This window comes from Pseudonaja textilis, chromosome 6, assembly GCF_049901715.1.
Source record: "Pseudonaja textilis isolate UNSWEBS1 chromosome 6, rPseTex1.2, whole genome shotgun sequence".
Lineage (NCBI taxonomy): Eukaryota > Metazoa > Chordata > Lepidosauria > Squamata > Elapidae > Pseudonaja > Pseudonaja textilis.
The window spans coordinates 19,914,902-19,968,694 of NC_141995.1; the positions used below are offsets into that span (position 1 = coordinate 19,914,902).

Sequence of the window (53,793 nt, forward strand, 5' to 3'; positions counted from 1 at the left end):
GCCAGAGAAGGCTGTTCTTATTGTCCTTCTCATTGTGTAAAACAGGGCTGCCAAATTCCCGCCCCTTGGGCCGGATGCGTCCCATGTTGGCCACACCCATGCCAGGTTTAGCAAAGGAGCAAAATGTCCCAATGCATCACATGACGCCGCTGTGAAGCGGCCATGACGACATGAGTGGGACACCTCTGGTGTACGAGAATCCACCTCATTCTGCATAATAATAGGGATTAAAAATAATTGCATAAAATAATAAGACAACACAAATCCATATTTACATAAACATACCGCTGGATCATTTTAGCAAGGCAGGTCTATTCATTATAGATAATTCTGAGCATACATTTAGATTTGTATAAAAAGCTAAGAATTTCCCAGGCACAGTTCAAATAAGGAAAGTGAGAAATTACCTTGTCAGTTATAAGGCAATTAGTTTCCCTTATCAAACTTCATAGCAACGAATGGAACACATAAAGTAAATAAGACGTTACTATGTACAGTATAGATCCCTAAACATGAAAGAACATTTTTCATGCTCTTGTTCCTTGGGTGGGAGAGAATGATGCAACCCCTAATGAGTATTTCATGCTATTTCTTTTCCAGACTGCAAGGGCATAAACTCTTGGTAATTGGGGCCAAAAAAGTCAACATTCCCAGGAATAGTTTCATTTACAGCTGTGGGGCCTTCTTGATACTGACAGGATGACCAGCTGCTGTGGCCTGCCATTCCAGCAGAAATGATATGGTCAACTTGACATTTCCCAAGGATATGTGTGAGGTTTCCCACTTAAGCAATCGAGTTCCTAATTTCACTAGGAACAAATCAAGCCAGCGATGATGTTATATGCAACCCATAAAGCTCCCAGCTAAGCTCTTTCATTAAACAGAGGTCAATGGATTTCAGAGAGTGGTAGAAGACAACTATTTTTATGTCATGTAGACTCTCCTGGATTCAGATAAAATGGAGGCACCAAATATATTCAACTTCTATACCTGAAATGGGGTAGATGATATTCAGTGCTTTGCTGGATTATTTTATATACAGGTAGTCCTCGACTTATGTCCACAATTGAACCTAAAAATTCTGTTATTAGATGAGGCAGATATTAAGTAAATTTTGCCCTATTTTGCCTTTCTTGCCACAGTTGTTACGTGAATCATTGTAGTACAGGTCATCCCCGACTTACAACAGTTCATTTAGTGTCCATTCAAAGTTACAACAGCACTGAAAAAAGTGACTTATGACCATTTTTCACACCTCGATGGTTGCAGCATCCCCATGGTCACGTGATCAAAATTCATTCGTTTCGTATTTATGACTGTTGCAGTGTCCAGGGGTCATAAGTTCAGCTTTTGTGACCTTTTAACATGCAAAGTCAATGGGGAAGCCAGATTCACTTAACAACCACGTTACCAACTTAACAAATTCACTTAACAACTGTGGCAAGAAAAGTCGTAAAGTGGGGCAAAATTCACTTAGCAACATAAATGTTGGGGTCAATTGTGGTCATAACTCGAGGACTACTGGTAGTTAGGAATAGTAACATGGTTGTTAAGTGAATATGGCTTCCTCATTAACTTTGCATATTAGAAGGTCGCAATAGGTGATCACGTGACCCTAAGACCCTGCAATCATTAGAAATATGAGTCCATTGCCAAGCATTTTTTAATCACATGACCATGGGGATGCTGAATGATCGTAAATGTGGAAAATGGTCATGGGTCACTTTTTTCAGTTATAACTTTGAATGGTCACTAAATAAACTGCTGTAAGTCAAGAATTACCTATATTTAGTATATTTTCAGTCATTCCAACTTTTTCTTTCACAACTATTGACTTCAGTTAGGGGGAAAATAGAAGAATTACAAGACAAGTAACGATAAAAGTAAATTTAAATAATACTGCAACACAAAGTAAAATATGTTACTTTAAATACTTTAATTTTTTAAAAATCTGATTGAAATCAAACACACACACACACAGCCATCCTAATCAGGCAATTCTAGTGAGGGGGGTCTCAGTCGGCTGCTGGGAGGGTGGATGGCCTCACTTCAGCAAGTTGTTGGCTTCATTTCTATTTGCAAACAGAAGCTTCACTCAAGTGACACTAAAAGGAAAAGAAGGGGCGGTTGGGGAAGAAGCTGTATAAAGAGGAGAGTCATTCTACCATCAGGGTAAAACAGAGATTTGTGTTGGGAGGATTCTGACACCTCAGCCGAATTGATAGAAAGGAATTATTTTGAAAGGTTCCTAGAAATAGACTTTGTTTCATTTTACTTAACAGCTTTAGAAACCTCAACAGCTCGTTCATTCATGGCTTTGTTTCAGCCCTTGGAATTTGGACATATTCTTTAGTTTTAAGCTGCGTTAAATTTGTAACAAGTGAGTCGGGCATTTCATACTTGGTTTCCAGAAGAAAAAAGAAGAAAGAACTCTCCACCATTACATAAAAAGGATGTGGAAGCCATGCACCAGCCCTGAAGAGATCATCCTGGAATTTCTTCTCAGCTCAGAGCTACTGATAAGGTCGCACCTCAGTTCTCAAATGAGGCAAGAATGAATCATCAAACTGGAATGAGATTTCTTTGGTTATTCCAGACAAGGGCATCTTGAAGAATTGTTACACCTGTTTTTTGTGTGTGTGTGCCAGGGTATGACAAAAGTTAAAATAAGCTGTGTACTACTGCAGATTTTTTTTTTAAAAAAATCAAACTTTTAAAAATGATGTTTCTCTTTTCCACACTTTTGCCTGTTGTTTTTAAAATGAGTATTATCGATCTGTCAATTCAGGAGATGAGAATGTGTCCCAGAGGATACCAGATGGGGAAGGAAAATTCCTCTTGCTTTGGTGAGTGAAACTTCAGATGCCCTCAGAGGCTTATTGCATTTTTAATTAGTATTTGTATTTCTTTTATTTAATGGTGTCTGTTTTGATTTCATAAATACACAACATGTGTTACAATAATCTAACTGAATGTAGCAGGTGTTGTAGTCTTTTTCCCAAAGTCTCATCAACAAAATAAAGGTGACCATGAGAAACATTTTAATAAATGTAACTGTTGATCTGGAAAAAAAATCAGGATTACTTCTTGAAGAAACTAAACGTACAGTGAACTATAATTCTTTCTTGTTTTCTGGTGATGATCTAGATTTTTGCACTCCAGATCTGATATAATCTCAGTAAGATGCTAGAAACTAAGTATTTGGTACTGATAAGACTTGAAGTACCTGTCCTGAGTATTTTTATACTGTGATTGTTCAAAAATCCAAGACTTAATCTACACTACAAACACACTTTGTTTTTTGTTTATATTATTTTAGGAATAGTTGGTTCTGCCAACCTATCGGACCAGGGAAATATAATCCAGCAAAATGACTTGATTGTTACATGGTTTAGTTTTTTGGAATCTCCTTGGGAAGATGGCATAGCTGTTAAACTAGCAACTTGCCTAGTAGCTACTCCACTTGATACAACTCTTATAACCTCTTCAGCCTGGTTATTGGCCACACTACTTAAGTATTATGCTTGAGGATTATTGGAGCAATAGTCACACACCTTGACAAAAACAAGAGGCTTTTATGCATCTAATGTGTATTAACTTCAATGTTATGCACATTTATTTGGAAATAAATCCCATGGACCCTGTGGGACTTGTTCCTTAGATTGCTTCAGAAGAAATCAATAGATTTTCATCAAACAAATTATTATTGGTAAAATGGTTTTACTATGTTTTATTTGTCACTGTTATTGGGTCTTTTTTTCAGAGCCAGTGTCCATCAGTCCATCAGGTTTCTCTGTCTAAAGATGGGTTTCTATGACCTTTTTGTTTATTATTAATTGAATTTCCTGAGTTTTAAGGCCCTGTCAGCACCAGTCATGGAAACAATTCATCATTTACTCCAATCCTGCACACTGGATGCTATATGGATACTATGGATACATAGTAGTGACATTAGATCATCATTTCAGTTGTTACAGACCTGGTGATTAAGGACTACAAATAGAAAAAAAGGCCATATATAAGGAAGCAACTCCCATTTTTTTGCAGCAATTACAATCTTATCTCATTCCTAATTACACTTGTACCATAATTATCTTATTTTTCATGTGCAACTTTTTAAAATAGCAAATCCATTAATTACCAATTCATTTTTTAAATTTTCAGCAAAAAAAAAATCCTTAATATATTTCCAGTGTTTAATAACTTGTGTAACCTCCTTTGTTTTTTCTAAGTGTCTATAGAGATTATCCAGGTCATGGTTGTCCCAAAGGTGCTTTTTTTCAAGAGGCAACTGTCTGGTTTTTCCTTGAAGACATTTCACTTCTCATCCAAGAAGCTTCTTCAGCTCTGACTAGATGATCGGGATCCTTCCATTCCTTCTATTCCCCACCATGCCTCTTGGAAAAAAAAACACTTTTGAGATTTATTTTGTTATAATTGCCTAAAATTTTTGTGGTGTTATTTGTTGCTGAAAATGAGAAGCCACTGCATTTGTTACATTTGAAAGTTATACAAATGACACATTGGGTTATTGTTTGGGGGTTGGTGTTATTATTATTATTATTATTTCTAGTTCTGCTCAGTTTCTGGAGAGGAGCACATTCCAGCACATCACTCAAAAGTTTCACTCCCACATAGGTTAAGTTTTTATTGTGGAATAATATTTTTTTGCTCACATAAATCAAGAGAACCTGATAACTACACAAATCATTATAGGCAAATAAAAAAAATAAAAGAGGGCAGGATGTGCCACAGATAACTTCTTTCCCCAGGAATCCTAGAAATTCTGTTTTTTCAAAAGTATATTTCAAAGTTATAAACTTTGCTCATTTTGAAGTTCTGTATTTATTAAAAAGGACTGTGATTCACTTTTCAGTACCCTGGTGAGTCTTTCTGCCTTCATGCCATGCATACTAATGTTTCACTTTCTGGAACTGGAACTTTGCTTTTATTCTTGGTAAATGTAGTTCCTTGTGTCTAAGGATTCTGAATTTTACTGCCAGCTTTGCAAAGACGTGATTCATTATTTAGACTCATTCTCTCAGGCTGTCTCTGCTGAGTTGGCATAAAGAGGCTTTTGAGCAGAAAAAAGAGGCTATGGATCAGAAACCGGGGACTCATTCATTATTGCCTGTCAAGCTTTTTGTAGATAGACCTTTTTTTTTGGCAGCTGCTTCCCTTCAAGAATAAAAGAGAAGCAGGTGATGAAGGCAAATATACGTGTCTCGAGATAATGTTGCAGGATCCACTCTAGGTCAGTCACTGGGACCAGAGGTTTTGTCTTTCGAGCTTCTGGGTTTACGCTGGAATATATTTTCAGGGAACTTCTCTCTAACACACGCTGCTGGAGAGAAGTTTCCTGAAAATTTGTTCCAGTACGAGTCCAAAAGCTTGGAAGGCAAAATCTCTGTTTCAGGTGACGGATCTAGATTGGATCCTGCACAAGCAGATGATGCTGTTTAAAATATATCGGATTAATGTTTCATGATTTGGCTACTAAGAAACATAGCTGCCCAATTCTGAAATAATAGCAATAGCACAGCTTTACATCCCACTCTAAGCAGTTTACAGAGTCAGCATATTGCCCCTAACAATCTGAGTCCTCATTTTACCCACCTTGGAAAGATGGGAAGGCTGAGTCAACCTTGAGCCTGGTGGGATCTGAACTGCAAAATTGCAAGCAGCCGGTAGGCAGCAGAAGTAGCCTGCAGTATTGCACTCTAACCACTCTAACTACTGCGCCACCATGGCTCATAAATAAGAAATAGATTTTCTAATAAGAAAAGATGGGAAAACCATCTTTTCTCATTAGTTGAGGTGTGTCAGAAGAGGTGATGGTGGAGTTTGGGTATTTTCATCTGCAGAATGATTTGGAACCATTTGCTTCTAGAAAAAGATCAGGCCTGTTCGGAAAAGTGCCTATCATTAGACAGAATGAAGCTGCCATGTTGGCGAATGGATTGGGATAGATGGAGAAACAGGCCAAGTACTCATGCAGTAATCCTTCTGATCACCTGAACATACAGTACGCATCACTGTGAGATGATTTTAAAAAAAGAGATGGATTATGAACTATTGGAATAATATGTCAAATGCATAGACATTTATGTAAACAATGTTCAAAATAAGTACTCTGCACTTTGGTTCAGTGGAAACTATTAAACAATAGATGCAAAGCAATGTAAATAGAACACCCGCTCCATTATCAATATGGTCAAAGCCACCTTGTTGGATCAAGGCACTTGTATAAAAAGATGGATATTGCAAGCTTTGGTCTGGAAAAACATCTGAGCATTATTTAGACTTATATAGTCATCCATGCTCTTTTAACTTCTTGCAGTCCTGTCAAACTGGTGGCTCGTGGGCTGGATGTGTCATGTACAGGCCATGCCCACTCCGGCTCCGCAAAGGCAAAAACCGTCATGATACATCACACGATGCAATCGAGTTTGACACCCATGAACTAGAGGAATTGAAACGCATTGTCACTATCAAGGCACTGATACCATTATTATTCGATACGTAGGAAAATATTTGTAAATTTCCTATTTCTGCTCTGATCGATACATTACTGTTTTTCAGATATAGACGAATGTCTGGAAGGTAGGATCCAGATTTGTAGCCAAAATTGCCTCAATGTCCCTGGATCCTTTATCTGCTCCTGTATGCCAGGCTATTCTTTGGGAGATGACAGGAGGTCTTGTCATGTAAGCGGTAAGGTTAGTTTGTTTTGTTTGACCAGTCTGTCATAAAAGCTGTTTTGGTGAAAGGAAACACTGACTCCAGAGGTGGTATTTAACAGGTTCTGATCAGTTCTGGAGAACCGGTAGCAGAAATTTTGAGTAGTTTGGAATACCACCTCTGACTTGCCCCTCCCCCGTCTATTCTCTGCCTCCCGAGTCCCAGCTGGTCGGCTGGATCTTCTTTTGTTGCCCTGCACAGGAGAACAGAGCTGGAAAGCAGGTTAGTGGGGTGGGGAGGAAATGGGAATTTATAGTATCCTTCCCCTGTCGTGCCCACCAAGCCACTCCACCAAGCCATGCCCACAGAACCAGTAGTAAAAAATTTTGAATCCCACACTGACTGATTCCCTCCCTCTCAAGTTTTCATCCTTCATCTGAAATATGAAGATGGTGATATTTTATATGTCTTTTGCACATCAGCACCCAAACTATGGAAATACTTTCCCAGGAAAATCAGACTAATCTTTTTTATTTAGCTAGTTACACTGAATTCACTCTAAATATCTTACCGATTCCTAGTTTTATTGCATGATTCCACTCCCACTGTCTCTTTTTGCTTTTTGTTCTTTGTATATTGTCCTTTAAAAATAATATTTAAACAGTGTCTTCTGTGGAAGAGAGCAGGCAGATACCTCTTCACATGGAAACCAGACATCGTGACATGAATGTGTCTGTCTAGGATGCATATTGGCACCCGTGACTATGCAGTGCTTCTCCTCTCTCAACATTCTTTGAATGTGTGAAACTTTGCATATAAATGACTCAATTGTATCTTGCATTTAGCCAAAGAGCATTCCAGTTCAAATCTTGGATTAACTTTTCCATGTATAATATAACTTGTAAATGAGGAAAGAAACATTAAGGGGATCATTACATAGCAGATTTTAAAATTCATGGATATGGAACACAGTTAGTTGCAGAAAAATTGGTGTTAGCTCTTAAACTAAGTAACTAGTTTTTGTATGTAGAGGAAATAAGAATTCAAGCATATAAAAGCCTAAAAAGCTGTGATCCTTTTTCCTCCACTGGGGCGTAGAAGGAAAGGAAAGGCATTTGCAAACCCCACCACCCCAAGCACTGTGTCTCACTGGGACTTCACCAGGGGTGGGATTCAAATTTTTTAACAACCGGTTCTGTGGGCATGGCTTAGTTGGGGTGTGTGGCTTGATGGTCATGTGACTGGCTGGGTGTGGCCAACTCAATATCACTCACATCGAGGCACAGATCTCCTCGCCTGGCCTCTCATGACTGTGGGGATGCTGCAACAATCATAAGTGTGAAAAATGGTCATAAGTCACTTTTTTCAGTGCCATTGTAACTGAATGGTCACTCCACACAAGCAGAGTACCAGCAAAGAAGGGAAAAAAACTCCAGAGAAGTTCCTGAAATAGGAAGTCCAGTCCTGCCAAGAATGTAATAAGGGTCAACGGAGAGGCAGTTTCTATAAGCAACACCAGAATGTTTCCTTCCTGCCTTCCTTACAGGGTTAGGCCAGTAATTTCTTCTAACAACCGGTTCTCCAAACTGTTTAGAATGTTAACAACTGGTTCTAGCGAATAGGTACAAACCTGTAGACTCTCACCCCTGGACTTCACTCTGTGTAGTTGCAAGGGAGATTATTAATCATATGTGTGTGGGCATGCATGTATATCTAGTTCTGACTTCATCTGATCATTCAATCATTCATTCAATTTCTATAGCTGCCCAACTCAACCAAGTGATTCTAGGTAGCTTACAATTCCCAAACTATAAAACAATTTAAAAACATTAAAAAAGAAAAACTTTCACAAAATAAATAAGTACAAACAGCAGTCATGATGCTTAATTAACTGATAACAAAGCCAACCAACAAGGCCTTTAACACACTGCAAAATCCAGGCTGGGGTATATTGGCAAGTTTTTAAAACCTTGCAAAAGGTCAATGATGGGTCCATTCTAATCTCCAAGGGGAGAATATTCCAGAAGGCACTGGCTACAGCAGAAAAAGCCCATCTTCTTGATCGACATTCTTTGGCTGACAGGATCTGTAGCATGGCCAATCTGTTGCATCGATTTGGGCCGAAAAAAACTCATGGAAAATGACAGCTCCTTAGGGTTCTTCTTCACTTTCCCATTATTAACACACTGTCAAGTGATTGCGAGCACCATGTCTAAATAGCCAACACAGCTTCATATTGATTCATTCATACACACAGTAGACCAATAGTCCATTAAAATATAGTTCCTTGAGTGTAATTAAAAACACGAAAATTAGTGATTTTTGCCTTAGACAGCAAATGTCAGAGTGTAGAAATAGTCATCGATTTACAATCACATTAGGACTGGAACTTTTGTCACTGACAAGGCTATTAAGTGAATCACTCCTGATTTTATTATATATATTTATGTCATGTGTTGTTTTGGGTCCAGTGGGTCCAGGGAAGCCATCGAAATAAACACCCCCATAACATGAATAAACAGGATGATACCTCCCACCTACCAGACATCTGGAAACTAGCCCTTATCATCAAACAAGTCCCAGCCATGAAAACCAACACCGGACCCAAAACAACACATGATACCACCACCAATCACCAGATTCAAATCCAAACCCAATCCCATCCCATAGATGAAAGGCAACCACCGTCCAGAAACCAGACCATGGCTGCATCACCAGCTGCCACACACCCCGACCTCCAAACCAAGCAAACTGACACACACCATAAACATATATCCAGGCCTCAAACTTGGAACATCACATCACAGCCACCTGCTCAGGATATCACATCACGGAACTCAGGAGGTTACACCACAAAACCTCAGGATGTTACAACACAGCCAATGACCCAGGAGATTACAGCACAAGACCCAGGATGTCACAACAATAGAACTCAGAAGGTCATCACACAGCCCATTACCCAGGTCTTATCAACACAGGAGGCTGCTAGACACACAGCCAATACCTCAGCCACACATGTTCTTATGAAAAAGCCAGCCAATCTGCAAACATCAACTCCATCAACCAATCAAGAAATGACAACACAGCCAACCTCCCCATCAGTATTTATAAAGAAACGGTAGCTTTGCTTGCACAAGCACGAAGCCAAAAGCACCAGCCTGAAGATGGCGAGTGGGACCTCATCGAAAAATCACCAAGATACTCTCAATCTTACATGGAAAAGACCCGAACATGCCAAGACCTGCATACCTGTACCCATGAAAATCTATGAAATATATATATATATATATATATATATATATATATATATATATTTTCATATATATATATATATATATATTTTCATATATATATTCATAGATTTTCACGGGTACAGGTATGCAGGGCTTGTTAGGCAAATTTGCTTTCCCCATTGGTTTTGATTTTCCAAAGCCTCCTTGGAAAGTGGCAAATGGCAATCACATGACCCAAAGATGATGCAACTGTTGTGGCTTCAGGCTGGTTGCCAAGCATCCAAAATTGATCATGTGACCGCAGGGATGCTTAGACAATCATAATCATAAATGCAAAGACTAGTCATAAGATAGATAGAAAATCGATCTATTGATTAATCAATCGATAGACAGACAGACAGATGATAGATAGATAGACAGAAAGATAGATGATAGACAGACAGACGGACAGACAGATTGATCAGCATTACCTTCCATGATAGAGGACTGAACCTTTTACATGTGGGGTGTCTAACCTTGGCAACTTTAATATTTGTTGACTTCAACTCTAGAATACCTCATGCTGGTTGTGGGATTCTGGGATTTGAAGACTATGTTTTAAAGTTGCAAAGATTGGACATTCCTGCTTTACACATTACTCCTAGACAAAAGCCCCTAGTGCCAGTGAATTTAGTTTCTCAAGAAATACATATAAAATTATAGCAGCACTTTTAAATAAAGACATTTTAAACAAAGTCATGGGTAATAAGTATAAAATGCTTGGTCTCAATGTTGTCTGTTTTCTTCTGTAATACATATATTTGTATCTTTTTAATAGATTTTTTTATCCTGCCTTTTTTATATACACCTTAAGGTGGCAAACAATATTCCTCCATTCTCCTGTTTTCCCCACAACAAAATATCTGTGAGGTGGGTTGGGCTGAGAAAGAGCGACTGCCTCTAAAGTAATCCAATTGGCTTTTCATGCCTAAGAAGGGACTAGAACAGGTGTGTCAAACTCACATTGCTATGGTGGCATCACGTGACGTATTGAACTTTTTTTTCCTCTTCACTAAAGCAGGCATGGGTGTGGCCAGCATGTGATACATCCGGTCCTCGGTCCAGGAGTTTGACAGTCCTGGACTAGAACTTACACTCTCCTGGTTTCTAAATAAATGCTTAATCACTACCCCAAATTTTTGAATTGGATTGTTTGCTATATTTCAGAATTTTGAAGGATGCATTAAATGTTGAACTTAAAGGACTCTGTAATGCAGAAAAGAATAAATAAAACCATTTGCTTTGGACCTGGCATTTTTCCACTTTCCACTTTTTTTCTCTTTAGATCCTGTACCATTCCTAGTTTTCAGCCAAGGAAATGCGATCTATAGAATAGATGTTGAAGGAACCAATCACCGAAGACTGGTAGCTGATGTTGGCTTATCAGCATTAATTGAATACCATTATGAAGCAAAATATCTTTATTGGGTGGACAGAGAAAAATGTCTTCTCCAGCGTGTACATTTGGATGGTTCAGATCAAGAGGTAATAAAATAATAATTTTAAAAATTCTTCCTGATTGTAAATAAGAATGGACATTTTTACCGAAAGAATATCTCTGTTTTTTCTTGGAAAGGAAGTGATACCATGTGCTATAGTTTATCTTGGGGGCTGATGAAGTTAATGCAATTTAGATGGCAGACTTTTCTCATCATTTCTCCTTATTATATCTGAGGAAAGAAGAAGGAACCAGTATCTATATTTGGGTTTTACTGTTGGGGGCTTCATGGAAATTCTTGGAATGATCAAGGTCAAACAAACAAATGAAAATGGTCCTTTGAATGTGACCAATTTGTGTGTAGAGTAGTGTTTTTCACTCTCTCACACGCTCAGTAGCAAACTTAAGATATCTGGACATCAATTCTGAAAATTTCCCAGCAGCATGGGAGTTAGTCCACACTAAAAACACCATACTAGAATTTTGCCTCTGATAAGGAATTCTGGGACTTAAAACAATTAATAGAATTTGTGGCCTGAAATGTTTAACACGTCAACCCTGAAGCTGATCTGACCAAAGTCATTTTGACCACTTCAGTGTTGCTACACTGGAGCTGAGGAATAGGGAAGGGGGAATTTTAGACAGCTGGGGTCTTGTAGCCAAAACAAAATACTTTCTCTTGGGAACTAAGGACATTCTCATACCTGGTCAGAGAAAGGCAGAGTGATGCCACCTGGCAACCAGACAGCACTGTGATTGGACCATGTGACTGATTGTTTTGAGAAACTGACAAACTTTTAATTAGGTAAAAACTATTGGAACCTTTGGAGCCAGTTTTCACCAGGTCTATGCCAATATGATATACCCAATAAAGCTATTCTTTGAGGAATTTGCCTGTTTCAGAGTTTTTCTTGATATGGGTCTGTTACTTGGAACCCTGACATAAAACCAGGGGTGGGATGCTACCAGTTTGGCCCTGTTCTATAGAAACGGTAGCTCCTAAGAGCACCTGACACCAAACCGGTTCGTTGTGACAACCTTCTGGTCATCTGTTTGGTCCACCCCCTACCCGGGCTCTTGGCTGTCCTTTATTTCCTGCTTTTTCAACCCCAGCTGCTTTGTGCGGCACAGCTGAGGTTGAAAAAGCAGGAAAGAAGAGGATTTTCAAACACACCCACGCGCAGCTCTTGTCAGCTGTCCGGGTGGCACAGCTGATGATTTTTTTTGCAAATGCTTCACACATGCATGTAGCACACAAAGCACACGGGTGCACGCAAAATGTACTCTCACCGAACCGGTTTTAACACCATTGGATCCCACCCCATAAAACTCTGGTCTAGCATTAGAAGTTCATTTTGCTATGCCTTTACTACATATGATGCTTGATATAGAATCCAGTATAACCTATATTTTAAACATAATACTGCAGATGCTCGGATTTTCCAGTTGTCATTAAGCTGCAATCCTGCCATTCATGGATGGTGTCCCAAGACCCCAGTCAGATAAAGAAGAAAGAGAAATAGATCTATGGACAAATGTAGCTCATCTTTCCAAGTCTTGTGGTGGGCATGGAAATTTCCAAAAGTGTCATTTCAATCACAGCAATGACAAAACTATATATTCTAGAGATGTTTAGTGGCTGAATCAAGGAAGTTTTGCATTCACCTGATTCCCAGCACTTGGGCTCTCCCAACAGATATTCACAATAGGAATGTGTGGCAGGAAATTTGGTCCAACAAGAGGGAAGGACTGAAGACAGATGAAAGTTGAAAAAGGATATGTGTTCCTGAGTTTTTCTTATCCTACCACCAAGGGACTGTATGCCCAAAGCATGAAAAGATTTATGGAAGTAGAGAACAAAAATTTAAAAAGGATTTGTATTTCAGGAGTAATAGCTTTTGCAGATTTGGACTGATTTTTCTTCTTCTGAATGTAATAATAAATGCCTAAAGGCATTTCCTTAAATGTCAAACCAAGGTAGTATCCATCATCATGAACATATAGTTGTAGTTCATGAATTCCAATGCCTTAATAATAATCGACAAAGGATTGGTTGCATTATAATATAACACTTCAATTTTGTGTGTGAATGTGCTTATGTAATAGACCATCTGCTCCATAAAAAAGGATGTTACTGGATTTGCAATTGATTGGATAAATCGAGGCATTTATCTGTCTCACTTCCAAGGAGCTATTGAAGTAATCAGCTTGGATGGAAACAATTCTCGAATCCTTATAAAGAACAATCATAATCCTACAAGTATTGAAGTTGACCCAAGTCAAAGGTATTTCCACGTTTAGTTACCACAGAAAATGTAATGGGGAAATGAACCCAATATTTCCTGTCTTCCCTTATATGTAAGTAAATGCCTGGTTTAATCAAGTGACAATTTGCTTTTCTATCTGTTTCTGCATCTATAGATACATTTCTGCATATTGCAGGTGTTGTAAGCTACTTGTATATTGGGATGGGGATGAGAGTGGGAGGCCCTGTCCTGGGTCACTTCCTTCCTCCACAATCACTCTCAGTCAGTGTTGATAGGAGGGGAGAGATCCAACCCTTGCTCACTGCTCTGCAGGGTCCCGCAAGGCTCTCTCCGCTCCTGTTCAACATTTATATGAAGCCATTGGGTGAGATCATCCATCATAATATACTGATGATACTCAGCTGTGCGTCTCAGCCTGTGGTGCAGTGGTGGGATACTATTTTTTTTTACTACCGGTTCTGTGGGCGTGGCTTGGTGGGCATGGAAGGGGAAGGATACTGTAAAAATCTCCAGTCAGGTGGTATTTGCCAGTTCTCTGAACTACTTAAAATTTCTGCTACCGGTTTTCCAGAACTGGTCAGAACCTGCTGAATACCACCTCTGCTGTGGTAGTATTCAGTGCCTGGAAGCTGTTAGGAATTGGATGGGGAGCAACAAGTTGAAACTAAGCAAGACCGAGTGGCTCTGGGTTTGGGGTTCTTTGGCCCATGGAGAATTGCTGCCTTTGGTCTTGGATGGGGTGGCACTACCCCAAACAGACCCTGTGCATAATCTGGGGGTTCTCCTGGACTCATGACTCCTGCTCAAAGAGCAAGTGGAAGTCATGGCCAGGAGTGCCTTTGTTTAATTGCAGGTTGTGTGCCAGTTAGCCTTTTCCTGGACTGACAATCCCTACTCACAGTCTCTCATGCCCTAGTCACTTCTCATCTTGACTATTGAAACATGCTCCACATGGGGCTGCCCTTTAAGAGCATCTAGAAGCTCCAGTTGGTGCAAAATGCAGCGGCCTACATGGTTTAGTGCAGATCTCTGTGTGCATATGTATCACTTCTCCTGCAGGAGCTGCATTGGTTGCCAATTTTCTTCCAAGTGCAATTGAAGGTTCTGGTTGTCACCTTTAAAGCCCTTCATGGCTTGGGACCAGGTTATCTGAGGGACACATCCACCCGACCCATCAGAGTGGGGAGGCAGGGAATGTTGTGGGTCCCATCCCTGAGGGAGAGACACCTGGTGGGACCCAGAAGAAGGGCGTTCTCTGTGGTGGCTCCCACTCTGGAACATCATTCCCCCAGAGATTAGAATGCCCCCTTCTCTAATACTCTTCTGGAAGGCTCTGAAGACCTAGTTCTGCCAGTGGGCCTGGGGGCCCCAGAGTGGGATGGAGCCCATTAAATGGCTGGTGTGATGTGTTGTTGCTGGGGTGAGGGGTTGGGAGCTATTATATTATTTTATTATTTTCTTTTATTAGTTTTATTTTTTTTATTATATATGATATTTTTATATCCAAGTAAGTTGCCTTGAGTCACCATGTGCGAATAGGCAGCAATATAAATGTAATAAATAAAATAAAATAAAATAAACATTAAGAAATGATGCATAAGTACTTTTAATAATTAAGCATTGGATGAAAACAAAATAAAGAATACTTGATAACAAATTAATTAATAAAATAATCTATGACCTTTACAATTGCTTCAATAATTTTTGAAGTAGTGTTAATAATAACCATTCTTATTGGCAGGTTTTTATTTTGGTCTACCGAAGGGACTTTTGATAGCATCTATCGAGCAGATCTGGATGGAAATAAAATACGGAGAATTCTAAGGAGCACAGAAAAAATCAGAACCGTTTCCCTGGACTTTATCAATGTGAAGCTGTTCTGGATACAGCATGACACCATTAATGAAATTTCATATTTTGGAACCTCTGACTACAATGGGCATTTTATTAAGCTATACAGACAAATGGAACGGTATGTTTATGGATATAAAATAGCATTTGAAAAAAAAAAGCACCAATTAACTATAGCCCCTCTGTCTACAGACCTCTACTGAAATGCTGTTCAAGTGGATAAGTAATTGTTTAATTGTTTATGTGACACATTTATTGTTTGTCCTCCAAAGAGGGCCAAATTAAAGTATTACATAAAATCAGGAGGAAAAAAAAAGTTCTTTGCCAAAAGTGCAAATTATCCAAAGTTAACAAAAAGACCCTATAACTAAATATGAGAAAATTAGCTTCTTTTTTGCTACTTTGAATTAAATGGAAAAGGTTACTTGTAAAATCCCACTAATTCTAATTAAATATTATTTCTAAGATGCTAAACTACCTTGCTATACTGATAATACATTTTCCTTATTTTGAGCATGATCATCAGTTCATAAACTGATGCCACTTCTTGTTTTATTTCACCACAGAAGTAAAGCTTATGACATATTTATATTTGGTGACCATATATACTATTCGGACTCAAGGACCGGAACTATTCGGAGAGCCAATAAATACAGTGGAAAGGATATTGTTGTAATTAACCTGAAACAACCATTTCCTCAATCTACTGAGATATTGGTGGTGCACCCATTAAAACAGATCGGCAAAAGGATGGATTCTAAAGGACTTGGTAACTTTATTTATCCCAATAAGAAAAATGTTTGTTCCACAATGTAGCCTAAAAATGATTCTTATAGAAAACATAATTATTTGCTTATTTTTCCATTTCAAAACAAGATTTTTGTTTATAGCTGTGGAAATAATAAAGAATTCAGCTTGGAAGAATTTCTCCATATCATTCTTGAGTGGTATTTTGCTTTTATATATATATATATAATATATAATATATAATATTATATATATATATATATATATATATATATATATATATATATATATATATATATATAGAGAGAGAGAGAGAGAGAGAGAGAGAGAGAGAGAGAGAGATCATATAATGATTACATGTAATTGTTTTCTGTGGGTATTTTTTCCTTGATAATGCATTAGCTTTTAAAGCATATTATTTGTTGACTGCAATCCATTCATTCTTTTTCCAGCAAACCCGACTGAAAAAGAGAAATATGAAGGTCATGTTGTCCTGGTCTCAAGCTTCTTTTGTTCTCTTCTCTTCTCTCCTTCTAAATGCCTCTTTATAAAGCAGCTTCATAAGGAGCTTAAATTTCCCAGTCCAGACAAACTCTTTAGTCTTTGCATCTGCCTTATTCAGTTTATCCAACCAGACTAATTAACCATCCAAATTAGATTTACAATGAGGCTTTAGAGCAAGGGAAATTTCAGGATAAAATCAGGTAAACTCTATACTCTGTGGAGGCAAAACCATGATGCGCTAGAAATAAAAATTCACAATTCAACATGGTTGTGACAAGGGAAATTACAGTATTTTTTACTTACAGCTTAGAAGTAGTTTCAATGGTTAAATGCTTGCTTGATTCAGATTTGGGTTAATAGTTTCAAGCTTTATTGCAGGATGCAATAAGATGGATTACCATTCATTTGCAGTACGAACAGCCCTTGTGACCCTATCCAGATGACCAAAAGTTATTATAATATATGTCCTCTGAGCATGGCTATTTGCTTGCAGACATTTTATAACCACATTCCCTAACATCAGTAGTGTGAGTGAGTGTGGGATTTGCTCTCTGTTTGTATACAGTAGTTGGCTCTGTCAGTTTTGCCCTTGGTAGTTCTTTGGCTTCTATATTGTTTCTGCTAGACAGATTGTCTGAGTTTTGGCTGCTGGAGATGATGTGTTCTGGCCTTTCTGTTTCCCTCTTAGCATTTTTGTGCTTTTGAATGATATGTAAATATGGCTTATTTTTATGTGTCTACTGATGGCTGTTTTGTCTGAATGCCAATCTTCTATGATTTCCCTAGCTTTTTTTGCATCTAGCTTGGTCTAGGAGAGATTGGAATTATGGTTGAGTCTCTCTCTCTATGTGCATGAGCTTAAGGAGTGTTTATCGAATTTTCAAGGACACAGTTCAACCCTAACTTATGTATACGCTTCTTTTCCCTTGGAGTAGCATGAATCCAGAAATAAGTACATACTGCAAGCAATGTAATATGTAACAATATTGTCTCCTGTAATTACTTTGGATTGGGATAGCTTTTAATAGTTTCAGTCATTTGATATTTTCTTGATTATTTGGAATCAAGACAGAGTAATCGAAAACATACACATCTGTATTTGAAATCTTTCTGACACGGATCTTATTATTAACTAAGCCTTTCCTTGTTTTGCTAATGGGCATGAATGATCAAAAATCAGAAACTAAAATACAGTCCATACTTTACTGAGAAAAGCATTTCCATTCTGAATAGCTATCATTGATCTTTTCAGGATATTAGCATCATATGATGTCAACAACTAAACTGAGTTTTCTTCAAGCTATCCATATATACATACAGTGTATGTATGTATGTATGTATGTATGTGTACGTGTGTGTGTGTGTGTGTGTGCGTGTGTGTGTGTGTGTGTATCAGAAGTATTCAGCAGGTTCTGACCAGTTCTGGAGAACCAGTAGCAGAAATTTTGAGTAGTTCGGAGAACCGGTGGTAATGGAGGTTTTACAGTAACCTTCTACTGCCACACCCCCAGACCACACCCACCAAGTCACGCCCACAGAACCGGTAGTAAAAAATTTTGAAGCTCACCACTGATGTGCATGTATATGTGTATATAAATGTGTATGTATATGTGTGTGTGTGTGTGTGTGTGTGTGTGTGTGTATGTTTTTTTGTCTTTACATTGAAGAATATTTCCTTAACATAGCATCACAAAATATCTAAAATTCATTATTGCATTAATTATTGCTTTAATAGCTTACTGATATTAAGAACTCACAAGCATATGTAACCTAATTGTTTTATGTCTTTTTAAATTCATCAGATGTCAATGAATGTGCATTATGGAATCATGGCTGTACCTTGGGTTGTGTGAATATCCCTGGATCCTATTATTGCACATGTCCAAAAGGTTTTATTCTCCTGTCTGATAAGAAAACATGCTATGGTAGGTAGCACCCTACTATTTTTCCCCAAACTTTTCCAAATAATTTCTTTTATACCCCGCATGTGAGATTCGACAATTAAGTTACTGATCACAGGAAATAAGAAACTTCCATTTAATCTGCATTACAGTACAATACCATGTTTAACTTCAAGCATCATATTTTAAAACAGACTGACAAACGAGTGTATCAAGAGAAAAGCAATCAAGATGAACAGTAGAGAAAGCTGGAGTAAAAAGTTTAAGGGGAGACATAATAGAAGTAGACCAGGCTGTCCAACTTCTGGCCCATGGGACAGATGCATCATGTGCTGGCCATGCCCATGCCTGGTTTAGCAAAGGGGGAAAAAGTCCTGATATGTCATGTGACACCACCATGATGACATGAGTTTGATACCCTTGCAGTAGACCAATATCTGAAAGGCTATCATGCAGAAAACACAACAGACCTATTTGCTATAGCTTTGGAGGAGGAACTAGAATGGAAATTGTGTAAAAGCAGATTTTCATAAAATACCGAGAGACACTTTGTATAGCAAGAGCTATTAATCGGTAGACAGACTGCATTGCAAAGGGAGTTTTCATCTGATGGAATTCCTTAAACCAGGGATGAACAGTTGATAACAACACCAATTTTTTTTGCAGTCAACAAACACTGGCAGTATAATTTCCTGGTAAAAAATCCCAACTAAGCTGACAGTCTTAGCACAAGCAATATTGCAAAAATGTTTATATAGAGGAAAACTTGCTCAAGCCAACTTGTTTCCTTTTGCAACATCACTACTTTTCTCCTCTGAAAAATTGGCCCAAGCGACTTGTGATTTAAGCAGAATAATCTTAGTGGTCTTTAGCATTGCAAATGTTATACTGTGCAGTTTCTCTATATGATTTTATACATTTTAATTATATAAAAGCATATTCATTTCCCCTGGTTTCCTGTCAAAGATAGAAAATCCCCCCCTTTAAGAATGTCAGAATAATTATTTGGTGCATCTAGATATCTTATTTGGGAGAAATATATACTTCCCACCTCTAATTTTGGCCGAATTAGCAAATAATATACCCTTAGATTCATTCATTTTCATGTATGACTAGGGGAGAATGTATGACCATGAGGAATGAAGGTGAGAATACAGTCTGTATAAATCAAACTTGGGATACTTTTAGCTGCTTAGCCTTAGTGAATTACTGCTTCTATCTAGGAAGGCCAAACCTGAAATATTCGAAAATTGCAAACATGCAACAACTGAGATAGATAATAGTAAACATAAAAGCCAATTCAAAAGTTCCTTATAAAATCTCATTTTTAACTATATATTGCAGTAAAGATATACCATATAGCTTTTATTTCTTCAATTCCTAAGCTTTACATTAGTATGTATATTGGAGAGGAGTGACTAAAGAAGAGGTTAAATTTGATTTTAATTGTAGCCTGTTTGATTACCTGTGAGGGAAAAAAAGCAGATAAACCACTGTGACTTGCATCTTGAAAATGGCTTGTAAATCAATCCTTCAACAATTTAGTCCTTTCTTATAACCAGTATCTAAGCCTCACAGCAGCTTAAATAAAATTAAGAAAATGTAGTTGGTCTTAATACAAATTTGTAAGCGATTTTTCTATTGAGCAGTGAACAAACAAGTATTTTATGAATGGAGATAAGACAACAAATAACACAAGAATGATTTTGCTTACTCCATTACTTGAATCTACATTACTACTCTAAAACTAACGGTGGCTTAATCAGAATTAAGTAATATACATTTAAGATTCTTTTTATTATTTTCTGTTGACTATCTACACTGGATCCCTGAAAACAGCTGTAGGAAATTCTAATTTGTTCCAGTTTTAGAGTCTAGGCCTGCAGATGTCTCCATATGGTGTGCCTTGAGTACTGGCAGAAAGCAAATAAATAAAAATAAGGAGATATTATCCATTCAGTCATGTCCGACTCTATGGGCTAGGTCTGTGCACATCTTCCGATCTTGCACTACTTCTTTGAGTTGTTCTATGTCAATGGTGGCTAACCTTTTGGGGCTCCTGTGCCAAATATTGCACCCACGTGTCAGCATCCAGAAGGCAATGTACGTGCCCCCCGCCACCTACACATGTGCACACAATCCCCCCTGCCACCCCTTACCAGCACTGTGCCTCCCAGCTGAATTTTTGCACGTCTGAGGCCTTTTTCGGTCTCCCAGAGGCTTGAGGAAAGCTTCTGCAGCCTTTGCAGGCCAAAAAATGGGCCCATTCCATCACTTCTGGTATTTCCAGAAATGCAGGAAGTGACTAAATGGCCCTATTTTTCGGCCTGCAAAGGCTTTCCTCAAGTCTCTGGGAGGCCGAAAAAGGCCTCAAACAGGCCGAAAATCAGCTGTAAGGAGCATGCATGCGCAGTGAGGTAAATTTGCCTGGGGCTTGTGTGCTGACACAAATGGCTCTGCGTGCCACCTGTAGCACGTGTGCCGTAGGTTGTCCATCACGGTTCTATGTTCTGGATAGTGTCAGCTTTAATGGCGTCCAGCCACCAAGTCCTTTGTGACCTGGTTTTCTTTTACTGCTAACTCTTCCAAACACAATCACTTTCACCACTGAATTACTCCATATGACATGGCCAAAATAAGTGAGAGGCATGTTTTGTGACTTTGTTCTCCAGTGACATATCTGGTGTTATCCATTCTAGGACTTGCTAGATGTGCCTACTTGCTTGTTAGTTCACTGTAAAAGAATATCTAAGGTTATTCTTTAACCTGACTCCATACTGGGTAGAAATAGTTGATTTGTTACTGACTACATAGGATAAAAAATACAAAACTTTTGTCTCAACATACATCCATATAAAAATCATCACAACGACAGAATCCCCAATTATAACTTCAAAAAAGGCAACTAGATCTTATAAACAACGATCTCTCATCCCTTGATTGGCAATTTCTATTCTCTGGATGCAACACTGTAGAAGACCATTACAACATATTTTTACTTGAAGTCAAAAGAGTCATCAAACTATATATACCATTAACAACTCCCAAAACCAGAAAAAAACAAATTACCCAAAACAATAAGGAAGCTTCAATCCAAAAAGAAATCACTTTGGTAGAAAAACAAATCTGGTCATGTTGCCAACTTCAAAAGCCGATGCAAAAATTTATGCCACCAGATAAAAACTGAATGCACCAATTATCACATTAAACAAGAAGAAAACCTTCTACGCACCAATTCCACCCACGCTTTCTACAATTTTATAAACAACAAACTAAAAAACTCCATCCCATCCCTGAAAGGACCTAATGGTAAAGATTGCAACAATGATACTATTAAAGCCAGCCTCTTAAACGCATTCTTTGGCTCAGTATTTGTAAACAGCAATGGATCATGCCCAGTATTTCCTAGTCAAACCACAGACAGCTACAATGATCTAATACATATTGATTTTACAAAAGACATTGTTGAAAAAGCACTGTGCAATCTAAAACCATCCCAATCTGTTGGACCGGACAGAATATGTGCCTGCTTCTTAAAAAAGCTATCCACTGCCATAGCCGAACCTCTAAGCATAATCTTTGAAAAATCTTTTAGGACCAGCTCCTTGCCAAACCTATGGTATCAAGCCACGGTCATCCCCATCTTCAAAAAAGGAGACCCCAGCCTAGTTGAAAATTACAAAATTTAAAATTATTATTGAAATTATTAAAATTTCATTTCATTATTATTTTATAACTAAAATATTCTGGCTTGAATCCCGCCAACTTATTTCTATCAATTTTTGAAAACATGTTTTTTATTTTAATGCATCGTAGAACTGATTTCCTGTTCAAGCAATTATATTCACTGCAGCTATGATTGTGGAGAGACACCTGAAGGGCCTATTTGCTTTTGTCCTGAAGGCTCAGTTCTCCAAGCTGATGGAAAAACATGTTCAGGTAAACAAATATAATTATTTTTCAATGCTTATTCTGAAAATGTTGTGGTAGATTGACAAATGCTAGATATTGAAATAGGACAATATTTTATAATTAACTGTTTAGCATTTGTATTGTACTTCAGCTTTCTCTAGTCTGATGTTGAACCAACCTGGCACTGAAAATATTTGATTAATTCCTATAATCCTGAGTTAAACTGGATGTACTCAACAGGAGTTGTAGAACCACAACATATCTAGAAGAATCTAAGCCTGGCAAAACAATACTGTTTAAACCATTTTCTTTATCTTATTTTAATAAAGAAAAGCAGTTGGATGGGGAAATCAAAAAGCATAATATCTTTATTAGGGCAAGTGAAAATTAGGTCAATTAAAACTATTTGCAAGCTTTAAAGAACGCTTGAATAAATAAGATGGTTAGGAGGTATAAAAAGAAGAAAGGAATAAAGAAGTTGGCTGATATTCATGCCATGTTTACTATTTGCCACAATTGGTTTTAGGTAGAAAAATGGAAATCTTGATTTTTACAGGTACAGAGTAACTTGGGCGGAGGGTTGGACTAGATGACCTGCAAGGTCCCTTCCAACTCTGTTAATCTGTATCTGAGTTCCAGGAGTTCTCATAAAGCATTCTAGGAGGAGGAAACAAACATTTTTGTAAGCTACCCATTGTTTGAAATACAAATGCTACTATTGGATATTTTACTATATACAGTATGTACAATGATAAATTATAATAAACTGATTATATTTGAAGTATAAATTTGAGCTGTTAAAGTACGAACTGTTTAAACCTTTTGTGAGATATCTGGAGATATGATTGGTGAGAAGTAGATGAGATATCAAGTATGTTGCTGTAATATTAACAGGAGATAACTTAAGCTTTCATATTAGGTAGCAAAAAACGTAATTGGGAAGAAAGACAATCTAATGGGAAGAAAGTTCCATGTGACTGAGAAATTTGGGAGTTGTGATCAGCTCAGTTGTCTCAGCTACAAATTTTCACAGTTTCAGTTACAAATTGACTTTTGTGGACCTTACTTCATACTTAAGTGGTCAGTAGAGGGGGTGTGCATAAGTGCACTAATGTGCCTATCGTGCCTGTCATTGTATTTTTATTCTCTTATTCTTGTTCTCATTTTTGTTTGATAAATTCTAATAAATAAAATAAACAAATAACTGAATTGGAAGGACACCTCAGACGAGGCTGATCTAAATTATCTATGTTTGAAATATCTTAATATTGCCCTATTATCCATTATTGAGCCATACCAATTACTGCCCAAGACAGACAATTCCGTTCCCAAGGAGAATCCCGTTGGAAGATTCTTTTGTTATTGATGGAACACCTTGAGATATAGTGGATTCTTACTTCCATCTCCATCCACCCTGGGAATCCCTAAATTAATAACGAACAGCCATAGTTCAATAGAGATCGTCTGTAAAAGATGTTTACTATAATACTTACTGAAGTTCAGCAGAGTGAACCATGCTATTTCATGTCAGTCTAAGTGCAGTGGCTTTAGGTGAATATCCATTTTTTAAAGTGAATGTCTTTTAGGTTGTACATCGCCTGATAATGGTGGTTGTAGCCAGATTTGTACATCTATGAGTCCAATAACCTGGGATTGTGGTTGCTTTCCTGGCTATGATCTTCAGGAGGACAAAAGACATTGTGCTGCTTTAAGTAAGTATTGTGATCTTTGGACACATCCTTACATTTTTCTAACTGAGACATGAAAATGCCCCATAAACTACTTTTAAAAGACACGTGGTGGTATCATGTAGGATTTCCCCTCTTCACTCAATTCACACATTTTTTTCGCAATGGACACAATATATGAATCATCCTTGAAGATATGGTAATGACATTGTGATGGTTTTTCTGCCTCCATTTTAGGCCAATTTAGGCTGATGCAAACATAACTCTTCTATCAGTAACAGGATACTGATTTATGGACATTTTGGCATGGGTTGCAAGAAGGATTGGACATCTGCATCTGTCCATGCAATTCCAGACTAGTGTTTCTGATTGTTCTGAAATAAACTGCTCCAGCAGATGCAGTTTTTGCTAAAACGTACAGATAAATATAAACCTAGGTGGATCTTAAAGAGATCTAGAAAGATTTTCGTTGCTTGCTTTGCCATTAATACAAATGGGGGCTGATATTTCAACCTTTTTAAAAAACCATATCCTGTAGATATCCTTGATAGGACAGCATTGAAAGAATAGCTCAGCAAAATAGTCCAGCTTAATATGGGAAGCATCATTGAGTTCCAAATTGGTGTTTAATAAAAGACTGAAATTGATAGGGTATTTTTTTTTTTGATGGGGTGGCTAAGGAGACATTTACACTTATATTTATGTTCTACTTAAATTTATTATCGAATTTTCTTTTACTGATATATCTTCAGAGCATTATTCTCTAATGCAAACCCATTACAGATAATTCCTCTCCTGGAAAAAAAAAGGAAGTATGCAACAATATTCATCTACCTGTTTTGAAAGATATAAACAGCTGTCACATTTAGCATATGTTAAATTCATTGGCAGGTTATCACTTTAGCTATTTATAATCATTTTGTAATTAATGTAATCTGTGATCATTGCCATGTAAGGATTGTAAATGAGAAGAAAAGAGAGCAAGCCCATGCTACAATATGCTTCTTTCCATTTTTATCTGCAGAGTGTTGAAGTAGAAGACTTAATATGTTGCTACATTTATTACAAACAGGACCAAAGCCATTTCTGTTGTTTGCGAACAGTCAAGATATCCGTAGCATTGCTTTTGATGGGGCAGAATATTCAAGAGTCTTTGGCTGGCAGATGGGAATAGTCTTAGGCCTGGACTGGGATCCAATGGAAAGTAAGGTAAGGTTTTTATTAGAAAGGGGGATTTCAAAATATTACAAGAATCAATGTTCTTACTGCATTGTATTTTTACTATTTAGTCCATAATGCTCCATGATATAGATAAAGTATTTCTTATTGCTATATGCCTTGGGTCAGATGACTTGGGCTTCCTAAAACAATGAACCCTTGTCAGCAGTTATATGTTCACATGACATATTTGTCACACCTATAGTTGCTAAATTTGTTTTAAAAATCCTAATTATTAGAGTGCAATAGCACTTAGATTTACTGTATATACCGTTTCATAATGCTTTACAGCCCTCTCGAAGCAGTTTAAAAATATCAGCATATTGCCCACAACAATCTGGGTCTTCATTTTACTGACCTTGGAAAGATGGAAGGCTGAGTCAACCTTGAGCTGGTGATGATCAAACTGCCAGCAACTGGCAGAATTAGCCTGCAATACTGCATTCTAACCACTGCGCCACCATGGCTTTATTGGTGATATTCACACATGGCTCCCATCCAGCACCTTGATAACATTGTGTATTAGTAGGTTTGGAGGAAACATAACCTCAATTTTGTAAATAATGTATCTATTTTTTTTTCTCAAATAAATGTCATATAAATAAAATAAAAGTTGTGAGAGAAGAAATCCTATCCCCAACTAAGAAGTGTAGTACAGGTGGTAGTGAACTTACAACCATTCAGTTACAAAAGGACTGAAAAAATGACTTATGACTGGTCTTCATGCCTACAACCATTGCAACATCGCCATAGCCATGTTATCAAACATTAGGCGCTTGGCAACCAGCATGTATTTCCAATTATTGCAGTATCCTGCAGCAACCTCCCAGTCAGCATCTAATAAGCAAAACCAATGAGAGGAAGCTGGTTTAGCTAAACAACCCCCTTGATTCAGGGCGTGAAATTCATGGCCTATGGGCTGCATCCAGCCTGCAATGTGGTTGGATCTGGTCTGTGGTCTACCCACATTGCTTCAGCCCGGTCTACCCAATATGGCTTCAGCCCGGTCTACCCAATGTGGCTTCGGCCCGGTCTACCCAATGCAAAGTGGAAACATGCCAGTAGTTTGGGGAGTGACATCAAGCTGGCCATGCCCACCCAGTTGGTCACACCCACCCTGCCCCCCAAGGTCAACCACAGCCCTGATGCAGCCCTCAGTGAAATTGAGTTTGACATCCCTGACTTGATTTATTTAACAACTGCAATGATTTGTTTAACAACCATGACAAAAAAGGTTGCAAGGCTGTAAAATTTAGCACAACTCTCTTAACAACTAATTCGCTTAGCAACAGAAATTCTGTGGTTATAGGTTGAGGACCACCTATAATCATCTATAAACCTTTGGTTTTCTTCTTACAGATTTATTTTACCCATACAGACCTGAACTGTACAGAGAGGTCTGATCTCAATGGAACCAATCGTGAAAAAGTTGTATGTGACACAAGTGGGAGATCAGAAGGATTAGCCTTGGATTGGATTAATCGCAAATTGTACTGGACTAACCCAGGGTATGCATCAATATTGCATCAATATTGTAGGACACCTACTGGTAGTGGAAAAAAATATGGTGGTAAATAAACAACTGGCAAAAAAAGGAGAGAGTAACTGAAATGTTTCTGAAATGGTAGCATGCATGTACTTAAGATTAGTCATAACAGAAAGACATGGAGATTAAAAAAAAGACTGAAAAAGACCCTTTGCTGAATAATATGCGAACCAAACACATTCATGTAGCACCATTTCTTTACTGAACAATGAGTGTATACCCTTTCAGAAAAACGGGAAACCAAGGAACATCGTTAGGAAAAAAACACGCTCCCAATCAATTGTGTCCGAGATGTTATTTTTAATTCATTTCACAGATCTCCCTTCCAGGACTTCCACATAGGAAGGAAACACTTTTGATTATATCAGCAAAGTCATAAAAATACTGTCTTCTTAAGAAACAGGTTAGCAGTTGCCATATTTTCCTATAGTAACAATTGGTTTACAAAGCCAGTTTGGTCTAGGGATTAAGGCGCCAAGGTAAAAACCAGGACACCCTAAGTTCTACTCCTGCCACAGGCATAAAACTAGCTGGATGATTTTGGACCATCACTCTTTTTCAGCCCTGAAACAAAACAATAGCAAACCGTTTCTGAAAAAATCTTGCTAAGAAAACCACAGGGACTAGTCCAGACAGTCACCAGAAGTCAAAAATTGACTTGAAGACGTTCACATAATAATAGATGCTTTTCATCAGGTTACTAATTTAATTTACAGATTCTGGTTACTCCTACTCCTCGTCTTATTCAGTTCTTATTCAATTTGCAACTTCTGTTAATAGGAGAAGATAGAACTGAGGAGAAACATTTAAAACATTTAATTAATATCATGGTATGAAAGAATCAACTGGAAGAAGGCAAGTAAAGTGACAGATTAAAGTTATTGCAGTAAGAAACCCCATTCTGTGTGTCTACTTTGTAGGAAATGTAGCATTGAAAGTAGTAATCTAAATGGAATGCAGAGAAAAATAATCATCCAAGAGAAGATGTTTCACCCTCAAGGAATTGCTGTTCATCCATTTACCAGGTAAAATATCAAGTCAAATTTGTTTCCAAACTGTTATTGGGTGATATAGACATCCAAGAATAAAGTCTGTGAAACCATTGCTTCTATTGCAACTATTTTACATGTGCAGAGATTTTGCAGGTATGGTTGTTGAAGGTACAGATTGAGTGGTGCGATGGCCTATAGGTGGATATCTTGCCTCACAATCAGGAGGCTGTGAGTTCGATCCTAGGTAAAGGCAGATATTTTTCTCTCTGGACACAATGAGAATATATTTGCTGCGAACTCCCATTGGCAACAGGAAGGGCATCTGGCCACTAAACACTCAGTTCCATTCAGTTGCCCTGACTTCACCCCAATGCAAGGGATTACGGGGATCATTAAAAGACAAAAAAAAAAGTTATTGGCGGTGCAGATCCAATGGCTTTAATTCTTTAGCATCTCATGATCTACTGACTACAAAGCAGAAGTAGAATGTAGATAAACAGTTATTTATTCTGTGTTCATAAATGCAAAAAAAACAGGCTAATTAGAGCAACAGTCTTCCCTATAATGATATATGAGTGATGGGCATTAAGAGTGGCTGATTGAAGAAGAATTGACACCTTTGAACTGTGATACTGGTATAAATTATTGCATGTACCATGGACAGCCAGAATAACTGAGAGGTGTTAAATCATACAAAACCAAACACATCACAGCTAGAAGCTAAAATCATAAGATTATGTCTGACCTATGTAGGCCATGTTATGCATACAAATTCATTGGAAAAGTCAGCGAAGCTAGAAATGGTTAGTGGAACAAGAAGGAGGAACAAGCAAAGAACATGCCTACTTGATAACATCAAATCTGGTGCAAATTTGAACATCCAACGACTGAAAGAGGCTGTGCTTGAAGGGTATAATGGAGAGCACTTGCCAATAGAGTCACCAAGAATTGGACACCACTAAATGGTTAAAATCAAAGCATTTTATGTTCTCTCTGTCTGCTCTTTGGTTCCTTCTGCCTTTCTTCTCAGACAGCTATGCACAGAGCACATGCTCTTTGACTCTCCTCCAGATAGTTAGTTAGATATTTGACTTTCTCTTATCCCCATGAGGCATTTCCTCTAAATAAATTTCATTTTCTCTTCTAGTCATAAATCTGGTAAGTGTCCAATGAATTGTGCCTCCTATATTTTAATCATGGTTGAGGGATCAAAGATGGATTTTAAAACACAAAATTATTACCTATGAATATTATTTATATTTTGCTCTGACAAGTATAGATTTTTATGTGTTCTTTGTTCCGCAACATGACAGGATTTTTAAAAAATAAATACAATGACTTATTTTGTTTTCCTTCAATAAAGGGAACTGTTTTGGACAAACCTAGGGATCAATCCACATATTGGAAAATCTACTTTACAAGGCTCAGAACGTGTCATTATAGCAAATTCAGATTTACTTTGGCCCAGTGGAATAACTATTGACTACACTGAGGACAAGCTGTACTGGTGTGATGCCAAAATGTCTGTCATTGAAACTGCAAAACTGGATGGTTCTAACCGGCAAATACTAACACAGAATGATGTAGGTGAGGCTTTGGGATGCTAGTTTTCTATCTAATAATGAACATATCAAAATGTCAAAGGAAGAGTGACTTCAGTTGAATGACCCCCCCCGCTTTTTGTACCACTTATCTGTTCACTGCTGCTCCAAATACTTGATTAGGATCCCAGTGACGAAAGCAGCAAGTTCCTGCAAATATCCACGATAGTCAGATGGTTATTTTTTTGTTGGTCACCCATCCATATTGTGCTACTTCTCTGGTCTGATTCTACCTTGCCCCAAGGTGAGGTTCAGGCAGCCCTGTGGAAAATGAAGAAGAAAAATTGGGTTGTTTTTTTTTTGGGAGTGGGGTGGAATAGGAAGCAGAAAAGTGTTAAAGGGATTGTATCTGGATTCTGTTTTGGAGAGCAAATAGCATTAGCACCCACCTGGTCCACATTCCAGTGTATATTTGTTCTAATAAATCAACTTGCTAAGGGAGTGAGATTAACAAAGAGACTGGTGTGTGTGTCTTCCTCCCCACTTCTTTCTCTCTCCCTCCCTCCTGAATTGCTTGAAGTTTCGTGCAAAGAAATAGGAACAAATTTTGAAAATTGAAGTGCTTGTATGCCCATAAAGGGTTAGTACTCCGGTCCCCTCTAGCTCAGTTATTAATAGGTTAATATTACTACAGTGATTCTTATTGCAGCACTACTGCCATCTAGTGCCCATCCCTGTCATTTAAGGTACAGAAAAGATGCTTTGGGGAAGGAGAAGGTCTAAGGACCTTCTAAGTCTTGAGATTCAGTGTTAGCTCTGAGTTGGTGGTAATATGCTTCCAGCTGCCAGTTGCAGGGGAAGAAGAGCAGAGGAAACTTCTGTCTCTACCTCTGCTTGCGAGTGCCATAAATGCAAATCTATCCGACAACTGGAAAGAAGGTTTTAGACTAATCCAGCATGGTTACTTTTTATGTTCTTAAATAAGGTGTTAGGTTTATAAGAGAAGAGAAGAAATGTGTGTGTATGCATTCTAAGACTTCCAGTGCTTTTTGTGCATTTTCTGGTTGTTGGCTGGTGCAAGGGTCAGGCTTTTGGGTGAAGATTTTTGCTGCACTAAAAGAAGGACAAAAAACACTGGATGAGGATATGCCGTGTATGCAGATATGGCCAAGATTCCCAATATTCTTTCTGTCTGGAGTAGGGAAATATTGAAGGTTTTCTGCCTATACTCTTTTGTGTGCTTCCTGTCATAAAATGACAAGAACTGTGACTGGTTTTTAAAAATTGTGCCATTTTGCTCCAGTTCTGCAACTAAAAAAACTCCACTGGTTGTAAAGAAATTAAGGTGGGACTACATATGTCCCTCAGGCTACGGATTGCACCCTATTATGTTGAGAGAACAAAGAGAAAGACAATGCTTATCACTGATATGTAGTCCTTGCTTGGCAATCATAATTGGGACCTGCAACTCGGTTGTTAGGCAAAGTGGACATTAACCGGGCTTATGATTTTAGCTCAGCTTTCTTTTGCTTTACAGACTTGTGAAGGCTGGAAATGTTGATGATTGGTCATAAAGTTACTTTTTCATCACTCTTGTAATTTGCAAATCTTTGTTAGCTGAAAACTTCCTGTGCTATAATTGCAATCTGGATTTTTTAATCTTAGGCCTTCCAGTTCTGACTAAAACATCAGAAGTGATAAAAATCTTAAAAGAATGGGACATTTTAGATAAAATTAAATAAATTACTGAAAACTGGCAATACAAAAATATTTTGGACTACAAATAGTAATTTGTAGTATTTAAAGTCAGTTAAACATAAATTAGAACCATATTCCTAGTGCAGGGGTATTAAACTTGCATCGGCATGGCGCCATCCAGTGGTAGGACTCAATTTTTTTTACTACTGGTTCTTTGGGTGTGGCTTCTTTGGGCGTGGCAAGGGAAGGATACTATAAAGTCCCCATTCCATCCCCACTCCTGGGGGGAAGTTACTGAAAAATCCCATTCCCTCCCCACCCCACTGACCTGCTTTCCAGCTCCATTCTCCTGTGCAGGGCAACCAAAGAAAACCCAGAGGATCAGCTGGGACTTGGGAGGCAGAGAATGGATGGGAATGGGGCCAGTCAAAGGCGGTATTTGCCACTTCTCCAAACTACTCAAAATTTCCGCTACTGGTTCTCCAGAACTGGTCGGAACCTGCTGAATAGCACCTCTGATGGTGTCACGTGACATATCATGACTTTCCCACCCTTTGCTAAACCAGGCGTGACCGTGGCCAGCACATGATGTTCAGGCTTGCGGGCTGAATTTGACAGTCCTGGAACAAGCTACCAGTGAACTACCATCTCACTGCTTTAATGTTTGGACAGATTATTCCCATCTGATGTTCCTGATCACCATTCGGTGATATAAAGTCTGCATATATTATTTGAACATTTCCTGCTTTCATCCATCAATGTTATGATAGCAGTGATGACATCTGGAGTCCAATACTATATGGAAGTACACATGTTTTTCCCTCTGCATCTCATACAGATTGATGAATGTGCTTTAGGCAATTTAAAAGGTTCTCTCTCACTCTGACCCTAATCTTCGACTTACGACAATTACCCTAATACTGTGTAGGGTATAACTAAAGCTGCAGTCCCAAAATGGATGGGGCTAGGAGTCTTTAAGGATTGTTCAGGGATTGTTCAGGGATTGAGGGATGCCCCCTCCAAAAACAGACAGATTTTAGTCTCATCTATTGTGGAGCGGGGGTTGGGTGGGCCAATCTGTAAATTGCAGAAGAGATTATGAAACAATCCATGCAATCCCTGGAGCCCAGATCTGAATATTGATCTGCAAAGTTCAGAATAGAAATATATTGCATGCATGTTAATTTATGTGTTTACTCAGTGCCTGTATATAATGGAACTGTCAATCTTTATATCTGCATTCTAGGCCATCCCTATGGCATAACAGTTTTTGAGCACCACATTTGGGTGTCTGACTGGGCTAGGCCTTCATTACTGAGAATAGACAAGAAAAATGGCCTCAAGAAGGTCCGTCTTGGAGGAAGAATGCGGAGACCCTCTTCACTGCTTGTAGTTCACCCTTTAGCCAAACCAGGTATACATCAAGTGTGCTTTAGTCTTTTTCAGATTAGCTCTGTATCAGGATTTACTAGGGATTCTAAAGTGTTAGAAGCAAGCTTGCTGGCAAACTACTATTTGGCAAGTAGTGAAAATAGTGATAATAAGATAGCATTGTAATACATTTTAGAATGTAGCAAAACCTGCCCCAATAATCAATTAAAAACCTTTTTAAAAGAAAAATATTCTGATTGTCATTTTAGTTACTTATATGTGTATAAGCAATGTGACTCTATTACTGGTCTATTTTGACAGTTACAATGTATTTCCTTTCATTTAGCAGTTGAATACGTTACAGGGATATTTCTCCACTAGTAAATAACAATTTTGAAATGATACGTGCAGTGGTGCTTATCACCTAGTTATTTTTACCTTTTCAGGCCGTATCTCTACATCCAAGGAAGATGCATCAGGAAGAAAAATGTTTGCCGCAGAAATATCATCCCAGCATCTTTTGAGTAACAACAAATATGATGATAGCCACGAGGATGACCAGCAGAAGCAACAGACATTGACTGCTGAAATTGTGGTGTCTAGTAAAGATTGCCTTTTCTTATTTTCTAATGACAGAAGGAGATGTGTGTTCTCAGTGACTGGCAAAATAGCTGATAGGGACTAAAGAAGCATCTCTGCAGTTTATGCCAGTGGCTGTTGTGATCGTGTGTAATTGGAGCATTAAAAAACTGCCTTATACTAACTTAGATCGTTGATCTGCCTACTCTACAGGGGCAAGTTAAACTGTGCAGCAATCAGCTTCATGACAAATATTACTTATTTATTTAGCAACATTTATAGCCCTTCAATCCAAATGGACTCTGGTCGTGGTACAAAAGCATTTGTAAAGAAGAAAGTGCAAAGTACTAGCTAGCAATATTTAAATTAATCCAAGGGCAGAATGAGAGACAGCTTGCTGTAATAGTTAAGGCAGAAGTGGGGAACAATGGCTCCTTTATGATTTATCGACTTCAACTCCCAGAATTCCTGAGCCAGTATGGGAGTTGAAGTTCACAGGTCACAAAAGGCCTATTGTTCCCTACCCTTGGATTAAGGCATCGGTCTGGGAGTCTGGGAATGCTAGTCCCATCTTAGGCACAAAGCCAGCTGGTTGACTTTGGATCAATCACTTTCTCTCAACCCTCTCTCAACCCCAGGAAGGACACTAACTGACTAAAAAAAGAGGAATGCCCACTGGAACAATACTGTTTTGATTAGTTGCAAAATGCAAATAGAGCAGAAAGTACAGGTATCTTGGAAAGAGAATATTCCATAAAATGGGGGTCTGCCACTGAGAAGGTTTGTCATCCTGTCCATAACCCATGTGCTTTGTATAGAGGGGGCAGAGCTGGATAACATTTGAAAAGTTAGCTCTAGTGAGTTTGTTCATAACAATTTGCTACATTGAACACATAAACTATGGACAACTGTAGTGATAAATGTTCTTATCATTATTTTGTGCCACAGATCGTGATGATTGTACACCATTGGGTTGTGATCTCAATTCCCAATGCATTGCACATCAAAATGGTGCTGTGTGTGAGTGCCAGGCAGGGTTCATCATGGAAGATCAACTGTGCCATGGTAATTTTATATGACAGATTACAGAGTAATATTAGTATATTTGTGCATGGATTTCATCTTGGGCCGCCATTTTGAGATCTGGAATATACCCTTGGCACCATGCTAGTGCCTTCAAAAAGCATACAAGCTCTGATTAATAGGGAATACAGCAACTATAAATTCAGGCTTACAGTTAGAGCTTTTAAAACTTTTTAATAGACCTTCATGCTAGGTTTATCCTTCAGTTTAGACTAGATTATCCCTGACAGTCAAGCTGGTCAGTATTTGGAGGTTCCAGATCACATTTAAAATCAATATACAATAGTTATCAATGTAATAAGTTTACTAAACAAATGCATTCATATAAGAGTGAGGTTCACCTACAACAGATTTGATTAACTGTATTTATATCCTGCTTTCTCAGCAGGAATTTAAGGCAGCGTACATGATTCTCCCCAGTTCTCTTTTATCCTTCCAACTCTTCTGTGAAAAAGAATTTAATTAATACTTTCATGTATAGTCTCCCAGCTATCAATACTTTTTTAAAATCTTGTAGATATTGATGAATGCCTTCTTAACCAAGAACAGTGTGATCTGAGATGGTCCAGGTGTATCAATACTGAAGGGAGCTATTTCTGTGAATGTCTTTTGGGTTATGCTGAAGATGGACTTCATTGTTCTGGTGAGTTATTGGCATAGAGGATGTCCCTCTGGACATTTTGAATAATTTCTCCATCCTACATAGAGGGATTTTTATGCCAAACTTCTAAATGTACTTATTTGTCATATTGATTTATTGTATTTATATGCCGCCTATCTTACAGAAACATGACTCTAGGAAGCATACAATCAAACTATAAAACTATAATTATAAAAATATTGTAAAATTAAAACATAAATACTATAGTGTATTTTTTAAAAGCCAAAAAGGATTGGGAGCCCATAGATGCTATACACAATATAACTACCTCATTAAATCCCCATTTCTATGAGACCACAAGCTTGTTGACAGAACTGACTTTTAAGGGACTTTTGGATGGAAAGCAAGAGGGGGCTACTTTTACCTCATGAGGTAGGGGGTGGGGAGAGGATGGTGTTCCATATCATTTATTTTTCTTCAGTTTAGGAAAGCAATTTCACACTGTGGACTATGATGGATATTTATTTGTTTGTCTGTCAAACATCTACAAGATAACAAGTATAAGTATTAACATGAACAAGAACAAAGGGAGTAAATACAGATAAATGGGAACAGTAAGACAGGGGCGGTAGGCATGGTGGTGTGCTTATGCACGCCCCCTTTAAGGATGTCTTAGGAATGGGGCGAGGTCCCCGGTAGACAGTTTTAGGTTGAGGCTGGGAGTATTTGAGGCTGTAACAATGGAGTTGGGTAGAGCATTCCAGGCATTAACCAATTGGTTGCCGAACTCGTATTTCCTTCAATCGAGTTTGGAGAAGTTTACCTTGAGTTTGTATTGGTTGTTTGCCTGTGTATTGTTGTGACTGAGGCTGAAGAAGTCATTGACAAGCAAGATTTTATAGCAGACAATTTTGTGTACTATGCTTAGATCTATGTATTATGTATTATGTACTCTGTTTAGTATTTATTATTATGTTATGTATGTTATATTATATTATGTTATGTTATTATATATATTATTATATATATTATATTATTATATATATTATATTATATATATTATATTATATTTACTTTTGTGTGTTATGCACTCTGTTTAGGATAGTAGCAGAATAACTAATTTTCATTTTGATTTAAATATTGATATGATAGAATGTAGTGAAAAGGTGGATGCTCAGGAGGGAGGGGAATGCATTCCAGAGCAGTAAGAGGCAACTCAGCTCAGATCTTATGTGTGAGAGAAAGAGGGTAAAGACAGCCTCTCCCTAAGAGTTCACAGAGTATATTGTAGATACAAGTAGTAGAGTGTTCAGTCTGGCAAGATTTTGTCTATAGGTGTGAAACATTAAAGAACAAACTTGAAAGAACTGACAGGTGTCATTCTTGATTTGAGATCTGACAATTGCTAAATATGAAGATTCAATGAATTGCCTTAATGAGTTCATGTAGTAATTTATATACAAAGTAGATGGAAAATGAAATGTAACCTACAGGTTATGGACTGTATATGCTCCCCCAGAGAATGTCAAATTATAGTGAAACAAACAAAAATATGTTTCATTGATATGACAGTAAAGAGATATTAAGCCTTTGATGGGCCTGGTAGCCTTATTTTATGTTTTAAAATGGGTTCAAAATTCCAGATCGTTCCAGAGACATTACATCAAGGCAACAATCACAGCTGATTTGAATATGTAAACCTATCCACCCCCAGACACACAAAGCAGTTCTTGGCACTGAAAAGACGATATTCCCTTGTTAAACATTTTAAGTACTTGCTGACGCTAGACTTCCAAACTCTGTAAGGTTGCTGGCATTATTTATCTCCTTCTTCCAGGCTCTCTGCATTCTAGGTGATGTTTAACATCATCAGTTCATCAATATGCAAAGCCTCTAGATGTCAGGAGATGTTTTCTTCTTCTGTAATTTGGCAGCATTAATGGAATGAATGACCCAGTAGAGATTTATTGGAAATCATTACCCTGCCTATAAATGAAAGCGAGTATTGAGTCAGTCATAATACTCATCCAATAATTTTATGTTTGTTAATAGTCATGAGATTCGAGTTTCTGACATTTCCAATCAGGGTTCATTGAAAACTATGTTCATAATCAGATTCCCTGATCTGCATAGCTAGAATGCAAAGGCTGACATTAAACCATAAGTTTACTGTCTCTAAGAATACTGCTTGGAGGTACAAAGGCAGAAATGTTTTGCAGTTTGTCAGCTTATTGTAAACTGGGCCAATTCTGATGCAGGTACATGTTTTTGCAAATTGGAAACTAGACTTTACGAATGTACATTCCTTTCTCTCCCAGCTCCATTTAAATTCCCCCTTTCTTACTATTGCTTACTACATCAATATACCTTGATCTGTTGTTTTGCTGAAATAACAACTCAGGAGGAAAACTTTGGTTCATGGCTATTAGCTTGATAGTTACAAGTGTCACATCTTCAAGGAGAACAGCTGATGTCCTCGTGCAGTTGGTTACCAATTATGAAATTTTATCCATCTGGACTAGATGGAACAGGAATCCAATTTAGCAGGACAATACTTAGGTTCATATGTTTTCCTAACTAAAATGCTAGCTACACAGTGGAAGAAAATCATAGTATTATATATCAACTGGAATGTTCTGTCATAGTAAGGGGAGAAAAGGACCCTAATTTACATGTAATGCTTAGTAACAATCTTCATTAGTTCCTTCTCAACTGCTATGGACCAAGTTTCTCTCTGTCTCTCCCTCTTTTTGTCTCTCCATCCCTCCCTTCCTCCTGCTTTGCTTTGAGAATAGGCCTAGAATAGGCTTGTAAAGAATAACCAGTCCAAAAGCACTCAGTTTTTAAGTGGGGACTTGCATTTACCTTGCTAAATACAGCACCTCAGACACTGTATCACATTGTTTCTCAAATAGTTATTATTAAGAAAGTGATATTATGCAGAATTAAGTAATATTAAGTAACATAAAGTCATAGGGAATTTCCTATTTAGCATCCCAGTTCTGTTGCATTAAGATCACCTAAGTAGACATTTCACTGTATCTGCCTTTATTTCTTCAAGGAGTTGATATTTATTGTTTTAAAAGTGGGAGAACCTACTCACATATCAAATCATTTAAATTTGACCCCAAGGCTCAAACACATTAACCCCCTTCTCCTAAACTGTTTCAGAATCGGTGATCGCTCCTTCTATTGTAACCAGGGATGACTCTACATTATCTGAAAAAGAAGTTCCTATGGACTGCCCACCATCATACTGTTTCCATGACGGCGTTTGCATCTATTTTTCAGATCTGCAGACTTTTGCATGCAAGTAAGTACTGAACTCCAACGTATTTCTATAGTTTTTAATTTGGTTAGTGTCCAGTGAAATAACAGGCAGGTTAAATAGTGTTGCTAGACATGTGAAATACATGTATTTTATTTATATCCCATGAATGCTTAAGGCATACATAATCTCTCATTTTCACAATGATAATCTTGTAAGGTAGTTTGGGATGGAAGAAAACATCTGATCCTAACTTACCCAGTGAACTCTGTCATCAAGAAAGGAGCTTAGTTTTCACTAACTGAGTTTGGAACATTTGGCCCAAGTCACTTACAAATCTAAAACACACGAGAATATAGTGTTTGGATGAGGTGTATAGAAATATTTATTTCCATTTACCACACAAGATCCTCATGTGCATCAGCTCTAGCTTTGGTATTTTCACACTGAACATGGGGGTTTTGTAGGTATGGTTAAAAAAAAAACAATTTAGTTTCAGAAAAAAATTGTCCTGCAATTTGCAACTTCTACACAGCAAAAACATATGGACTACACTTCTGGATCAGGGTAAAGCAATAGATGTAATTTATATTGACTTCTGCAAAGCATTTGACTCAGTGGTAATGACAAACTATTATTAAAATTAAATTCTTACGGTATTTCTGGGTCCCTTCACAAGTGGATTACTGCCTTCCTGTCAAACAGGCAACAAATAGTAAAAATATGCCTTATCAAACCCTGCACCAGTTATCAGCGGTGTCCCCCAAGGGAGCATTCTAGGACCCACACTCTTTACACTCTATATAAATGACCTTTGTGATCACCTTATTAGCAACTGCGTCCTCTTTGCTGATTATGTAAAACTATTCAACACCACTGTCAATGCTACCATCCTTCAAAAAGACCTTGACTATGTGTCTGAATGGTCTAACAGTTGGCAACTCCAAATCTCTACCAACAAATGCTCTGTCCTACACATTGGTAAAAAAACCCTATATACCAAATACAAGCTAGGCAGATATGACCTTGTTGATGACCCTCACTTTGTCAAGAACCTTGGAATTCTCATATCAAATGACCTAAGTGCCAAAGCTCACTGCAACAGTATTGCCAAAAAGGCTTTAAGAGTCATAAATTTAATTTTATGAAGCTTCTCCTCTGGTAATACTGATCTGCAAACTGGGACATTCAAAACCTTTGCTAGACCAATACTTGAATTCAGCTCTGCTATCTGGAATCCGCAATGTATATCTGGCATAAACACAATTGAGTGAGTCCAGAAGTATTTTACCAGAAGAGTACTATATTCATCTGTTCACAAAAGAATACTCTACACCACCAGACTTGAGATTCTAGGCTTAGACAACCTTGAACTACACCGATTAAGATTGGATTTAGGCATAGTACATAAAATCACATGTTACAATGTCTTACCAGTTAATGAATATTTCAGCTTTAACCACAACAACACAAGAGCACACAACAAATATAAACTAAATGTAAACCACTCCAAACTTGATTGTAGGAAGTACGATTTCAGCAACAGAATGGTCTTTGTCTGGAACTCACTACCTGATTCTGTTGTCACCTGCTCAAACCCCGACTCCTTTACCCTCAAACTAATCTCTATTGACCTCAACCCATTCCTAAGAGGTCTGTAAGGGGCATGCATACCGTCTCTGTCCTATTGTCCCCAATTATTAGTTCCTATTTCTTGTATTTAAATTTATGTTTATTCTTGTTTCTGTTGTATTGTAAGCTTTTGACAAATAAATAAAATAAAAAATCAAGATGTCGGCCACAATGCTGCAATCTAAGCTCTGTCTGATTTTTATGTATGTTAATTAAATAAACATAAAATCAAGGCGGAACTTCAGTTACACCATTGTGGCTGCTATCTTAGCTTTTTTTTTGACACTGTCTCCTTCAGATACTTCTGACTGAGCAGGAAGATATATATGAGAGGGATTTTATTCTGCAGAATGCTCCTGCAATCTTCTTGCGGATATTCTCATTCCACTTGAGAATATCCAAAGATGGGCCTTTGTAAAACAGGTTCAGCATACTATTCCAATTAAGATATTCCATATCTTGTTCTTAGGTGCCACATTCTATGACAACCTGAGTTTGACTTCAGCAGTATTTTATATTTATTGTTCTTGTGTACAGTTTTACATTAGGTGGCAGTGTTTCATCATTCACTAGCACACAGATTTCATTCCATCACCAGATTGGAAGAAAACATATTTTGTTCCCATTTTCAAGGCATATCAGAAGGCTTTATAACTTACAATAAAAATAAACATGCTTGTTATATTAAGGTTGTAGCATAGCACATGGTTTCTCACTATTATGGTTCAAAATGCATTATTACTTATTTAACAGTCCTTTTTCTACATTGGCAGATCTCTGAGTGAGATGGGTCTGTAGAATTCAGTAAAAGTAAGAATTGTCTTTTTATTCATCATGGGATCTCTACAAAGTGCAATTCAGAATAAAGTTGGATTCAGTGAATGCCCAGCATAGGAGAAAGAAAAATATTACTTTCAATCATTTTCTATTTGTCTTTTAGTTCCCAAGAAAGCAAAGCTAACATTGTAAAATGTAGACCTGTTGGCTGGAGTCAAAATAAAGTAAACATTAAAGCTCTCATTCATTTAAATATTTTTACAACTGGTGTCCTCGCACTTCTCAGTTTGATGCTTTCCTTATGACATGGGCTGCATTCTCATCATTCCCATTTTTACTAACTGGAAGGTGGAGATTGTAAACCAAATATGTCTGGGGGTAGCAGATTAAGGAAAAAAGTACCGTAGTTAATACTTAATCTGAGTGTCTGCAAATATTTGTTGTTGTTATTGTTGTTGTTGTTAGTTGCAAAGTCATGTCTGACCCATCCTGACCCCATAGACAACGTTCCTCCAGGCCTTCCTGTCCTCTGCTATCTCCTGGAGTCCATTTAAGCTCATGCCAACTGCTTCAGTGACTCCATCCAGCCACCCCATTCTCTGTCGACCCCTTCTTCTATTGCCCTCAATCTTTCCCAGCATTAGGCTCTTCTCCAGTGAGTCCTTCTTCCTTCTCTTAGATGGCCAAAGTATTTTAGTTTCATCTTCAGGATCTGGCCTTCTAAAGAGCAGTCAGGGTTGATCTTCTCTAGGACTGACCTGTTTGATCTCCTTGCAGTCCAAAGGACTCGCAGGAGTCTTTTCCAGCACCATAGTTCAAAGGCCTCAATTCTTTGGTGATAGCATCCTCCATTGTTATTCTCCAAGCAGATGGCATTTAAAGTATTGTTGCTTAGGATTTCGATGATAGTAAATGGCCTTCAAAACTAGCAGCTATGGTAGCTTGATCTTTTGTGAATTTGTCCAAGGTGTTTTAAAACAAAACATGATGGCAGAAAAAAAAAATCACCGTTGAATTCTCCAAGAAGTTTTCTCAGCCCTGAATGCTTACTTTTAACATATGGCCCATTCTATTGTTGCAAGGCTATGTATTTCCATCAAGTTTTGTTTGGCCTTCCTAGCAAGGGCCATAGCCTTCTAAACAAGTTGGTTGTTCTTTCTGCATATTTTCACTGCTGCTTTTTCTCATGTGATGACTAGAAATTACAATTTCCCAGACAGACTGTACTTCCTTAAGTGAAATCAGCTACTCCTGATTGCCTTCTTTGTTGGTTTGCTCATCAACAGCTGTGCAAAAGGCTACCTGGGAGACCGCTGTCAGTTTAGTGACTTGGAGTGGTGGGAACAGCAACATGAGATGCACCTTAAGAAGCAAAACATCGCAACGGCTGCATTCTTGGCTGTGCTGTTCTTGGTCCTGCTCCTTGGAGTGGCTGCCTTCTACTTCTATAGGTAGAATTTATTTGCTGTTTATGATAATCCATTGCTATGTTGTTTGTAATCTTTATAAATTCTTTCATACACCATAAACCCAAGGTTTTGATTTGTTTGCTCATTAATTTAATATTCATGTACATTATTGGTCCTAGTATACATTTACAATGATAAGGATGATGAGGCTAATTTATGACTGCATACCCTACTTTGCTTGCCTTTTAAACATTTCTAGCAATATGCTTGAAGAATTTAAATGACCATCTTTTGAAGGTTGAATTTTAACCGTCATATAATGTTTGCAGACACGTGGCCCTAAAACCTTTTGGCTGAGACATATGTGAAGATAAATGATGAGAGCAGCATTACACTATTCAAAACAAACTCTGCATCTTTGGCATGAGTGTCATGATGTCATACGCATATACTGTATAAAAAGAGCAGAGCTTGTGTCACAATGTTACAATCCTGCTTTTGTTATTTTGATGAAAGTCCCATTGGACATCTGAGACTCCAGCCAATGATTTTTTAAAAGAATAAGAAGGAATTAGGTTCAAGAAATTGTGGAGAATTATGAAAAACCAGTATGCTTATAGTGGTTGTTGGGTTAGCTTGGACTGGGGAGATTGTGGTTTTCTCTTGAAACATAGAAATGATAGGGTAGAATTAGAGGAAAAAGTCCTAAACTGCTAAAAAACCCATACCAAAAACTTCTAAAACCTCCATATCAAAAATAGAAAAGAAAACTCAAGCATAAGATGATTTCTTTTGAATTCCCACAAAATTGATAGCACAATAGATTTTCTGCTGGCTGCACTCCATCTAAAATGCCCTCTTATTTTATTCCCTAATTATTGTAATTCTCTTAAAAGTATAACAACAAGTGTAATTTACCTTGTGTTGAAAGGCTGGAAAATGCCTTTCTTTTGAGGATTCGGTTTTCCTGCTGGGAGGGCTCCAGTGCAAGGACACAGACAGAGACAACTGCTTGGAAGCGGGCTCCTTTAATTTTCAGGAAGGCAAGAGATAGCAAGAAGTCTGCGTTCCTGGGGCTAGCCATCTTTGTGTAATAAACCCCTGATTTTTATACCTTTTCTCCTTTTGTGCTTGTGTTTGTATTTCTTAATGTTTTAAATCCTGTCAGGGGCTTGTCTTCATTTCCGCCAGAGGGTAAACTCTGCGGGGTGGTTTGATTGGATTATCAGTTTCATCCTAATGTTTTCTTATATTTGTTTGGTGGCAATCTCCTGTCTGCTATGGAATTTATTTCGTGTCTTTTGTCTATTTGTTTTGCTGATTTGGCATGACCTTTTGTTTGTAAGGGATTTCTTTTTCTTGTTTCCCTAGCTTTCTTAATTACTCGGCTTTTGTCTAGGGGGCTTTTTTCAATACCTTTTATTAAATCTCTTTTCCTATGCAAGTTTGTTTTATGGCTGGCCTGATGTTCCCTTTGGGATTTTCCTGCTTGGGTATCACCACTGTCCTCATGAAGTTCCCTTTCCACACTTGGCAATTAAATAACACACAATTAGTGTGTGTTATCTACATTGGGAACAACACAACTTCTAAAGAAGCAAATTACATCCCCAACATTTCTAATTTAGGTCAGAAAGTTGGTGAATGTGTCATGCTTTTAAGAAACAAATGTAGAAAAAGGATGAGCTAGAATGAAACTGATATCAGAACTTCACTTGGCTACGTTCATGTGTTAATGGTGTATGTAAATCTTCTCTGCCCATATGCAATTCTCAAAATATGAGATAAGCTTTTCTTCCTAGAAACAGGTAGAATTCAATCATGTCCTTAACATATGAAATAATTATATCTGTTATCAACATTATTTGTATCCCACTATTCAGGCTAACAATTCTCCTGGCGATTTACAAGCAATATTGTAAATAAAATAATAAATTCTGGGATCCTTCCTGAAATAGATGGTAATAATTCTCTGTTTGAATGTGAGCAGGGGGAAAATGGCTGCCATAGCCTTAACTCTTCTTCGAGCTTCCTTCCAATTGTTCAGCTGGTAATAATGGTGGGAGATGGGGTGAGGGATTATCCAGCTGAGCAGATTTTAGTGGTTGTTGTTTCTGGGTTTCCTCCGGCTCTTAATCAATAAGATGAGGGAAATACAAGGGAAAAATACTTCAGTTGAGAAAAGAATCATTTTTTTTTAAAGAAGGGCAGAGTTTATTGCGAAGAAGGCAATGGCATCTTTTTTCTTAAGTAAATTTATACAAATTAAGAATACATTGAAGGTAGAGAATCACTGTGCACTTGTTCTCACCTGCTGGAAAAAAAAATAAGCTATGAGGTCTGCAGATCTAATTTTTCAGAAGAAATAGCATCAAAAGCTTTGGCTCAGGGCTCTTAATTGTTAATTAACAAGGCCAAATTTTAATCCCCTGCTTTACGTGCCCTGCTTATTCAGCTGTACAATCCTTCTCTACCTCTGTATTTAGTCTCTCTGCCTTCTTGGACTTGCACAGCTCATCTTTGATTGCTGGGAAAATTTAATTTCAGTCAAACCTACCAAATTCTTTGCTGAACTGAATAAAATACTTGGAGGTTATGGTGGGCAAAAAATTTTTTTTTTCTTGAGAACTTGTGAATTCACCCCTACCCCCCAATTGTTGTGTGTTAGATTGCTTCATGTGCTTTGTGGTTGGTGGCAGGCAAACAACAATGGGCTGGCTTTTAATATAAAGTTGGCTCTATATTAGATACCACTGTATTTATGTGATAGAATAAACATGCTGGGGTAAACCAAGCTTTGATTGTGGCTTATTGGTACCATTTGTAGGTCTTGCTACAGGGGGTAAAGGTATGAGTAAAGCTGGTAACTTTGTCTACACTTCTCTCTATTATTAAAAAGCATTATGTAAAAATCTCATTTGATCAAATCCAAAGTTAGTGCTGAAAGTGAATCTGCTTGGTAAAATATGAAAGATTATGTCTTACAATTCATTTTTTTAGTGTTTGTCCCACATGTTGCAAGATTTACTTATCTTTGCACTGGGCTCATTTAGTTCTTACAGTGAAACTATCAGTACATGGTGTGACAAAGGATTTATTTATCCACTGGCTTGTTACAGAGTGTAACACTGATTATAGTTGAGAGGGTTTGAGTGCCCAAAATAATCCAGCTGGATTCTGCTCTCACGGATTACTAGATTCTGGATCTCCCTGCTCGTTGTCCAGTACTTTAATCACTACAGAATGTTCACTGCCACAAAAACATGTTTGGTTTGATTATCTATGATGAAAGTTTAAGAAAATTAGTGAAAAATACCAATTAAAACAATTAATTGAAGTGGATAATTATTTGACAATGTCAAAATCAGATCTTGGAAAAACGGATAGGGGGAAAAAAAGGAAAAGTGAAAGAAATATGAATGATAATCGAAGGATTACAGAAAAAACATGAAAAGCTTTATGAAAATATATTGGAGAGTTTAATCTTGCAACTTTGGAATGGAAAGAGGATGTAGAAGCTGCATACAGCATAGTGAAATAAAATTTTTTAGAGAGTGCCACGGTAATCTATGGAGTTGCTTTAAAATTGAATCAAAAGAAGATGCCAATAAAAATGCATTATCATATGTAACTACAATTAGGATAAAAGTAAGACTTTGTATCATGTATAGAAAGAGAAGGAGAGGCAGAGTTGATTTATATAGAAAGCTGAATAATATATAGAGATGTGTATATAGAGAAAAAGACAGTTGTAATCAAACACAGCAAGTAACAATCAAGATTAAAAGAGGCAGAGACAGAATAGAGCAATTTTGAAGGAAATAAAAGTTGTTCTGGAAATGGGTGAAGGATAAAGAAGGAATCTCTAAAAGAGAAAATGTAATCAATAATAAAATGAATATTTGAAAGGAATTCTGTTGTATGTTGATTTAGAGAAAGCACACAATAAGATGAATGATGTGAAGATTTCAGATAATGGGTTCAAAAAAGCCAAGAGTTTAGCAGGAAGGAGCTGTTGAAGTTAAGATCCTCAAAATGCAGTATATAAAATGTTGTGATAAAAGCAATGATGGGTTTGGAAGGACAGAAAGATATGGAATGAATGGTGTTCAGAGAAACTACCTTAAGCTGTATTTCCTTATCTCATTTCTTCAGTTTCTTCTTCCACTTTTTCCTGTGCCTGGTATATAATGTTGCTTAGCCTTGAAAGGAAACAGCCTAGTAAACATTATGAATAATATCACATTTTTTTAGGCAAATGTTTTTTTAAAACTGTTTTACCACATAAAATCTGGCATTCCAAGCTATAAGAATCTTTTAGTTTTTATATTTTTAATCAAGTTGTTTATATTGGTTCTTTGCATGAGAATCTGCATTCCCTGATTTTCTGAACTTATATACTTGTTGCATGTATATTAAGGACTACTAAACCAACCTTGACAGAGCTCTCTTCTGTCCCAAGTCACTTCACCTCACATGAAAGATGGCCTGAGAACCATCATGTCCAGAACATATGTATATGTTGTTTGTTTGAAAGCAGCATTTTATTTTTTATTTAATTTGATTTGTCAATCGCTTACAAGATAATAGGTAGAAGAATAAACATAGTTATGAATACATGAAATGGATACATATAAGAAAAATAAAAGAAACAGTAGGACAGGGATGGTAGGCACGTTGGTGCACTTATGCACGCCCCCTACAGACCTCTTAGGAAAGGGGTGAGGTAGGATTAGGTTAACAACTCTTAATGCCTTTTTGGCTATGTGGTTACAGTGGACTCTAGCACTTAGATCATTTGAGATGAGAATTCCAAGGTCCTTGACATAGTTTGGATCATCAACAAGGTCTTGACTATTCAGCTTGTATTTTATTTTCTGATTTTTTTTGCCAGTATATAAGACAGAGCATTTATTTGTTGAGATTTGAAGCTGCCATTTGTTTGACCATTCTGATACATAGTCGAGGTCTTTTTGAAGGGTAGCAGTATTGTCTGTGGTGTTGAATAGCTTTACATCATCAGCAAAGAGAACGCAGTTGCTCTTAATATGATCACATAGGCCATTTATGTAGCATATGAAGAGAGTTGGTCCTAGAACACTGCCTTGGGGGACACCACTGTTGACAGGTACAGAATTTGATAGGACACTCCCAATTTTGACCATTTGTTGTCTGTTTGACAGGAATGCTTCTATCCAGTTATGCAGTTGTCCAGAGATTCCATAAGATTTTAGTTTTAGGAGTAGTTTGTCGTGTGCCACTGAATCAAAGGCTTTACAGAAGTCTATATAGATTGCATCTATTGCTTTACCCTGATCGAGTTGTGTAGTCCATATGTTTTTGCAGTGTAAGAGTTGCAGATTATAGGATAGTTTTTTTTCTAAAACCAAATTATTTATTAGAGAGTAGGTTGTTTGTCTCTAAGTAGAGGATAATGGATTGGTTAATAATTGATTCCATGACTTTACAGGTGACGCAGCATAAAGAGATTGGTCTGTAATTTTCAACTAGGCTGAGCATTATTTTAATTCACCTTCAGTTGGTGTCAGAATGCTACATTAAATGTTAATTGCAGTTTGCTGAATCCTTAGTTCAGCTGAATGCTCCATATGGATCATGTGTTTGAAATATAGAGCCATCCAAAATGATGAAATTGTATTAATATTATCACCACCACCACCATTATAAAAATACATTTGAAATTTAGGAACTCTGATTCATTCCTCTATTCCACAGATGTCAAACTCACCGTGTCATACTGTCAAGTGACATTTTGCGACTTTTCCTCATTGGTGGATCTAGGATGGGCATGGCCTGTACGTGATGCATGCGGCCCACGGGCTCCCAGTTTGTCACCCCTGTTCTATTCCAATGTGTCCACTTCTATAAAAACATCCTATTATTATTTTTGTTTTGTCAGCCAAATGTTTAGACTGACTATTATTGTTCTATCACTCTGTTTTGTTGTTGTTTATTTCCCTAATTTCATTTCTCTCTTTTACCAAATGATTTTGAACAATGTAACTGTTTATCTTGAAAGCAAGTTTTCAATTACATGCTTGGCTGGGTTTATAGTATCACCATCAGTAGGCTAACTAGATCAAAATGGAATCACTGATCTAAATCCCCCTTTAACTGGAGTCCAGAAACCAATATTTGAATTGGGATTGCTATTTCATTTTTACTCATACTCTGCTGTATTTTAAGACGTATTGATTATGTTTTGGAAGCAGGTCAGTGAGAGGCCTTCATTTCATCCATAAAACATGAACTCATATTGCTATTTAAGAAGCTTGCAGATCTAAGAAAATACACTAGCAGAAATAAAAATAAGGGATGAGGGATGCAGGGATGAGGCTTATAAAATACAAACAATATCTTCATGTTGCTACTATAGTCATTTACCAAGAATTCCTACTAATGGAATCTACAAATAAACAAATAAAGAAAATTATGTTTTCTTCTTCAGGGTGCCAGTTAGAGAGCCATACTGCAGCTTGTATAAAGACATTCACTTTGTTGAAGTACCGTACGCCTATTCTATACCTTGGGGGAGGGGTGTTGTACTGGAGGGGTACTTCAGCAAAACCTGGGGTCTACTTATATATGGGTGGCATCTTTGATTCCATACTACCCAATTTTGCACAGTATACATGATATTTGGGAATATGGGATTCCAGCTTGGACAATGAGTTTACTATCAGAAAAATGTTAACTTTTGAATGGTGAGATTATTATTGAGTGTAATCAGTGGGTTATATGTAAAAAGTAACACAATTAATACCATCCACTGGTGGTATCCTAAATGCTTTACTTATTGTTTAAGCAATTTTATGACAATAATGTAAAATGGGCTGCTCACATACAATAATTCTCATATCCAATTAGTAATAGATTAGCAACAGCAAGAACAAAAAGAATTTTTCCAATTTAAATTAAGCTGAAATGATGAAAGCTTAATAGAGGGAAGAATGGACTTGAATGTGAAAGATTATGAGCTTGGTTTAGTTTTGGAATGTAAATAAACTTTGCTCAATAGCATTCCTGTCTTTAAAACTAACTGGAGATTGTTTGTACTTGAGGGTCTAATAAAAGTTAAAAATGTATCTGGTTTGAAGTCTGTTCATTTTTATTGTGGAAGTCAACATTGATTATCCTGAAAAGTTGAAGCTTTGGGAAAGTGACTTACTTAAAGTTAATCAAACGGCTCTCATTGCAGACAAAACTATCAAACATCAAAAGAAATTGAGACTCAATTGTGGGTGAAGCAATGTGCACATTTTTAGGCTAAGGGTTGCATCTTTGAGTGGTGTGTCACAGGCTTGCACATCCATTACATATATAAAGTAGGAATGAACATAGCAAAAGTAATTTTGAGTTTCCAATCTGAGTTTGAGTTTAAATACAGTTAATATGAATAATGCCATCCTTTTAACACTTGAAAAAAGAGATTAGGGTTTGTTTGTTTGTTTTTAGCATATGGTACATGTTAGCCAGGGATCACCAAGGTGGCCTGCTGCCTCTGTGAAAGGAATTTTTTCAGGTGCTGTTATCTTTACCAGTGAGACACCTGAATGCCAGTTGATATTTCTTGTCCTACACGGTTTATTCACTCACGGGAATCGAGCCGCTGACATCAGCAATGCACAGGTCCAGCGTCTTACCATGTGAGCCATCGCAGCCCCCTAGATTAGGGATAGATTGGAGAGATGGGAAAAATCTATGCGATGGCTAGGAGTCAATGTAAAAAATCTATGAGATGGCTAGATATCATGTACTCAATCAATCATTTAACATTTTTCAGCTTCTGACCTCTTAGTTAAAATTAAGTGCAACTATTGGGGACCACATACATGCAAAGCACGCCTGGATAAACATTTTCAAATAGATCAATTGAAATTTAAACAATCTCTGTTAGGTAAGAGCCACTGATAATTCGTCCCTTCTCTACTCATTGGGAAACAAACAAGTTTTAATTTTCACATCTTTATGTAAGCAAAATGGATGTTAAATATATCTGAGAATTGTAGGTGAGGGAAGGCTGAACTCAATCTCTCCATCTCTCTGCCTCCATGTCAGTCCTATTATCTATAGCTATGACCAGTAGTATAGCTGCCTCCTCCTCCTCCTTCAGCAGGTATGTTGTGGAGTCACTGATCAACAATTCCTATAATTGCCATCTAGCAGACCAGGCCATCTTATAATTTGAGGAATACCGCAATAATAGCTTCAGCCTCAACTGTTAAAGATTCGTGTTACTCTGCAGGGTAGGGATGTATTGGAATTCAGCTAACAAAACAAATGGATGGTTATGGTTATTTATTTATTCGTTTGTCAAACATGTACAAGACAACAAGTATAGGTATGAATATAAACATGAACAAAGGAAGTAAATACAGATAAAATGGGCACAGTAAGACAGAGATGGTAGGCACGCTGGTGCGCTTATGCACGCCCCCTTTTGATGCTTGAACTATGTTTTATAACCATAAAATGTATGTCCACAGACAATTTTATTCCTTGATTTCTTTTTTCTTTTACAGGAGACCACAGAGATTTTCCAAGAGGGAACCCTATGCAGAAGACAGAATAGCTGCTGACATTACTTGCAGCAGCACTCCTTCTAGCCCAAAAAACGAAGACATGAAGCTGCAAACTATTAAGCCTTCGGTAATTCTATAGTAACACAGAGTAATGCAAAACAAAGGAGAGATCAAAGGATATCAGGGATCCACTTGAGATTATCCATCAAATATTTCATATGTTAAATATATTCAATAACCACTGGGAAGGCTATTAAGTATTTTTCTATGGACCCAAAGTTCTTCTTAGCTCATTGTTAAGCAATACTTCAAAGTTCGCAGCTGCCTTAATGCATTGCAAGCAAATGACAGTGTTATTGTTAGCTGTGCATAAACAGTTGGAGGGAAATTAAAGAATACCAACATGATGACATGATTGATTCACGTTGCAGAGATGAAAATGCACTTTGTTTCTCAGAGGCCACAGGGCTGGTTGGCTCTTCTGTCCATGCTGAGGGGCCTCGTAATGCTTAATCCCATCTCCCACCGTTATTACCAGCTGGACAGTTGGAAGGAAAGGACAGAATCACTGTCCAAGATTTTGCAAGCTACTTACGACATTTGGCCTGGAGGAGAAATGCTTTTGGATGTATTTGGGCAACTGAACAGTGAAAGAAAAGAATGGGAAACTGGATCTCATTATTTCATTCATTGTACTTCACATGGACAACAATTTTATATTTCATTGAAAGTAATACATGGAACAATGCAGAACTAATCAGCTAACAGAGCTGTGTTTCCTATTTGCATTTTTTCCCGTTTACTACAAACTTAAGTGAAAACATCTAGCATGTAAACTTCTAAAACAAGAAAGGTGCATTAAAACCACAGCTATCCTTCTATTTCAGACTACTCTAAATAAAGGTGTCCTTAGGAGCAGTTGTTGCTACAATTAATCCCGGCATATAGTGTAATTTTCATTGAGTTTAATGTTTATTAGATAACTAAATATTGGACTGAGTTGATTATATCAAATCTTGTTTAATCTTCGGTAACATTGTTTTCATTGTTCTTTCTCATCTTGTGTAAGGATCAGTTTTGTGAAGTTATACACAACAATTAGTAGAATCCAAATTTATTTATTTGGTTTATTCCTTAGTCATTCTGTTTTGTTGAAGTAGCTAACAAAAATGTAAGTGAAGTAAATATTAAAACTGCAATCAAACAAATGCAAAATCATCTTAAAAATTAAAACCTGGTGAAAGAGTCTGTGGAGTTCTTGGTGCTTTTTGAGTTTGGGTGCTTCTTTGAAGATATTTTATTACCCAAGTAGGCAACATCATCACTGCAAATGAGGTTGGGATTTACTACTGTTTATACATAGTGGCTTGCTTGCCAGTAGTGGTAGAGGTATGATTTCCTGGTTGATGGTTCCTTGATTAAAATATTGTTTTATACATGATTGTTTGCCTTGATATTGATCCTTGCTTATCTGATTGTGCACTGCTGCAGGGGATGTGTTCTTTTTGTTTCCTTCCTTTTTTGGTGTCTCTTCTGTATGATGTGTAAGTGTGGTTTATCTCTATGTGCCTATTGGTGCATGTTTTGTCTGAATGCCAGGAATTCCTAGCATTTAGGATCTGCATTCATGTATTCATTTTATCTGGCCATCAACTCACATACAACTGCAAGTCACAATCATTAAAATGAAAATAAAAACATAGGTTAGGAAAAAAAACAAAATACATTGTACCAGTATAATAATAATTGAATTCAAAATATGGGTAATCCTCAACTTACAGCAGTTCATTTAGTGATGGTTCAAAGTTTCAACGGTACTGATAAAAGCGACTTATAACTGTTTTTCACACTTACGACCGTTGCAGCATTCCCATGGTCACTTGCTCAGAATTTGGCAACTGGCATGTATTTATGACAGTTGCAGTGTCCTGGGATCATGCGATTCCCTTTTGCGATCTTCTGACTAGCAAAGTCCATGGGGAAGCCAGATTCGCTTAATAACCATGTTACTAATTTAACAACTGCAGTGATTCATTTAACAGCTATAGCAAGAATGGTCATAAAATGGAGTAAAATTCGCTTAACAATGGTAACTTTGGGCTCAATTGTGGTAGTAAGTCAAAAACTACCTGTACAGGAGCTGGCCTCACCAATGCTCTATTCCAATCCATGGGGAAGAACCAGGTCTCCATGAAAAGCCAACATTAGTGGGATCGCTCTAATCTCAAGGGGCAAGTTTTTACTATAGAGAAAATATTATGACAGAGAAAATATCCTTCCTGCATCCCAAAAGATGACACTGTTTAATTGAGCGGAAACAGAATATGCCCACCCTTTCTGATCTGACTAAGAAGTTCTCACTTCCACATTAGTTCCTACTTTACTCACTTTTTTTGGTTAATGTTCAGTATTCAGTGTTCTACTATTTAAATGTTTTGAGACATGGGTTTCAAACTTGTGGCGTCACATTTCTGTCACGTGACGTATCGCAACGTTCTTTCCCCTCTGCGAAGCTGGGGTAGGTGTGGCCTGCATATGATGCATCCAGCCTGCAGGCGGCCAGTTTGACACCCCTGTTTTAAGACCAGATAAAAGACAAGAAGGGGATCAAGTGACATCATGCATGTCATAATGTTATCACACAAACAACTTTATTTATTTGCCTGCTTTCGAATTGCTAGGAGCTGGGAGCAAGACACAGGAGCTTACCCCATTGCACAGCACTCAGGTCTCCAACTCAGACTGTCAACTGTTTAACTGTCAATCTCACCATCTGCAACCCACTGAGCCATCACACCCACATCAGGTTCATTTCATGATACAATTATCATGGGTTTGATTTTGGATTATTTCTTTGGTGCAACACGAATATTGCCATTGCTTTTGTAAGTCTTTGGTTACTTTGATGTATGGTTTTTAATCCTTTTATTAGAGAAGGTTAGATAAGCCAGAGTGATGTGTAAGCCACAGTAAATATATAAGCACAGTAATCAAAATTGTGTAATATACATAAATTGTATGTTGACATGTTGTGTTGAATATCATAAATGTCCTAATGGCTTCCACTGGATATCTGTGAATGCTATATTTTGCTGCATTATTAAACCTTTTACTCATAATTATTTATTATGATTAGGGGACTGGAGGCTAAAACATATAAAGAATGGTTGCTGGAATTGGGTATGCCTTGTTTGATGAAAAGAAGGACTAGGGGTGACATGATAGTAGTGTTCTAATATCTCAGGGCTGCCCCAAAGAAGAGGGAGTCAAGCTA

The 53,793-nt window shown here is 37.5% G+C and overlaps 1 protein-coding gene across 5 annotated transcripts; it reads left to right on the forward strand.

The window, feature by feature from the left end:
• Positions 1 to 2,132: 2,132 nt before the first annotated feature.
• On the forward strand, positions 2,133 to 51,765 carry EGF (epidermal growth factor). 5 transcript variants are annotated; one of them, XM_026697848.2, is made up of 20 exons: positions 2,135 to 2,846; positions 6,583 to 6,714; positions 11,239 to 11,438; positions 13,498 to 13,676; positions 15,400 to 15,630; positions 16,076 to 16,278; positions 18,563 to 18,685; positions 22,478 to 22,600; positions 24,160 to 24,285; positions 25,334 to 25,470; positions 26,839 to 26,987; positions 27,946 to 28,050; positions 29,381 to 29,604; positions 32,503 to 32,670; positions 33,074 to 33,229; positions 34,155 to 34,271; positions 34,807 to 34,932; positions 38,062 to 38,203; positions 41,854 to 42,018; positions 50,520 to 51,765. In XM_026697848.2, exons 1-20 carry the CDS (start codon positions 2,720 to 2,722, stop codon positions 50,656 to 50,658), a joined length of 3,072 nt encoding a protein of 1,023 aa, XP_026553633.2. In that variant the 5' UTR covers positions 2,135 to 2,719; the 3' UTR covers positions 50,659 to 51,765. The 5 variants fall into 5 exon arrangements, 4 of the variants coding, with proteins under 4 accessions (XP_026553633.2, XP_087792096.1, XP_087792095.1 ...); XM_087935968.1 differs by lacking the exon at positions 24,160 to 24,285 and having other exon boundaries at positions 2,137 to 2,846; XM_087935970.1 differs by lacking the exons at positions 24,160 to 24,285; positions 32,503 to 32,670.
• Positions 51,766 to 53,793: the final 2,028 nt, after the last annotated feature.

What these genes read in the sequence shown, in the direction of transcription:
- EGF (XM_026697848.2), top strand. Translation starts at nt 2,720, where the DNA reads ATGATGTTTCTCTTTTCCACACTTTTGCCTGTTGTTTTTAAAATGAGT. An exon ending in TCACCCTTTAGCCAAACCAG is followed by an intron (nt 32,671 to 33,073) that starts GTATACATCAAG and finishes TTACCTTTTCAG; the next exon opens with GCCGTATCTCTACATCCAAG. An exon ending in TGCTGAAATTGTGGTGTCTA is followed by an intron (nt 33,230 to 34,154) that starts GTAAAGATTGCC and finishes TTTGTGCCACAG; the next exon opens with ATCGTGATGATTGTACACCA.